The sequence below is a fragment of the Microcebus murinus genome, chromosome 16 (assembly GCF_040939455.1).
Source record: "Microcebus murinus isolate Inina chromosome 16, M.murinus_Inina_mat1.0, whole genome shotgun sequence".
Taxonomy (NCBI): domain Eukaryota; kingdom Metazoa; phylum Chordata; class Mammalia; order Primates; family Cheirogaleidae; genus Microcebus; species Microcebus murinus.
The window spans coordinates 27,293,869-27,365,349 of record NC_134119.1 but is presented as its reverse complement, the minus strand read 5'-3'; the positions used below and the strand labels follow the sequence as shown (position 1 = coordinate 27,365,349).

The window sequence follows — 71,481 nt, the reverse complement described above, 5'->3', positions numbered from 1 at the left end:
AGGCCCTGGAGTGACCAGAGGGTGGGCTGTGAGGATAGAAGTGGGAGGGCAGCAAAGATGAGAAATGAGGCCAGGAGGCAGGGGCAGGTCCAACCCTGGAGTGCCTGGTAAGATGCTTGCATTTCGCCTAAGAAGGAGGTTCAAGGTGGAGGCCACTGGAAGGCTTTAAGTGATGGGATGACAGGGTCAGATGTCCCTATTCTAAAGAAAACTTTGGCTTTGGTGTGGGGAGCGGGCTGGAGGACACAGGACCAGGAGGAGATGAGCCGGGAACCACAGCAGCGATCACAGCAGCCTGAACTAGGCTGGTGTCCCAAGAGGCAGAGAGAAATGGATGAATTCAAGAAATGGATTTAGGAGTTAGGATGAGCAGGACTTGGTGACTGATGGGCCTTGGGGGGATGGGAGGTGGAGGGACCCTGGAGGACTCCCAGGTTTGTGGGTACCATCATCACTATGATGCCACTGTCTGCTCGGTTGTCCAGATGACAGCTGGAGCTCACAGGAGTCACTTAGCTAGTGTCGATCACCTCGCAAGTGGTAAAGCCAGAGCTCAACCCTGTCCCCGATTGATACCTTCCTAGTTCCACTGATTTCAGAATTCTGTTCATAATTGTCTGGACAGCAGCCATGAACACCTCCGGCCGAAGTGCGCAGTTATGCTTTCTGGAGCTGTGGGCTTCTGCAGTGGTTAGTGTGGATTTATTTTGAGCCTTAGCAGTTCATTTGAAAGAAATGCTAAGAACCTCCCCACCCAATGCCCCGGTGCAGAAAGCTACGCACCATCCCAGCAGGCAGCCTGGGTTAATGGAAGAGGCATCACCTGGGCTAGGAGACCTGGGTTCCCATCCTGGTCCTGCCACGTCACATGCTTTCTCTGGGCCTCAGTTTCCGAATCCGAGAATGAGGGGGCTAGGCCAGATGACCTCTGACAACCATCTCAGCATCAGCTTCTAAGAGTTACATGTCTGTAGGGCAGGGAATGTGTTTAAACATGTTGGGGTACAGGCTAGCGGCGTTCTGGAGGCCATGTAGTTCCATTTCTAAATGATACGTCAGTCTCCTCTAACGTGGGCCCAGCAGTGACCTGTGTACGTTGGGGAAGGCACAGGCCCCATGGCAAATTTATTAAATCAGAATTTCCAAAGCAGGGCTGTGGAAGTATCTTTGAACGCTCCCTAGTGATCCCAGCGTGCAGCGAGAGTTGAAAACCACTGTCTTGGAGGATGCGGGGAGATCACCAAGGTGTGGGAAAGGAAGCCGGGGGAAGGGTTGGCGACCCCCACAGAAGAGAAATCAGCCCCGGGAAGGGCCAGGCATTCCGGAGCAGGGAGGGGAGCTTGGCTGAGAGCTAATTTCGACTCAGTCCCTAAAGTGTGTTCCTGGTGCCACAGAAGGAAGGTAAGTAGGGGGAACGAAGCAAGAGTTCTAGACTCCCCAGCCCCACCCCCGTAGCTCCTCTCCTTCAACCTCTGAAAAGCGCCTTCCCCTCTCTCGGCTCCTCACAGCCTCAGCACGGGCACTGCTGCGCTCGCCAGCCCAGGGTGGACAAGCCTGCTGCAAGTCCTGCGAGGGAAGGTGGCAGAAAATACTCTGGGTTGTTCGGAGTGAGGTGAGAATATGTCTTGTGAAGATATGGAGGAAGACCCTATGAAAGCAGTCCTTCATGGGATGGAAGCCTTCTGCTCTTAATCATGCCTTAAAGGTCATGGGTGTCTGTCAATACACACTTGCTACTGTGTGCCCACCCTGTGCCAGAACCCTCCCCACCCCAAAAACTGCAAACAGGAAGGACGCAGAATTTGCTGTTTAGCCTCCAGACCAGAGGAGGCGCTAGACCAGCAAACGTGCAATCACAGTGCAGTGCCAGAGGAGGGTTGTCAGAGCTCAGGTGGCCACTCCAGGAAGGATTTCTGACCCTGGAGCTGGGATGTGAAAGACAGGTTTAAATCATTCTGGTAGAAAGGGGTATGTGATGTGTAAGGAAAGAGGAAATGGTGCAGAGCCCTTATCCATCCATTATCTCATGCAGTGTTGACGCTAGCTGGGAAATGCCCAGACTGAGATTTTCTTTTGGACCTCCTGACCCTCAAGGGGCTAGGGTGGAAAATCACCCTCATTATTACAGCAGGAGAATCCGAGGCCCTCGTTTCACAAGCACAGTGGTTATCAAAGGGATCTTCTCTATGGCTATTATCACTATCCATCATCTCCCTGTCTTCCTAGTAACTTGCGAAAGAGATGGGACTTTCTTTAATTTATAGAGGAGGAAGCTGAGGCTCAGGGAGATTGATTTTATTGGCACTCATGTTACTTACTTAAGGGAGGGATTCTTATCTTTATGCACCCTACCCACTCCCTGTTTAATCCCAGTTGTTTAGATATGACAACCCAAGAATATTAATAACCATTAGATTGTTTTATTTATTAATAATACTTTGGGCCGGGCGAGGTGGCTCACGCCTGTAATCCTTGCTCTCTGGGAGGCTGAGGCAGGTGGATCGTTTGAGCTTAGGAGTTGGAAACCAGCCTGAGCAAAAGCGAGACCCCGTCTCTACTATAAATAGAAAGAAATTAATTGGCCAATTAATATATATAGAAAAAAGATTAGCTGGCCATGGTGGCGCATGCCTGTAATCCCAGCTACTCAGGAAGCTGAGGCAGCAGGATTGCTTGAGCCCAGGAGATTGAGGTTGCTGTGAGCTAGGCTGATGCCAGGGCACTCACTCTAGCCTGGGCAACAAAGTGAGACTCTGTCTCAAAAATAATAATAATAATAATAATACTTTGACAATGGATAATTATGATCATGCTATTTTGGCAAGCTTCTCCTATGATCACTTAACTCTAACTTAGAAGATGGTCACAGCAGACCTAATGATATGCAGGGCTTAGAGATAATGTTAATTTGACATTTTCAGTTGGGTTTTGAGCAGTGACTCAGAGAGGTGGGTGGTGGGCTTTGCCAGAACTCCCTAAGCTTTCCAGGCAGTGCTAGTAGATTCCGACAGATACAGCAGCTCCCAGGTATAGGAGTACATGTGTTCAAGGCAATTTATCTCCAATGAATCAGAGTAGAATATGGAGATTTGTGAAGGATCTCTCCTAATTCCGAATATCGTTCTGCTAATTGGCTTTTAGAAAAATTAGAGAGTTTTAGAAGTGACCTTATAACTAAAACAGAGGAACAAGGAGAAAAATCATGGCTGCAAATTTTAGATGAAATGGACAACCACCATTAGAGTTCCAGAGTTGCCAGGATTTCCTAAGGACCTATGTTATTTCCTTTCTCTTTGTAGAACTTCACCTTAATTTCCAAATCTACCTTGTAAATTTCTTTCTTATAGCAAGTGACAATCAAGCTCCCTGAACCGTAATCACATACTTCCCCAGTTTACAGGTGACTTCTGTGCCAGTGGCAGTTGGGATGGGGATGGTGGCTCCTGGCCAGCTGCCAACCAGCTACCAAGACCTCAGCATACCTCCCACCTTTTCAGGTATGTGATGAAGGAGGGTGCAACTGAAACTTTAGGGGAAGAATTATGCAGAGAGAAGAGGGAGGAATGTTTCTTTTTTGTTGAAAAGAAAATTATTACGCTTGCCTTTGTTTCTTAGATTCTTGGCTAGCCTAAAGGTATAATTTTTATTGAAAGTTTAGCAATTCAATATATAATTATTTTTCTAAAATGTCCATAAACAATGGACATTACAGTGCCGTCCAATGGAACTATAATGAAGGCCACAGAAGCAAGCTGTAAATGGAAATTGTAGTTTTCTAGTAGCCACATTAAAAAAGTAAAAAGAAAATGGCATAATTCATTTTAATGATATTATTAAATTTTATTTAACCCAGTTTATCTAAACTATTATCATTTCATCATGTAACCAACATTAAAAGTACTGAAGAGATATTTTACCCTTTTTTCACCATAAGCCTTCAAAATTCGAGATTGACTTATAGCCCATCTCAATTGAGATCAGCCACATTTCAAGTCCTTCGTGGCCACATGTGGCTCACAGCTGCCATATTGAACAGTGCAGGACTAGAACTTCCTAAGGGTTGAGGAAAACCACTTCATCTCAACCCCTCGGCAGGAAGGAAACTAAATAGTTTATTGTAGAGTGCAGTGGAGGGAGAAAAGCAAGTTCCAGATCTAAGTTAATTCAGTCATTCATTCAAGTGTTTATTGAGCACCTACTTTGTGCCAAGTGCTGTGGTCTCTGCTCTACAGCCAGCTCAGTGGCTTTGAGCAAGTTCACTTCCCTTCTCAGGGCCTCAAACTCCCTGTTCCACCTTGTAGAAAAGTAAGATACCCTTCTAGGAAGGAGAGAAATGATTGCACCAGCTAGAGGAAAATGCCTTTGGAAATCATTAGCTTCCTGGTGGAGTTTTGAAAGACCATCAGCACCGATTGCTTTCATTGATTTCATGGATGGAGCTCTTGAAATCCCTTTATTATTAATATAAAAACCACCTGACTCTGTAAGATTTTACTAGAGGAATTAATCACAGAAGTCTTATCCACGGAAACAGTGATTTGTCATGCTCATGATGTCACCAGAGACCTGATTTCTTCACCTGTGTCTTATTGGCCATGCTTTTAGGGGAGAGTCTAAGAGAGACCTAATAAAACAAGTCATAAATTACAAGTGCTTTATACATGATAAGTTATCATTCCTGTCTATCAGTAGACTGTGGGAAGATGTCTAGGAGGTGTTGCAAGGAGTGATGCTAGGATTTAGCATGGAAATACAGACATATTTGTTAACTTGTAGGTGGCCATGACTTAGGAATGACTACAGCTTAAATAGGAGAAGTAGAATTACCATTCCTAGGAACTGGGTGACGTTTTCCACATAACTGGGCTTTCAGGTGAAATTCGTTTTCAGCTTCTGTGCTGGAAAGATGATTCTACACAGGCATTTAGAAGGAGAGAGAATGGCTTGGAAAACAGAAGTGTTGGAAACTTATTAAATAGATAATGATCAGAAAATCAGATACCATACCTTGTGATTTCAGCCCAAGCCGGCATTAGTAATCGGAATGCACAGGGACAGGCAGACATTGCGATTGCTTAATGCAAGTTCAGGTGGTGAGCACCCAAAATAATCGCTACGATCGGGGTCTTTTAGCTTTATAAAGTGCTTTCCCATCACTGTAGCGTTGGATGAGTAGGCTGTATGTTACGATCCTCACTGTACAGTTAAGGAGATGGAAGCTCATCAGCTAAGTAACTAGGTAAAGGTTATGGAACCAGTAAATGGCAAAGATGTCTGTGTGAGCGACAGTCATTTGTATTTCGTTTTTGTTTATCATTACACCACACATTGCTGCCTTCCTAAGCTCCCCCAGTACAGAAAAGTGGACCTGATGCCTTATCTGACAGAGGACAGGTGTGGAGTGTGTGTCTAGAGAGGTCCTGGCAGTTAAATAGACAAACTTGCTCAAAGAACTCAAGCACAGAAGGAGATTGGCCTCTATCTTCTCACAAGTGCCCAGACTTTTCACTGTGGACAGGGTAGAAGGAAGGGATCTGCGGTATTTCCAGAGCTCTCAACTAATAAAGAATGGAATCATTGCTAAGAAACACTTCCCTAGACCTGGACATAATGGGCTTTATTAGAAAGGAAAAAACATCCTAGACCCTATCTTATAAATATTATAACAACCCTTTCTCTTCACAGTGCACTTTATAATTTACAAAACATTTTTACAGACATATTTTAATCAATTCATGCATGCAACAGGTCTGTCTTGCATAAAGTGCTTTGTGCGTTATAGACAGTCAAATATTTGTTGAGTAAATGAAAGGATCAATCTCCATTGTACAGATGAGAAAACTGAGGTCCAAAGAGGTTGAGTGGTTTGTCCCAGTGAAGGAAGCATGATTGAAACCCATTATTTTATGAGTTCAAGTCTAATCATGTTCCTACATAACTTCTCCACTGAGATCTGATTTTTGGACATGCACCGTGGACTGCCACTAAATATTTACACTTAATCTGCACAGTTTTCCATTAAGCAGGGATTTAGGGATATCTCAGGTCTTTCCAGTCATTCCTAATCACTTATATTACTATAAATTAAATCATTATTCACTGTCTCTGGAAGAACTGGAAAAACACCAAATTAGCACTCTGCTTCCCTAACAGCCCAAGGCAAAGTGAAGATGGCAGTGAACAGTAGCCAAATTTCTCATTTTCTCATCAAAAGATCAAAGCAGAAGGATTAATCCATGAGCCACCAATTACAAGTATAAAATAATGCCAACTTGGCAAAGAAAGTGGAAAATATATACTGAAAACCCCTCCAGCAGCACCTGGTATTGAAATCCCAGTTTGTGGGCCAGAAAGCACAACAGAGAATAGAGCTTATTTTTCTCCAGGAATTTCAAGATTGGAGAGAGAAGTCAGAATCGCAAGAAATGGCTTCTAAGGTGTTTATTACTAAAACCCAAAGGAGGAATGACAAAGCCGGTGATGAGGGAGAGGGTGTGATTTTATAAATCCAGAGGCTTTTGGAGAAGTATATAAATTCTTTTCTTTCAGGAAGGATTCAGCACTGTTGGACAACCTCTGCCAAGAAAGGCAGAATCTTCTTATCAGGCATTTTCCAGAATCCAAGTCTCCACATTGAAGGGAACCTTAACTGGTCATCTAGTGTAACACCTTGACCCTGGCCATGCGTGTCTCTAAAACATTTCTGTCACTGTCATTGAGCCTCCATTAGTCCTTCAGTGGTAAACACAGCCGCTGTCCCTTGAATACTGTTTTCCTTTCCCCGAGTTCTGGCAAGTGTTGTCCTCTGTTGAGCCCAAACCTGCCACTCAGGTACTTCTACCTCAGAGCCCATTCCAAACAAAGCTAATCCCTCTTCTGTGTGACATGCCATCAGCTACTGAAGACCATAATCCTGATGCTTCCGTCCATGCAGTTAAATGTCTCCAGTCAGAGAGGAGTCACTTCAAGCATTTCAAAAAGAATAGGGGTTTTCAGAATCTTTGTCATCATAGCCATCCTTTCGGCCAAGTTTCAGGACTGGAGGCTGGACTCTAGAGACTGCCTGCATTGCAGAGGGCACTCCCTCCCTCGAAGATGGTTACTTAACACCGACCTCTGCCCACTTAGTAGGGAGGGAGAGCAGGATGGAAGGATGGAAGGATGGTCCCTCATCTCCGGGCTGGACGCTTGAGGACTGCTAGCACCCGGGGCCTGGGCCTGGGCTGCGTTGTCATGACGACTGGCAGCCCTATTTCTGCACCCCCACACTGCAGCTTCGGGGGCTGGCCTGGCCAATGCCTGCAGCTGTGGCCCAGCAGGGAGAGAGGGGCCGCAGTCTCCAGAGTCTCTCAGGGGCAGGCCACCACTCCCTCCCTGCAGGCCCGGGAGCAGCCACCAGGCCCGCTCTTGCCCCAGCACGTTAGTTGTAATTTACACACTGCCAGCAGCCAGGCCCGCCCATCCTGGGCCTTGAGTCTCTTGAACACAGGTTCTATAACCTCCAGAGAGAAAATATGCCCAGTAAGTGGCCAGGGAGCAACAGGATGAGATGGCCGAGCAGGGGCGTTGAGAGGCCGTCCGTGTCTGCAGCGCTTTGACCTTTCACCCCAAGCTCCCTCCCGTGGAGCATCCGCAGAAATTGACGGCTAAGGGAAACATCCCAAACCCAACTTCCTCCTTCTTGTAGTCAAGGAAACAGGCCCAGAGAGGGGCAGTGTCCCATCCGAAGGTGCACAGTGACACACACGCAGAGGCTAGGCAAGGACCCGGCACCCACCTCCCGGAATCTGGGGCAGCCAGTCTCGTTTTCAGTCCTCGCCTCCCAGCTTCACTTCCCGCATTTGCAACGTCGTTTGGGTTAGCTGGTCACCAAGATTTCCTTCTGCCCTGACATTCTGTGATCATGCTGTGACCGGGGCTGCCAGGAATCTGTGTGGCCTACACTGCAGAGGGATTTCACCCAAGGTTAGCAGAATTCAGAAGGAAACCTATCTGGGCCAATTGCTTCTTTTACTGTCACAAGAAAAAGAAGAGTCTTGAGGATGGGACCGGAGGTGGGGTCTGAAACAGCCCTGCTGTTTAGACTGGACTGGTGGGCAAGGGCACGGAGGCTGCAGGTTCTCAGGAGATGTGCTGGCACCTTGAGGGACTGGGGAGTGGGGCGGGGTGGGGGGGCGGGTCATTTGATCTGCGCAGTCCCCGCAGTCCCCTAAGCCTGCTGCAGGGCAGGCCCTTGCGGTGCCATAGGCTCATCAACACATCCACTCCACACCAGGCTGCTGGGTGGTTGCCTCTCCACTCTGTCTTATTCCAATGTCTCTTTTATCCCCAGCCCTGGCACCTGGTAAGCATTTACCTCCTTCTTAATAACTGATAAAATGAGCAGAGCCTCTCTGCTAAGACAGGAGTAAGTTGTGGTGTGTTTGGAAATACCTTGCTTCAGCTTGTCATAGTCCTTGGGCAAGTCTCCTGTCTCCCTTTTTACATATTTAAACAAGGGAATCATAGATAAGTATTTCCCAAACTGTTCCTGGAAACAATCTTGGTTTCTTGGATATTTTGCAAGAAAAATAAACAGCAGTCTCCGGGGCAATTTGGCTGATGTGACACACTGCAGCTCCCTCTTGGAGATTCACAGGCACATTAGAAGATTAAAGGCTCTGAGAAGTCCTGCAGTAAAGATATCTATTTAATTTCATTTACACCAACTTTCTCTGAACATTTTTGGCCTCTTCCTGCTTGTGTCCGAGGAGCTGATTTTTTGAAGCATGCAAAAACTGGGAAAAAGTGAACTAGATAATTGCTAAGTCCCCCTTGTAACTCTATCTCATCTGGAGATGAGGTAGCTTGGGAGAGTGAAGAGTGTGGATTTTAGAGACAGATAGAACTGAGTTCAAATTTTGGCTCTGCCTTTTAGTAGCTGTGTGGCCTTAAGCAAGCTATTTAGCTTTCCAGACCTGGTTTCCTCATCTGTAAGATAAGCCTAGTAATAACTATTTCATTTGTTATGGTTACAGGTTGTTGAGAGTATTTTATTTATTTATCTTTTTGGTTATTTATCTAGAGACAAGGTTTCACTCTGCCACCCAGGCTGGAGTATAGTGGTGTGAGCTTAGCTCACCGCAGCCTCAACTTCTGAGCTCAGGCTATCTTCCTGCCTCAGCCTCCCAAGAAGCTAAGACTACAGGCACGCACCACAAAGCACAGCTAATTTTTTTTTCTTTTTAGTAGATTTGGGGCCTTGCTATGTTGGGGCCTTGCTATGGGGCCAGGCTGGTCTCAAACTCCTGGCCTCAAGCAATCCTCCTGCCTTGGCCTCCCGAGATGCTGGGATTACAGGAAAGACCCTCTGTTCCCTGAAAGTATTAAATGGGAGAACAGATAAGAAGTATCTAGTACAGTGTTAGACACATAGTAGGCCCAGGATAAATATGAGTCCCTTCTCCTCATTACTCCTAACTTTCTACTTCCACCCCTCACCCCTACCCCTAACCCCCAAGTCCAGAGCCAGCCATGGTAGGGCAGAGAACGTAGTAGAGAGGAAGGCTGAGTCCAAGTCCTCACAAAGCCTAACTGTGTTCCCCCAAGACCACAGAGGACCAGCCCCCAGCAGGGCCTTTGGTAGGGAGACCAAGCTGAAGGGCAGAGGGAAGTGGTGGAGAATCCTGCCTTTCTTTGCCAAGCAAGTGTGTCTTCTCTGTGCTTGGCAACTAGATACTGTTGGTGAAAAGAGAAGATAAAAGAAGGCTTTCAAACTGTTCCAGAGTGAGCGCCCACTTTCATAAATCTATTACCTAAAATAGCAAAACCAGCTCAAGCCCCAACTTGCGGACAAAGCCTGGGCAAGAAACTAACACAAAGGCAGGATCTCAGGCATGGCACGAGAAAGGGCTGGGTTAGGAATCTGAAAGGGCAGGGCTTCGAAAGGCTTCTTCTAGGAGCCCTGGCACCAGGACAGGCGCGGTGGGATCTACCCTTGGAGCAGGGCCACCACTTGACAAGCACAAATCAAGCACCAGGTTCATGCCAGACATGCCTTGATTGTGGTCTAGAAATGTAGAGTCTGCCAGGGAGGCAGGAATGGATGCTAGGGCTTGGCTGTTTGTAGGGACCGAACAAAAGATTCAAATGCATTGGGTCTCTGTGGATCCATCTCATTTTTGTGTCCTTTTTCCCTTCTCCCTCCCCACTGTGGGGCAATATTGGAAGACACAGCACAGGCCTTGGAGACAAAAGTGGTTTCAAGTCTTCCTCTACCTTTGCTAGTTTTGTGACCGTGGGCAAGTTACTTAACCTCTCTGAAGCTTAGATCCCTCATGTGTAGGATAAGGACAACAATCCCTATCTCCTAGAGTAGTTGCGAAAACCAAATGAGTCATTGTTGATGCATTTCCAAAGTGTGGCACATGTATCCCTGACATGGGGACAGACATTTCTTTAATTCTAATAGTTAAATGTTTATTTTTATACGCACTAGAATAATCATTACCATGCCAAATTCTTTTATGGATGTTGATGGGCTGAACTTAGTTATGTAAGTCAAAGAAAAAAAGAAAAGGGGGTTGATTTAAAGAAAAATATTAAGTAAATAATGGTATAGCTGGTGTGCAACAAGTCATGGAGGTGCTATGTGAATGACGGAAGCATGGGAAACCCTGAATTTGTACTGATCGGGCATGTGGCAGGCACATGGCAGCCATTGAAGGTCATTTCTCCCTCTTTTCCTTCCGTTCCCAAGCAGGGAGGGAGGGTGGGAAAGGGAGGGAGGGAAGGAGGGAGGAAACAGATCTATCCACTTGTTTACTTGCTTAACCTGCACGTCTGCTCTGGCCCCACTCTTCTTGTTCCAAAGGCTCCCTTCCTGCATGAAGGCCTCCTTCCTACCTCTGCTTCTGCCCGGAGAGCTCCTAGCTTCCTTTTGCCTTCAGTCTGCTGATCTAATGCAGGTATCAGAAGCTCTAACCACCTAAACCAAATCCTCGCTCCAACACACTCCAATACGTCTTCCAGAGCTGTTCAGGAGGTGAACATTATCATGAGTGAGAGGGAACGAGAACGAGAGTCACTTACAGCAGGAGAGAGGACAAGGACCCGAGACAGAGGTCGTGGGGAGGATAGAGTCACATCATGACCCTTGAGTCTTTGGGACAGTCCTGATGTGTCTTTTTGTTTCCTGCGTGGGCTTTTCCTTTTTCCCTTGAGGAAGTGGAAATGCAGAGAGGGGAAGTGACCTCCCCAAGAAAACAGTGAATACCCAAGCCTGGAAATCTCAACTCTTGGTCCCATTCGTAGTTTTCCGTCGTCACGGGGACTGTGAGCTTTACAGCCCTAGAAGAATCAAAGCAGTTTTAAGACAAGTTCAGCTGTTAAAAACAAAATGAAACAAACTCAAAAGCCATGGGGCTACATATCTCTAAAATCCAGACCCTGCTGGGTCAGGATCCAGCCCTTACGTGACACAGGTGAATCAGTGCCGGAGTAGAGCTGCCACCACCAGAGCTGTGCGGTGGGATGGGGGGTGGTGACAGAGATGCCATTCAAATGTCACTGGCTCTCACTGTCCCCACTGAGATTTAGCAGGTGTGTTCAGATAAATGTTTTTCCATTTGCAGTATGGCCTTCGAACAATTTCCAAAGTCTTTAAATGGTTATTTCTATAGTTTTCAGCAGCTAAATAGTTGTTTTGCTGGGGGGAGTCCTTTGAGTTCCCCACTCCACCGCCCACACAGTCAGCTCTCCTGTTGTGACTTTTTTCTCAAGGGTTTTTTTGTTTTGTTTTTTTTTGATTGAGCTGTATCTATTTAAAAGACAATACATGTGTAATAGACACTGCAGACTATCAAGTCCATATCCATTCTCCCCATTCCTACTAACAGAATCCATCCCAATTTCACATGGGACGGCAATCTGCCCAGTAAGAAAACTCTATTTCCCCGCCTCCCTTGCAGCTAGAGGGAGCAGAACTGTGACGTAAGCAAAAGCTGCTGACATGGGCTCCCAGGAAAGCTCCTTCAAGGGGCTGTAATCAGCTGGCAATGCTCTTTGCCCTTCTGCCTTCCTGCCGGAGACACAGGGGTCCCGCCTGGAGGCAGAGCAGAAATCTGGGAGCTTGAGGCCACATACAGGCCACAATCTCAGGAGGTGGAGCAGAGGGCCGGAAGGAGCCTAGGCCCCTCATAATGTTGTGCCAGCTCTGCACAGCCTGCCCAGACTTTTCTTTTAGCAAGAAAAATAAAACCCCTCATTTGCTTAAGTCACCATTCCTCAGGTCTTTGTGACACACAATCAAATGAAATTCCTAATCTATCTTCAGTAAAAAAAAAAAAAAAAAATGGGTATACAATGAAAAGTCAGTCTCTTTGTTTCCTTAACCATCAGGCTCCTAGGTCCCTTCTTCAGAGAAAACTAGTGTTAGCATCTTCTTTTAAACCTTCCTTTTTTTTTTTTGTTTTTAGGACAGCGTCTGCTCTGTCACCCAGGCTGTGATCAAGTGGCCCATGATCATAGCTCACTGCAACCTCTGGCCTCAAACAGTTCTCCCACCTCAGCCTTCTGAGTAGCTGGGACTACAGGTTTGCACCACCACACCCGGCTCATTTTCCTTATTTTTCACAGAGACAGGGTCTTGCTATGTTGCTCAGGCTGGGCTTGAACTCCTGGCTCGAGCAACCCTCCTGCTTTGGCCTCCAAAAGTGTTGGGATTGCAGGTATGAGCCTCTGCACCAGCCTTCTTTTAAACCTGTCCAGATATTGTCTACGTATTAATATATAACATTACAGTTGTGTAGGAGCCTATTTTTTTCAAGGCTCTTTTGATGATAATTTAGGTCTAGAACCCTACAACTTATGAGTTGGGGGAAGGATGTGCGAAACACATTGAGATCTTCTTGTTCTGAGAGTCTCAGTAAGGATCGGGAAATGGGTAGAGGTGCTCCTGCTCATTGACAATGATGTGTCTGATGAGAGGTGTTTTTGCTGAGCGTGTGTGGAACATGGGATGGTGTGAAGGCTGATGAAAAGGCTGTGACGTACTGATTCAAACCAAACTCCTCCTTTCACAGGGTTTCCAAGTGAGTTCGTGACAGAGCCAGGACCAGACCCTAGGCCCCCAGGTATCTAATTTAGAGCTCCAATTTCACCCAGATGTAATTGCTGAGGGTGGAGACTCTGAGCCAGAGGAAATCTTCACAGCCACTTTGTTGCAGGTCAAGAGAAGGTCCCAACATTTGGGGAGGCCCAGGTGGGAGGGATGGCTTGAGGCCAGGAGTTCAAGAGCCACCTGAGCAATGTAACAAGAATAAAAAATTTAAAAAATTTGCTGGAGATGGTGGTATATACCTGTAGTCCCAGCCACAGGAGGCTGAGGCAGGAGGATCGCTTGAGCCCAAGAGTTTGAGGTTGCTGTGAGCTATGATGATGTCATGGCACTCTAGCCCAGGTGACAGGGCAAGACTCTGTCTCAAAAAGAAAAAAAAGAGAGAGAGACCAAGTGTTTGGGGCCTGTTAGTCACACACAGTGGCTAGGAACTTCTTTAGTTGGTTTCATGTTATAATTAACTTGAATGAATAATTCCATTTCCTCTCATGTTTCCTATGCACAAGTCCCATAAATATCGCCACCACCCTAAGAGCAAGCCTTGTTTGGACTTTCCAGACTTTTACGTTCCAGGGGCATTACGTGACCAGGGGCATTTCCCAGATCGCCCTTACTGTCTTCCAGTAGAATGCCATTTGCAAGTCACTCTTCCAGTTTAGTTATTAACTTCCTTGCCGTGAAGGCCCATGCAATGCCGGGACAAGACTTAGCCCTCTGAAATTTATAGCTCTCTTTATAGATGCACGAAACTGAAATCTAAATCTACTGTGTGGGAAACTCCTACTTTGTCCTCGAGAATGAAAGAAGCTTGAAAACTGGATCCTCTTGGTGAAGACCAACTTCCCAGTCAAATCCAACCAATGGCCAGTTAATTCCCAAACTATCAAATAATCCCCTAAAGTCTTCTAGTGCTGAATCCATTTTCATTTACCTCATTCAATGAGTAAGAAGATCAAATCAGAATGGAAAATGCACATTTTGCGACTGTTTATAGCTGCTTTATTTGAGAAGATATGGGAGGGCTTTGAGAAGATGTGGAGTAGCAGGTGGCTAATCGGGGCAGTTGGTCACCTGCCATCAGTCCCCCTTAGATGTATTTTATAAATACTTTTTTAGAAAAATAAAGTTTTCTTTCTTGTTATATCATATATGTACATTCATTATAAATCACAAGAAAATGCAGCAAAAAAATCAGTCCAGTTTATAACTACAATCGATAATGCTGCTATAAACACTTTTTTGTATGTTATTTGATCAACATTTCTCTTGAGTATATATCTTTTTTTTTTTTTTTTTTTTTTGAGACAGAGTTTGGCTCTGCTGCCTAGGCTAGAGTGCCATGGTGTCAGCTTAGCTCACAGCAACCTCAAACTCCTTGGCTCAAGCTATCCTCCTGTCTTAGTCTCCCGAGTAGCTGGGACTACAGGCATGTGCCACCATGCCCGGCTAATTTTATATGTGTGTATATATATATATATATATATATATATATAGTTGTACAGATAATTTCTTTCTTTTTTTTTTTTTTTTTTTAGTAGAAACTGGGTCTCGCTCTTGCTCAGGCTGGTCTCAAACTCCTGACCTTGAGCGATCCTCCCGCCTTGGCCTCCCAGGCTAGGATCACAGGCATGAGCCACCGCACCCAGCCTTGAGTATATATCTTAAAGTAGAATTACTGGTCGTAAGGTATGCTCTTAGTAAATATTACCAAATTATTTCTTCCCCCCCAAAAAAAACAAAACAAAAACAAAACAAAACCAGGGAATACAAACCATTTGTATTTTGTTGTATGACATTCTAGTCTTTTAAAATTCTTATATTTGCTATAAAGATATATTAAAATTGGATCATACTATAAAGTTTTTAAATCTATTTTTAATTATAATATATAACATTTTCTGTGTTAATATGGTTATTTTTAAATGGAAAATTTTTTCTGATTATAAAAATATGTGCTTATCATAAAAAATTGAGAATAAATGTAGAATTACATACAGAAGAAAATAAAAATTATGTTTTAATCACACCACATAGACTACTATTCATATTCTACTATATAGCTTTTTACATTGTTTTCTGTGAGAGCAAGTGTGTCTATATATCATATTTGTATATATTTATTTAAATATGTTCATTGATACATGAAATTTCTTTTTCTTTATATATCATGAACATCTTTCAGTGTCAAATAATTAATATATTTACATCATACTTTACTGCACAGATTATGTGTGGCTTTGTCACAATGTAACACATTTCCTGTTATTGAGCATTTACATTTTTCCAAAATACTTCTTTAACAAATTTTAGGGATTATTCTAGTATATGCACTAGCATGGATATACTTTTATGGGTTTTCATACACATTGCCCTCCATACAATGTGTTCAGTTTTTAATTTCCCAGAATGTCTAAAAGAGCCTTGCTCATAATGACATAATGAATGTGGATGGATGAATGGAATCTGGAAAAAATTATTTTCCCTTCTCTCTAGTCTTTTTTTTTTTTTCTTTGAGCCATCACTGGAAAGTCTATTTATTTTTCAGGCCCCCTGAGACAGGAGCCATTACAGATAGGATGGTGTAAACCAGTCACCTTGATTCTCTTACCATTATGGTAAACTGAAAAAATGGCTCGGAAAGGAAGCACCTTGTTCCAAATCTAACTGTGGGTGAACCTCGAGGTGTGGGTCAGGGAGGGCTCTCTGAGGCATTGAACTCCTAGGCCAGCCCATGCCTTCCCTGTTTATCACACTCTCCTAACCCCCTCCCCAAACCTTTAAAGTTTCTTAATAAAATGATACTGCCAGATGGCAAAATTAAGCAAAGCACTGTATGTAAAAGTTACTGTAAAGCATGCAGCACACATGTGATTTTGAACTTTTTGTTCCCTGAAACTCATTCATTGTTGATCCCTAACATGAGGTGGAGGAGAAGGAACATGAAATCGAAATCCAAAATTTTAGATCTCAGTCTAGGAACTTGAAAGGCCTAGGATGTCATGGAACAAAACACAACTGGTTTGTAGTCTCTGGTTTTGTTTGGCTGTATTTTCCAGTGTCTCTATAATGAATATGCATAAAGTATGTAACAAAAAAGAAAAGAAGAAAAGTAAGTTATCTTTTTTCTGAAAAACATTAATAAAATAGGGTCTTACACCCCTTAAAAAGTTGACAATGTATCTCGGCATTAATTTTCTCCCCTGTAGAATGGCAGATCCACTATTAAGTAATTTGTTTTTCCTTGGGGCATCGTAAAAAGCAGGTGAGACCGTGACTATAAAATCGAGTTTTGTGCTTATTGTACAAATGCTTAACAATGTTGATAATCACATCTGCTGCTATTAATAACGTCAAAATGTATTTCTCTAACCGTACACACCTGGCCCCCGAGGCCTTTCTAAGACGTGTTTTTAACTGAAAGAAGGAAACGACTGAAACGGTGTAGCAGAAAGAGCAGGGTTCTGAGACCTGAAAGGCCGCATTCTAGTTCCAGGTGATTTGGGCACCAGTGTTCCCGTCAGGAAAAGGAGGAAGTTGGACAAAATGACACCTAAATTGTCTTCTGGCTCCGGGACTCAGGTTATTCTGTGATTGTAGGCAAATCATTTATCTACAGGGCTCTGTTTCCTTATCACACACCCGAAGAGGTTGGGCTGGATGACCTCCCTGGTCACTGGGACAGTGACCTGCCCTTTGTCGGTGCTGTTCCCTGGTGTGCTCGCATGCAAACCGCACCTTGGCCTTCCAGGTTGGGGCCCCAGAGGCCACAGGTGGTGGGCTGTGTTTTCTTTTCCTCTGTGTTTGGTTTCTCCACTGCTTGTTCACAAATGGCCGGGTGGACAGCTTGGCAGATAGACCCACCCTCCCTTCAAGAGACCTCAGACACCCGGTGGGCCGGGGCTGCTCTACCTTCCGGATGCCCGAGGACCGAGTGCCGCCATCGGGGGTAAGGGTGGACCCAGACCTGTCTAGCCCTTTCCCACGGTCCCCAGAAACTGAGTTCCCCAGATAGACTCACGGGCAGTCTCTCGTTGGGCTGGGCTGCCTCCCCATTCCTCCGTCCCCTTTCCTTCCTCCCCCTTCCTCCCTCCCCCATCCTCTCTCCCTCCTCCTCCCTCCCCCTTCCTCCTGCCTGCGCACTTCTGTTATAGGCTTTCTCTTCAGAGTTTACCTGAAATGCCCCTCTGCAATGAACAGCCCTTCCCTGTCTCCGTAATGGGCGCCAGTCACTCCTCTGAATTCTTTATGCAAGTGGTATGCGCCTCTCTTTTTCGTTGTTTGCCGTTTGTCTGTCAAGCTCCCTTGCTGCTTGTCCCTTGAGGGCTGGGTGTCTCCTGTGCTTCAAGCAAGCAGCCATTTTGTCTGTTTGGACAGAAGTGGGGGATTTGGGCATAAACACATCAAGTTGAGGCTTTGATATCAGTCCCCGAGGGGCCCTGCCTTCCCGATTAGCGCTGAATGAGGAGCACCAGCATCACCAGAACCGGTAAGAACAGTTTCCCCCCTCTAAAAAAAAACGGACCCAGTGGTGAGCCTCCCTGAGGAATGACCCGAGACAGTGAGGCACAGTGGCTGTGACCAGGGTCTCTGCTGTCAGACAGACCTGGGTTCAGGTCCTGCTGTTGCCACTTGTTAGCTGTGTCACCTTGCCAAGTTACTTAGCCTCTTTAAGCCTCTGGTTTCTTATCTATAAAATGGAAAGGTAATACCTGTCTCCTAGGGAGAACTGGAACTCAGCGCAGAGCTTCGCATCAGGAATGGTGGCCCGCCACATGGACATGCATACTCCCCTCCTGAAGTGTCGCACTCCGAGGGTGTTCACAGAAATGGCACCGACGGAGCTAGAGCAGGTACTGTTAGGTGCCCGATGAATGGCACAGGGCATGTTCGAGAGGCTGAGAGGTGGGAAGTCAATGCATCTTGTTATTCACAAGGGGCCTTTGCATATGTCATCTCATGATGCCACGAAACGCTCTCCAGGGTGCAGGGATCATCATTTTTCAGAGGAGAAACTTAGGCTCGGAGAGGTTAAGTGATTTGCCCAAGGTGGTTCACGCAGTTAGAATGTGCCCCTGGGGCTTCCACCTAGGCTTGCTCATTTTGGTACAAATCCTCTTTGCACAACACCACACTGAGTGCTCAGGAGGAGCAGAGACTTGCTCTGGGACTTGGTGGTGTTGAGACATAGATAAGTGAGGAGTAAGGTGGGTGTGCCAGGCAGGCACATTCTACAAACAGGCAGGGACAGTCATGTTGGGATCTAGGAAAAATGATTAGACACAATTTGCTGAGTAGGAGAGTTCATGTAAGAGTAGCAGAAAATAATGCAATTAAGACTGAACATATTCAGGAAGACCTTGAATGACAAACTAAGGAATTCGGGCTGTATGAGCCCATGTGGAGTCATTAAAGCTTTCAGAGAAGCTTCCTAATCATGACTTGTCAGCTTCTTCAATGGTTGAAAAAACTGGAGTTTAACCAAGAAAAGAGAGGACTTTTGGGAGGGAGAGGGTGTTTGCCAGACTTGGGGGAGAATATGGTCATTTCTGGGTGAAGGGGTTTGTGTGGTCCCAATGAGGGGGTGTGTGGGGAGCAGGGAGAGTCAATGGGTAGAAGCTCTAGGGAGACAAATTTTCAGTTCAAATGAGGAAGAACTTTCTGGTCCCTTCAATGCATCTTAACCCAAATTATCTTGAGAGCCCACTGCATGCCCTGCACACAGTGTTAACCACTGGGGAGGGAAAGTCCCTCCCTTCCTGGAGCTCATATGAGATGGGGGAAGACAGGCCTTAAACAGAACCACCCTAGAAATTAATGTTATAGCCAGAGCGTCTCAAGTTCAAGTGTGGGCTGCTCTGAGAGGTCCAGTCCTCGTCACTGGAGCTATCACGAGAAATGTGTCAGGAAAGAGGATTCTTTTGCTGCAAAACAGTCTGGGCTGGATAACTCCTCCTGAGATTCTGTGCCTCTGCACATGTTGTGAAATCTTCCCTAAATCCCTTAATTAGAGGGAGAAAAAAGGCAAGTGATCAATTAGCTACTCTTTTTGAAAGCCCACACTCCATCTTCCCGGGAGTCTGTGGTGCAGAGCGTGGCCAAGCAGGAATTTCATCCCATGTAGCCAGGTGACTCCACCTATGAATTGAAAATCATTTAGCTGAAATTGTGACACAGTGCACAAATTATAGTCCACCTGCAGGTTGGGGCTGTGGCCGCGGCCGTGGCGCAATCCCGCAGTGGCTAACATTAAGTCGGCTCCTGCCGGGCCTGCTGCTGGTGGGTTCGCAGGCTGCAGCGAGCCTGGCTGGAGGCGCCACAAAGGGGAGGGGGGAAGCTGGCCCCGCCCGGCGTCTGTGCCCTAGCCTGTCTAAGGAGGAGCATTGCACCTGCGACTTCACCGTGGTTCTGAGCCTCCCTGCAGCCCTGGAAGGTGTGTGGCTCAGGCTGCGAGGGAGGCAGAGAGCCAAAGGCGTAAAAGGACTCGGCCAAGGTCATGTAGCAGGCAAGCTGCAGAGCCCGGCTTTGAATCCAGGTCTTTTGAATCCAACCTGGGGTATTTTTCTATTTTTCATCACACCGAGGTCAAGGGTGATCAGCTACAGACCCTTCCAAGGGAAGACCAAGCGGTCAGTGGTCATGCACCTCTGTCCAAACCTGCGCGTCCCCTTGAAAAGTCTGCGCCACCCGGGACCTGGAAGGATGATGACAGTGACGTGATGATGACACTGACACGATCACTACTAACTTCTTACCTGGGGCTGGGCCAGGTGCTGCGCTAAGCACTTCCCAGTCCTCCTCTGCTTCGATCCTCGCAGCGAGTGCCCGCAGGTTTGCAGGTTTGTGGACCAGCGAGGAGAGGCACCGACAGGCGACAGGCGAGGCGACGTGGCAGAGCCGGCCTTCACACCACGTCTGTGTGTCCTCGGTTCCTTTCTAAGGGCACCGCTACCTGCCTGCCTGTCACCTCTGCGCCTTTCTTTGTCGGGTCATTGAAAGGACCTGATTTTTCTTGGCTCCCAGGCGAACAACAGCAACGATAATAATAAGCAAAACCCCTCCTTTCTTTAGGCCACACTTCGGTGGGTGCAGAGCATGTTCACGTCCATTCATCCCACTCAAGTCACACAGCAGCTCTCGAGGTTTGCAGCAGGACTCGGCATAATAATAAGGGCTTTGCCCAGAGTCACAGCTAGTGCCGAGCTAGTGCAGGGGCTGAGACCACACTTGAACCTTCTACATGGATCCAGTGCTCTTTGGATTCACCTCTCTGGCTTCTGGTCTCTTCTGGGTCACCTGCCAGATCCAAAGTGGGTCCCATTCCACCTGGCACGGGTGCAGAGCCACCACTCTTGGAGCTGAGTTCCCACACCATGCAGGCAGCTGACCTCAGAGGTCAAGCAAACAGGCTGTAGAGCCACCTACATGTGGGTGTGAATCTCCTGGTTGGATACACTCGGATCAATCTGGTTGTGCCCCCATAAGATAGCAATAATAACAGCACCTGGGTGGCAGGGATGCTATGACGGTGAGAAAGGGTAGTACATGTGAAGTGGATGGCCAGTGCCTGCCCACAGTAAGTGCTAAATCCACGACAGTGACCATCCCCGTCCCACAGTGTCTGATTGAGTCACTGATTCAGAAATGTGTGTGTTCCTGCCATGTGTCAAGCCCTGCGGCGGGTTCTGAGAACACTGTGCAACCCGTACCTCCAAGGAGCTCAGTCTAGGCCCGGGGCAGACACAGATAGCTGCAGCGCAGTGGACACACGTGGGGATAGAGTCCTGTTACAGAAGCCCAGAGGATGGAAAAAGGATGTTCCTCCCTCTTTTCTAATTCCCCAAGCCACCTGTCCATTCGGTCTTTCCTTTCCCAAGATCCAGCATCCCCACCTTCTCCCTAAAGACCCAGCCTTGTCGTGATGGTCCTCAGTCTTCCTTTCCCCACTCCAAGGCTGGCAGAAGCCTTGGGAAGTGTCCGTTCTGTCGTGAGTACTGGAAGCATTACTTTTTAAAAATATTAGCTCTGTTGTCTATCACAGGAACTGTTGATACTTGTAAATATCCCTAACAAGATCTTTGGAAAAACATATCCCCTTACAAACAACAAAATGTAGAATGTCAGAGCTTCTCCCCACTCCCATGTCCTTCCTTTTAACTGAGGTAGGAGCTGGGCCCAGAGAGTGTCGGCGACTTGCCCTGCAATCTGAGAGCACATGGCAGCACCAGAGGGCCAGGGGCTGTGCCTCCTGCCCCATTAAAAAGAACAGTTTGGGCAGGTGCTGTGGCTTGTGCCTGTAATCCCAGCACTTTGGAAGGTGAGATGAGAGGATTGCTTATGGCCAGGAGTTCAAGACAAGCCTGGGCAACTCGTGAGATCCCACTCTACAAAAAAATTTAAAAAAATTAGCCAGGTGTGGTAGCATGTACCTACAGTTCCAGCTACTCAGGAGGACCACTTGATCCCAGCAATTTGTGGCTGCAGTGAGCTGTGATCCTGCCACTACACTCCAGCCAGGGCAATAGAGCGAGATTCTGCCTCAAAAATAAGAAGAAGAAAAAAAAAAAGAACAACTTTCCCCCCATTCTGGAATCAAACCGACATTCAATTCCAGGTGCTGTCTGGGTTAATCCAGTATGGTATAGGCATATGCACTCTCCAGTTGCATCGTCTCGTGTGATTTTGCCTATAACGTTGTGAGTTGAGAAGGGTGGGCATGATTATCCCCAATCACAAACAGGGCTTCAAGGTTAGAGATGGCCCAGAGCACAGCCACCAGCAGGACCAGTGACTTCTAACTCTAAATCAAACGCTCTTTCTGCTGACCCGCAACACTGAGCAAACGGACCGTGATGTGTCTCAAGTCCCTGTACAAGTGGAAATTGCTCCTAGATGTGCATAGTGAGAAAGGGCTTCACAGTTTTCTGCTTCTGGGTTCTCCTGAGATGCTACTTTGACCCAGAGAGAACTTTCCAGTATCAGATCTGACCAAGATACTTCAAGAAAATTATGGCCTCATTCCCTAAACCCTGTGGTCCAGGAAGTTGCTCATCCTTTTAAGAAATCATAAAAGTGAACTATTCGAGTTTCTTTCCTATCTTCTTCCTTCTCCCCAAGCTGGGGAGAAGGTCTGCCTGGTCTTGCACAAGCATGATGACCTTCTATTGGGTGACAAGTGTATGTCGTAAGTGAAACGTTTACAGGCACTACAGGAATGACCTGGTGCCTCGCCTACCTCATTAGAATCCTAATTGGGGTGTGTTACAGAGGCTTCTATAAATGGTAAGGCGATCCCCAGCGGCCAGTCTCTCATCTCTCAACGCCGTCAGTGCCATTCCCAGAGGAGCCTGAGAGGAGGCAGAGGAAGGCGCGACATGGCTGGTGAGTGTGTGGCGTCTGCTCCCCAGGCTCTCCGGAAGCCTGTGCTTCCCCTGGGCCGGCCAGTGTCCAGCTGGGCTGGCTGCCTGCCTTGGGGGCACTGAAGGCTGGGCTTAGTATTTTAGGGTTCTGTTCAGAGGCTGCTCCTTCTCCGTGGCTGTCTGGTCCTTCTAGTACATTCCTGGGGGGTGGAATGTAGCTCCAAGTAATGGGCAGGGTGTTCCACGCAGCTGCAGGTAAAGCAAGTCCCCTTCGACAGAGGACAGGCTTTGTCTGGGTGTTTCTTTTGCACAGTGGCCGCCACCCATTAAGCCAAGCCCGATGGGACTTGTTCTCGTGTTTCTCAGGGTGGCTCTGCCCAGACATCAGGAACGTGGACAAAGAAAAGCACATCCCAGAGCTAAGGGGGAGGGGAGAGTGACAGTGTGTAAGTTGCTTTAAAAGAAACCATCGGCACGGCTGGACTGCTCCTGAGTAAACCACGCTCTATGTGAGTGATTGACGAGTTGAAACCTCCTGGTAGCCGGAGCAGGTGTGCCAGGAGATGTCCCGTCTGTCCCCGTGAGCAGCACCAGGGAAGGGGCTGACAAACAACAGGCAGTGCAGGTTCTTTATCTCTGCGGTTACTGTCGAGGATTTGAGCCGTGTTAATCGCACCCCTGCTAAGCAGCAGGCTAATTACTGTCTGTCACGTGTGTGAGCATGTCAACCTAGTGGGTTGACAGGGACGCCAAACCCAAACAAGACCTGAGTTAAACCTGTAAAGTATTATGAATGGTGGTTAGGGCTGTGGGAAGGTTTGCCAAAGAAATCACTGAGCCAGATGTGAAAGGCGAATGCCAGCTGCTTCAGAAATCACAAAGACCAGGACAGGTGACTGCAAACCACCCCCCATCATCTTCCATTTCCGCCTATGAACACACAGCATGGCTGGGATGCTGAGACGAGCAGCTCTGGACCCTGCAGACTTGAGCAAGAGTGGATGTTAGCTGTCATCTAGCTAGCCCACCTCCCTCTCCCTGGGAGGAGACTGAGATCCCATAGCAAGTCGGTGGCAGAGCCCACCTAGGTCTCAGTGCCCACCTAGGTCTCAGTGCCCACCTGGGTCTCAGTGCCCACCTAGGTCTCAGTGCCCACCTAGGTCTCAGTGCCCTTCCCACTGCGTCCTGCAGCCAGAGCTGAGCTCACACAGGACTGCAGACAACATCTGAGACACGGGAAAGCAACCCTGAACCTGGTTTCTCATCTGAGCTTTGTCACCAAGTGCTTATGTGTTCCCTGCCACTCCTGAGCCTCAGGTTTGCAAGATGATGGGCTTGAAATAGCTGGATTTTGAGGCTCTGTCAGGGTGGACTTCTCTCAATCCGCAAAAGGAAACCAGGGGCATGGGGAGGATGGGCCCCAGCAAATGCCCAGCCCTGGGAGGGTGTGCACCCCTATCCCTGTCCAGGACCTACGTGGTTCCACATGAATATCCTGCCACCGTGAGCCGGCCCCACTTGACATGACTGAGGCCAGTGTGTTGGGTGCTCGTGATCCGCAGAGGCATGTTCTTCGTGCCTCCATGAACAACCAGAAATGCTCTGTGGTCACAACAGAACGAGGACAATGGCTGGCTGAGAGAAAGTCAATTTTTTTTAAAAGTGGAGGAGAAACAGGTGAACACATTCAGTTCTTTACATTTGTCACACATGCAGTCCCTAGCTCAGCTCCTAGCCACTCAGCCAGGAGGTGCCCTGTCAATCAATGTCTCTTGGATGGATTTACTCATCGGGCAACCAAGGAAAGGGCATGTGCTAGGCACAGTGGGAAACAGAGATGAATGAGACATAGTTCCTGCCCCCAGTGAGCTTCCAGTCTGAGCTTGGCAGCACCAGCTCCTAGGGAAGTGGCATGCCAGTTAGACTGTCCCTAGGCTGCATGACAAATACAAACCAAGTGCTGTGGGGACCAACAGGATGGAGTGAATTAATCTTGCCTTGGATTTGGGTTGGGAAAGACCCTGTGCAGTACATGGCACTCGGTCAGGGATGATGAGTTGGATTTGGTCTAGAGTGGTTTTGTGGGGTGAGGAATGTTCCAGACAGAGGGAACAGGAAAATAAATGTGGGTGTGGGGAGGCATGACCCAGAGGACTATCAGGGACACATGTGTGTGGCCCAAGAGGTCTGTGTCTAGCTCTTAACTTCATGCTCTTGTTGGACTCGGAGGGGTTCAGTGACTCTGCCTCTTGGTAGGGGGCAGCCTGGGCTGTGGGTGGCAGTGAAGGTGGTATGGTGGAGGAAAGCCCAGCACTTTCTGCACCGAACACGTGGCAGGGTGCAGATTGGGAACACAAATCCCGAAAGCCACTCAGAGGCTCTGGATTAGAGGCAGAGTCCTCAGGTACAAACCTGAACCCCAGCTCTCTCCCTGCAAAAAACCAGAACCTCCGTTTTGGGGACTAACAACTCTGTCCCACTGGGGCAATGGGCTTTCTTGCCAACTGCTTTGCTGGGCAGAGCCCTGGCCTTGGCCCCAGGACTGGGCCTCATTTCCCAGTCCCAAGAGGGCCTGTAGCATTCTGGGCCTGTGGGTCAGCCGCAAAACAGTGCACCTGAGCTGGGACGCCTGTGGCTCTTTCTCCCATGGAAGCAGTCAGGAATTCCTCCAGGGTGCCTGCCTCCTCCTTCTGTGGCTCTTCTGGGCTTCTGGGCTCCTAGGCTCCCTCCCAAACTTATTTCAGCCCCCTGTATATCAACCCCTCTGGGCTCAGAGGCTTGTGACTCCAGCCACTCCATGTCAGAAGGAGGACCAGCTACCTGCTGTCTGCCCCAGTTCCACTGGCTTCTTTCACTTGGGACAGCACTGCTTCCCAGGTGTCAGAGACAGACCTGCCTGCAGCTTCATCCCTTCTGGAAGGAGGGCCGCCCACATTTCAACTTCTGTTACTATAGGATTCTATGCAGAGGTAGCAGAACAGGAGGGTTAACAGTGCAAGTCCAGAGTGCTCTCTGGGTTAGATCTGTGGCTTATGAGCAGAGAGGTCCCCGGCAGGTTGCTTAACTTGTGTTAAGTTTGTGTGTCAGTTTCCTCATCTCTGAAATGGGGTTATTGTGGTATCCGCCTTAGAGGTGCTCAGTCAACATAGCTTATTAGTACTTGGGAATATCTTCCATGAGCCTGATTTCTTCTTGCCTTGGCCTCTGAAGAAAAACCCTATGAAGGGAGAAAAAGAATAAGCCCAAGAGGCAGGAAGAAAGTCAGAAAGTGAGACTTTAGGGATCACAGGGAAGAATGTTTTAAAAGAAGGAATGGCCAACAAGAGTGGATCCTGCAGAGTAGTCAGATAAATTAAGGTCTAAACATTGTCTACTGGAGGGGACTTTTTGGTAGCTTGGGTGAAAGCATTTTCAAAGAAGGGGTGTGAGCACAACACAGATAGAAAGAATTGAGGAAGAGGAAGAGAAAGTGAGAAAAATGGGATAGCAGGAAAGGTCAGTTCTTCCAAGAAATTTGCAAGATGTTTATTTGAGGGACTGCTTTTTTTTTTCCCCAATGAGAGAAACTTAGACCTATATAAACATTAATGGAGATGAGTGTAATGATGTGTTAAAGAGAACAATGGAAAGAAGATATAGAAGAGAGAAGATGACCAGTGGGGTGCATCTCTTAGAAGACAAAGAGGAGGGATTAACCTCAGAGGAAAAGAGAGGTATCTAGTCCATTTTAATAGGAGAAAAGCAGGAAAGGATGAATGTAGGTTATATATTATGTCATTTAATCCCTTACAAAACTCTCTGGGAGTGGACATTGTTCCTCCTAATTTGCAGGTGATGCAATGGAGGTCCAGAAAAGTTAGGTCACTTGTCCACAGTCACACAAGAGAACCCAGCTCTGCCCCCAACGTCATGTGTGCTTTGGGCCTCAACTGTAATTCTTGTTTACCTGCAATATTTTTAAAACTTCAGCTCTCCATAGGAAGGGCCCTGAAAATGACTGAAATTTAGTTGGGTTTTGCTTCATGACTTAATAAGCCAGAATGCAAAGAGATTTTGCTACCAAATACAGTTCCATTTGGTACAGATCCAGCAAAAGAAGTTGTCCCTCATTAATGTCTGACCAACTTAGTACCAAAGGTCTGACTTTTCTTCCTGAGCAAGACTTTGGTAGAATAAACAACCTTGATTTTGCCTCTTTGCCCAGCTGAGATGCTCCCATACAAATAGATTACCTGACTATCTTCCTTACTTCTCCCAACAATCCTTCCACAGATAAGATTTTGTCTATGTTACGAACAGGCTGAAAGAGGTCAAGAAACTTGCCCAAGCCACACCATAGATGTTGAAGCAAGAACTTGAACTCAAGCCTTTCTGACTCCCAAGCTGTTGCTCTTTCAACAAAGCATTGCTTCATGTATTAATAGCTTGGGGGTAATCAGCAGGAAGGGACCTGCTGATTAGAAGGTGAATTATGAGGTTTCATAATATCCCCTGGCATATAACTTTTGTCCCAGGATTTTGTCTTTCTCCTTTCAACTTCCTAAACTTACACTTAGAAAGAGGTGCAGGACTAATGACGGTCAGTATTTATATAATGCCAAATCTATACCATGCATTGTCCTAGGTGCTGTAGAGATAATAACCTAATCCTAGAGCAACCCAATGAAATAAGTTCTATTACTACCTTCATTTTACAGAAGATAAAGCTGAGGCACAGAGAGGCTGAGTAACTTGCTCCAGGTCACACAGCCTGTAATGATCAAAGTCAGAATTTGAACTCAGAAAGCCTGGCTTCTGACCTAAGTCTGGGCTCTTAAATGATTATGTTATTGCCTCTCAGGAAGAACAATTGGCCTTGGTGTCTGGTGAGAATAACTAGATTTGTTCTCAAATCCGATTTTCTGACTTTTCCCGCATGGACTCAATAGTTATTTGGCTAAAAGCGTAGACTTTGGAGTCAGACTTCAGGTATGAATCACAGCTCTACCACTTAAAAAGTTGTGTGGCCTCGACAGATTCCTTAACATCTCTACAGCTCAGTTTCATCATCGGTAATGTGAGGACAATAACACTCAACTCAAACAGTCACTGTGAGGATTAAATGAGATCACGCATGTCCAGAATGCCTGGCCCATAGAAATTGGGCAATAGATGTTACCTGTTCTTTTTAAATGTCCTAAAGACAGTAACAGGCAAGTCTGGAGTGCAGGTCTGCTTGACTCCGAGCCCCAGCACTGAAGTCTCTGCACAAACTGCCTCCAGCACCCCCGCGGCAGGGCGAGGCAGCCCCTCCCGCAGATGCCTTCATGCTCTCAACAGACCTACCCTTCTGGCCACTCAGGGTCCTCTTCCAAAGTAGAAAACAAAACCGATGAGATGAATTCACTTGCTAATCATGTGGACTCAGGTTCCCAGGGGTGCCTCTCCAGGAACAGCTTCCCTGGCACAAGTCCACCCCCAGCCCCTGCACACAAACCCCAAATTCCCAGTTTTTTTGTTTTTTTTTTTTTATTTCAGGGTATTATGGGGGTACAAACATTTTGGTTATGTGTTATGACTTTGCCACACCCAAACCATGATTTGAGGCGTGCCTTTTCTCCCTACAACGCTCACCGTATCCCTTGGTTGTGAGCTTACCCACTCCCAACCCCCCATTCCCCAAAGAATATTACTACCGAGTGAACACCATAGTGTTGGTCAGACAGGACTGAGAATCCAGAGATGAAACCATCTGCATGTGGTAATCTAATGTTTGACAAAGCAGACAAATATATACATTGGGGAAAAGAATCTCTTTTCAATAAATGGTGCTGGGGAAACTGGATAACTACATGCAGAAGATTGAACTTGGATCCCCACCTCTCACCTCTTACAGAAATCAATTCGCGATGGATAACAGACTTAAACGTAAGGCATGAAACCTTAAGAATCCTAGAAGAAAATGTAGGGAAGACCCTTTCAGACATCGGCCTAGGCAAAGAACTTATGAAGAAGACCCCCAAACCACTCACAGCAGCAACAAAAATAAATGGGACCTGATCAAATTAAAAAGCTTTTGCACAGCAAAAGAAACTATCATGAGAGCAAATAGCCTACAGAATGGGAGAAGATGTTTGCTCTCTACACATCCGATAAAGGGCTGATAGCAAGAATCCCTCAACAAATCCCCAGTTCTTGTGCCTCGTGCTGCTCTTGTTCACCTCAAATAACTTCCTGCGCGGCCTCCACCCTGCTCTGCAGATCTGGCAGCCATCCTCCTCCCTGGGGCCCGCATGCCGCATGCTGGGCTGGGCTTGTGCTGTAGGGAGGAAATTCCTTTCCCTATCACTTAGGCGTGGAGGGAACAAGGCCCCAGGGTCTTTGGTAGGAGCTGAGAGATGGGTTCAGAACGAGTCCCCTCTCTAAGCCTTATTTCCCTCATTTGTAAAAAGAGCACGGTGACTCCTCCCCGCATCCTTCCCGGAGCTGCCGGGTGCTCAGGTGAGATGATTAATGTGGAAGAGCTTTGATAAGTGTAAATGGTATTTGGGCCTAAGGTAGTGAGTCTCAGTCCTGGCTGCACATTGAAATCACCAGGACAGCTTTAGAAAAATACCAGCGCTGTCCCTAACCCAGAGATTCTCATTTAACCAGCCTGCGATGGGGCTCTGACCAATATAACACTCCCCAGGTGATGTTTCTGTGCAGGGAGGGTTGAGAGCCTCTGGCCTCAGAGATTCTAAACTCTCTCTTTGGAAGGGAAGTGGGCCAAGGAGTCCTTCCTTCCTCTCTTCTCTGCCTGACCATAGGGTGTCCAGGCGGGAGTAGGCTGTGGGTGGCCCTTTCTCTCTGGCAGCTTCCGGGCACTTTGCCCAAGTCATTGCCCCACAACCAGCTTGGTTGGCTGCAGGGCGACAGCTTGGAGTTACATTTGGTCAGGCAAAATTGGCTTCCAGTCTGGGCTCTGCCCGAGTGTATGATTTTGGGCAAGTGACTTCACCTGACTGGACTTCCTAATCCCTCATCTGTAAAATGGTATAGCAACATCACAGGGTTTTTGTGACTATTAAAGGACACAACGCGGGTGAAATGCTTAGCATAGTGTCTGGCCCATAAGAGGTCCTCAGTAGCAGCCTATAAAACGCTCAGACTCTACTCTTGTGTTGTTCTTGCCATTCTATGTGGGATCCCAAGGCATTTGTTCCCTGCAACGTCTGGGGGCCCCAGTGCTAGCAATGTGTATATCTTGGATCCCAAAAATAAACCTAAGAAAGAGGATGATCCAGTCTCACCATCCCCTTTCTGCAGGTGATGAAAGTATAATTCAGAGACATTGCCCCCATGCCATGCCTGGGTGCCAGACATTGTACCGTCTGTGCTGCACAGAGATTGACAATGTCTGAATATGCGGGGGCAGCTAAAAGGGATGGCGCAGCCTAGAAAGAAAGGAGAGAGAGGTAGGAGCTGAGCAGGAACGCACTTGTGTCCCTGGAGCCTGAGGTGGGGCCAGCCAGGAACTGCAGATGTTCCCTGTGTCCAGGGGCAGGAGTTGGGGGGTGGCATTGGGAAGAACTCACAGCCCTTTGGCAGCTAGGGTCTGGCTTCTGGGCTCACATCTGCTTCTAAATGACTCTGTGATCTCGGCCGATGGCTTCCTCTTTGAGGGCCTCCATTTTCTGATCTGTAATATGGGAATATTGGATTATATCACTGTTTTCCAAGCTGCCAGTTGTCACCCATTAGCAGGTTGTGAAATCAATTTAGTGGATTGTGATCAGCAATTAAAACAAAAAGAATCAGACAAGAAAATATCAGAGTACACCATACATAGTAATCGTCAGTATGGCTTAGTGAAACTTTATGTCAGTTAAAATGAATTTTTTAACATGGTCTCCATCAAAAAAGCTCAAAACCTTCTCAGCTAGGTGACTTTCAGTATTTCTATCAGCCCTAATGAACTCTAGACACCTGTAAGATAAAAATGCATCTTTGTCCAGAGAAGAGATGTGGGGAGTAGAGTGTGGACCAGGGCTTGGGGAAGTCCCAGCTACTGGAGTCCCAGCCATGCCATGTTGAGCCACCTGCCAACTCCTCTATGATGTGCTCCTCCCTGGAATAGGAGGTGAGAGCCTCAGTCTCACACCCAACAACCGAGTCATTGTCACCTGTCTGCTGCAGGGGATTCTATCACAGAGCCAGGCTGGCAAGGATTGAGACAGCTGACTGGCAACTTCTGACAGTCGGAGTCTTCTCTGTGCTTCTCATGTGGGCCCTGCCAAAGGGGGCCACAGAATAAGTGGGCAGGGCTTAACAGGTGTACATGATTAGGTTTGGCTGTGATTGACAATGGACCCCCAGAAACAAGACAGAAGTTTATTTCTTCTTTACGCAGGAGGTCTGGATGAGGCAGTTCTGGGCAGAAAAGGCAATTGTCAGGATCCAGCTCTGTCTAGTCCCCCACCCTGCCATCCCTAGGGCATGGCCCTATGGTCTGAGACGGCCGGCCGAGCTTTCTCCATGTCATACTCACACTTCCTTCCTATACTCACAGGATGGGTGGAGAGGTAGGAAAACAGGCAAAGGGTGTTTGCCAACTGTTCTTAAAATGAATTTTCCCCAAAAGAAGTGAAAACAGGCATTCGAACACTTACTTGCATGTGACTGTTCATAGCAGCACTATTCACAATAGCCGAAAGGTAGAAACGTCGCCAGTGTCCGTCAGCTGATGAACGCGTAACAAAACATGGTATATCCGGATGGTGGAATAGTATTCAGCCGTGAGAAAGAATGAACCGCTGATACATCCTCCAACAGGAATGAGCCTTGAAAACCTTATGCTAAGTGGTAGAAGTCAGACCCAACGGCCACATATTGTGTGATCCCATCCATCCGAAATGTCTAGAGTAGGCAAATCCACAGAGACAGAAAGTAGAGTGGTTGTCAGGGTGTTTGGGGGCTTCTTTTGGGGGTGATGAGAAAGTTCTGGGGCGAGACAGTGGTGACGGTTGCACAACATCGTGAGTCTACTAAATGCCACTGAATTGCACAGGTTAAAATGGTGATTTTTATGTTGTGTGACTATTGCCTTATTTTTTTAAAAGAGAGCTATTTCCTGAACGTTCCTATGCATTATTAGATTACTTCTGCCTACAAGTCAGTGGCCAGAACTTCTTCACCTGACCATCCGGCTGCAGGAGCCCGGGAAAGTGGTGCGTGTTACTATGGGGAAGTCGCGGCCAGGACAGAAGGGCGTGAACATGGGGATGGACATTCCCTTAGCAGTCGGCCACACTGGGATCGTTGGCGGCACTGACACTGCCTGGAAGACATCTGAGAAACGGCCACAGGCCTGGCACTGGAGTTCAGCAGTGACTCAGGGAGGGGGCAGGGAGTCGTGAGATGAGCACTGGAGTGAGAGTCCACAGGCGTCCCACCGTGGGTGCATCACCTCTCCAGGGCTGCGTCCGCTCGCATCTGGAGGGAGGGTTAGGAGCATGTGACTTGTCTCTAAGGGTTCTTCTCGCTCCGATGTTCTTGAAGTGTATAAATGGATGAGTCAATTGTAGGAATCGTGCCACTCGCCCTTCACCTCCTCCCTTCACTCGGGCTGGTGAGCAAACAGCCCCGAGGCTCATAAATATACATGAAGCTGTAAAGGGAGCCAGACGGGTGCCTTCTCCCCCTTCCCTCCCCGCACACCTGACAGAGTGGGCTGTGACCAGGGCCATGTCAAGAGCAGGGGCTTGAGGGAGCCAAGTGCACCAGCTCACCCACAGACTGGATCACCAGATCCCTGATTTGGGGGCTGGCAGAGCCAATCGTAGGCTTTAGGGGTGTGGCAGTGACCGAAGGAGGCGGCAGGTGGAAGGAGAAAGGTTTTGAAACCACATCAGAAGCGTTATGGGCATGCACTCACCCTGCACTTGAGGGTGCAAAGGCAGGCTGCCCCTGTTTATCCACCTCCCCTGAGATATCCCTTTTAGGAGGCACCTCCTCTGCCCTCCTGGGGCTCACCCTCTGCTCTCTGCCAGTGGCGGGGTTGCATCAGGAGGGCCCCTCACCACCTGGGGTACCTTCTGGACTCAAGTTCCTGCATGGAACCTCCTTCCAGGGGGAGAACTGGGGACCACAGTGACAGGGTAGCATCAGCAAGGCCTGGCGAAAAGGGCACACTATTTTTTTCTGTAGCCATAAACGTGTGGGATGTGTCCCACACCAAGCAATTCTGCAATTATCGGTGGACACCGACCGGGTGTCTCAATTCTGGCACTAACTGTTCGGAGTTAGCACACACCCCCCAGTCCCACAGACTGCCCCCAACTTCAGACAGCATCACACGTCCAGGGTGTCACCTGTGCTCCTGACCAACCCGATATAAATTGGGAGTTCCCACCACCCCCTCCTCGGGTTTGAAGATTTGCTACAGCAGCTCACAGAACTCAGGAAAACAGATCACTCATTGATTATAAAAGGATACAACTCAGGAGGAGCCAGATGGAAGGGAAGCATGTGACAAGGCATGGGGGAGGGCGCAGAGCCTCCCTGGCCTCCCCTGTGCGCCGCCCTCCCAGCTCTTCAAACCCGAGCCTTTCGGGTGTTATGGAGGCTTCGGGACATAGGCGAGATTGACTGATCAGCAGTCATTGGCGGTTAAGTCAATCTCTAGTCCAGAGGTGGGGAGGGAGGATGGGTCTGAAAGTTCCAAACCCCTAATCCTGTGCTTGGTTCCCCTGGCAACCACATCCAGAGGTGATCCAGGAGCCCCCGTACCTGTCATCTCATTAGCATACGAAACGACACTCATCATTTTGAAGATTCCAAGGGCTTTAGGAGCTGCATGTCAGGAAAAGGCAGAGACCAAATATATATGTTTTATCATGTCACACCTGGCTTCAGAATCCCGGCTCTGCCAATTACTGGGTATACAACCTCAGATAAGGTACTTTGTCTCTCTGAGCCTCAGTTTCCTGTTGAAAGAATGCATTGATGACATACATAAAGTGTTCTGTATCCTGTCCATAGCAGTTGACATAAGGCAGGCTGATGGCAAATGTGAGTCCCACTCATGCTCCCCCACCCTCCACCCCCCACCCAGCTCAGAGCAGCCTTGCAGCCTTGCATATCCTGCAACCACCTTAATGGGGAGCGGGGCTCCTTGTCACTGCCAGGTTCATGCTTGGTGCCGGGAGAGGCAGAGATGGTGAGTGTGGGCTCTGGAGCCCGCAGTCCTCCACTCTGGAGTGTGGTGACCCTCATCAAGTGCCAGCATCACGGGGTTAACAGACTAAAGCATGCAAACGATTTGCATGACGACTGTCACATAGATGCCAGTGGACTTTAGCTACTGATGTGATTCATCACCACGATCTGACAGGGGGCATGGAAAGTGCTCTTCTCCTTTCTGCAGGTGTCCTAATGGAAGGGACAGTGTCTCTACAGCCTAGGCACCCGGGAGCTCAGTCTTTTCTTTGTCATTCTCCCTAAGGACAAGCTGTTGGTCTCTGGGGTGGATAGGAGACACCGGTACTATTGGCACAGCCACAGCACACAGTGGTGGAGCACAGAAGTATGAGGGTCCGTTGCCGGGAGGCAGGTGCTAGCTAGAGGTGCTGAACCCCATGTCTCTCCTTACCCCCGTGCAGGGCAGGGGGCCATCTGGGGGCACACTTTCTTTTTTTTTTTTTTTTCTTTCTTTCTTTTTTAGGCTTTGCATATTAGGTGGCTTTGGGGGCACACTTTCTGCACATAAAGAGCTCGTGGTCTAGAATAGTGTGCCCCACCTGGAGAAGGACATGCATCCTCTGTGGGGTGTGGGGGGGTGGAGAATCTCTGGGGAGGCTCGTGTGTTCCACGAGTCCTTATTTTTTTCCTGCAATGAGAGAGTAGAGCTCTACTGACTCACAACTGGCTGGGATGCCCAGAAGGTAGTGGGCAAGGCTGGCAGGAGGCAGGGGTCAACAAGCCAGGGCCATAGAGCGAGCTGGCATCTAGCAACCGAGCCGTACACAGCCTTCAGGGCTCAATACTGCCAGAGCGTCTGAGATCCGGGCTGTCTCCACTGGACATTTATGTACAGGAACACTCTCCGTCCCTCTCTCCCTCTGTCCATCCCTCCCTTTTCTCTTTCCTCCATTCAACAGATTCTCGTTGAATGCATGAATGTTTTTGTTTCCTTGAATCTGTACAAAAACATGTTAATTTTACTCTTTCAATAAATATTTGTTGAATGAATGACTGAGTGGATGTATGAATGAGTGGATTTTTGGTACCCTGAGCTGGTGACAAGCTCACCTTCTGAACCCGTCTCTCCAGTCGCAGGTTCGGCTCACCACCAGACAGCCTGTATTTTACCCAGGAGAGCACTCTGGGGACCCTCTGCCCAGTCTCCGCACTGCTTGGGGGGGAGCCCCCTCCCCGGTCCTGGGCCCCACTTGCTCCTGTCTCACCTTTCTCTCTTCTCGTGCCAAATAGCATACCTCACTCTCCTGTGCCCCGGCCCTCTCTCCCACCGCCTAAACTGCAGACAAAGTTCTCTCTCCTTTCAAGGCCCAGCATTGTCTATGAAGATTTTTCTGATCTCTACAACTGAAAGTGATTTTTTTTCCTGCCTGTATCTGTCATACACTTTTCCTTGTGGGAGACTGGTTTTGTCCCATTCCATCATTCATGACCACTTACCCTCATCTTACCCGGTGCTGAAGCTGTTTGAGAGTTACAAGTACGTTTCACACGGTGTCCCGCAATGCTAGGTGCACAGTGTGTTGGATGAATGCCTCAGAGTCACCTTGCCTGATGGACTCGAGTTTGGGCTGTAGTCACGATGGTCATCTCCTGACATTTGTCTTTCTGTCTTTGTTCCTTCCTTCCTTCCTTCCTTCATTTCTCTAATTATGCTAATACACTGGCACAGCATGCCAGGCATTGGAATAGAAAGATCGAGAAGGCAAGCTCTGATGAAGAGAGACACACATGGATGAAAAAAAAAAGAGTCGTGTCTGGCACTGGGATGTCCCATCACACTCCCATCATAGTTGAGACCAGTCTGGTCTGCAGAGGAATGGGCGATGCAAACTCTCAAACAACACTCGGAGGAGGAAGGTCTCCCAAACGGTTTCTATGGGCACTCCTCATACACGGTGGCATCTCTCATAAACCCTTCCCAGTTTAGCTCCGTCACCTCCAGCACCATGTGAGAAGCAGTCGCAGAGGGTGGATTTTGAGACAGTTGTCCTTAAGGACTGATCCAGTGATTTCATGGCCTTTGACCAGCTCCTATATACAGCTCTTGTCAGTGAGGATTGGCAAGTCCCCTCTGGGACAGGGATTTCCTAATCTCTGAACCTAGAAATGCTGCTCAGGGTCACAGCTATCCTGCCCAGCGCCAGCGGCCCAGGCCAACGCCAAGGTGCTGCAAACACGGAGGAGGTAAAGGACACATGCGTAAGTGTTTGCTGGATGCTGGACAGCTGAAAGACTCTTGGTGCCTGGGGAGACCCAAGGGGATAAGAAAACAAGCCAAACCAGAGTAGTGGGGTTAGAGGTGTCCTCCTCCTCCCAATTTCTGTTGGAATCCCCGTCCACAAGGCAATGAGAGATGCTGCACGTGGGCAACATAGGTGTTTTGGTGACACCGTTCTCCTGGCTGGCTGGGTGAAGCTTCACTGAGCATTTGGCCTATTCCTTGACGGCTGAGTGGCATTCACCAGGTGGAGGGGGGAGGACATTCTTGGCAGTGGGAACAGCACGGGGAGGGGTTCAGCTGTCCTGGTCCCACATCATGAGAGTTGGCACATCTGAGTCTGAAAGATGGAATGGGAACAGGTTGTGGCATTCTTCTCTGCAGGATCAGGGTCTTTGGATTTTAATGTGACTCTTCCTAGAAGTTTGTCTCTGCCCTGACCAGCTTTACCCCAAAGCTGCCCCCTCTGGTAACTCACACCGTTTCCCCACCCACCATTCCTTGCCTCCCAAGACTTGAGGCTCTCCTTTCTGTCTCCCAGGTTTAGAACCCCAGCACATCAACTGGCAGGTAAGCTCCAACCGGCAGGCACATCACACAGACCAGTTCTCCAGCCAGGAGCTCATCGTGCGGAGAGGCCAGCCCTTCCAGATCGTACTGACCGTGAGCAGAAGTCTTAACTCTAGAGACAGGCTGGAGTTCACGGTCACCACAGGTACCTGTCCGACACCCCCAATGCCCAAGCACACACAAATGCCGAGCAGGCCTCCAGGCTGTGCATTCAGGGGGTGATGGTAACCATCCTGGCATCTTGGGTCCGTCATTGATTTGGAGTGACCTTGGGCAAGTTGTCGCCCATCTCTGAGCCCAAAACTTAGTCTTTATGGTCACTCCTGTTACTTCCAGTGCTACAATGTGGTGCTTCATTGGATGATGTCCCCGGGTGGGGGGAGGGCTGCTGGAACCTGAGCTCTCCCCACAGTATGACCTTCACCCTCTGTCCCCCTTGCCAGGGCCGCAGCCCTCACAGGCGGCCATGACGAAGGCCGTGTTCCCACTGTCCAATGGGAGCGGTGGCGGCTGGAGCGCAGTGCTCCAGGGCAGCAGCAGCAATAGCCTGCCCATCGCCATCTCCAGTCCCGCCAGCGCACCCATCGGGCGCTACGAGCTGAGCCTCCAGATCTTCTCCCAGGCCGGCAACGCCTCTGTGAAACTGGGGGAGTTCATTCTGCTCTTCAATCCCTGGGTGAACGGTAGGTGTCTGAGCACCCACACTCCCAACCCTGACCCAAGCAATGACCCAGGAAAGCAGGTGGGGGGATGATCTCCCCAGGCCCAGCTTTGATTAGGGAAAGTGTGCGGGCTGTGGAAAGAGCACAGAAGCTAGAGGTCAGAAGCTCTGCCACTCAGCCAGCTGTCTGAGCCCGGCAGCCACTCTGTCCCTCCAAGCCTCAAATTCCTCTCCGTTAAATGGACATCCTGCTGTTTCCTCTGCAGCTATTGTGGAGATCACGTGGTGCTTTTACAAATTGCATAGGACGGTTAATTTTAAGGGACAATACCTACAGTACAATTCTGCAGCATGGAGACAGCTTCCCCCAAGAAGAAGCAGGTGTCTCAGCCCTGGGATCTTATTTTCTGACCCTCATGTCATCCCAGCTCACAGTCCCCACAGTTAGAGCTGGAAGCATTCCACCCCACAGGTCAGGGAAGGGCTCAAGGTGGCACCTGCTCCAACCCCAGGCCAGTCCCGGAGTGGGAGGAGGACTGACCTCTATATCCTCTGTAGGATTCTAGTCCCTGGTGTCTGCTTTTTGTGTCAAACAGTGGATAGTGTCTTTCTGAGTAACCATGCTGAGAGACAAGAGTATGTCCAGGAAGACGCCGGCGTCATCTATGTGGGAAGCACAAATCGAATTAACATGATTGGCTGGAATTTTGGACAGGTAAAAGGGTCGCGAGGAGGCTGACAGTAATGTCCCTATTGCCCTCAAAGCCCCCAAATTTCCCACTTCTGTTTACCTGCCCTTCTATTCATTCAGAAGACATTTATCAACCACCTACTATGTGCCAGGCCCTGGGCAGTAAGACACACACACACACACACACACACACACACACACACAATTCACTGCTACGAAGTATTAAATATCATGGTGCCATGATACATCAATAAGCATAAGGCCCCTTAGAGACACTGGGGACAGTCATGTAGCTTCTGCTTTTTGTCCCGTGTGAAAATGTGATGACACCTCCTTGGTGTGAACACTTGGCCTTTCAAAAATCCATAGCCTATTGGTCATTTATTACTGCGATTCTCATCTGAGTCCACAGAGATCCCCAGTTTGCTCAGCGAGGTGACCTCCACCTTTTCTTCTACCCAGCAGACAAAGGCATTAGAATGGACTGCCTTGGGCAGGGTGCATGCTGGGCCCATTACAGACCCCTGGTTCTGTAGTCAGCCAGAGCGAATCTGCTATCGCTTTTATATGTTGGGTTTCTATGTCAAATTTTATTGGAAGGAATTTTTAAAAAAAGGGTACGGGCGTAGAGGGCTCCTAGGAGTGGAAGAGAGGCTGTCTTTGATGGCTTAGTCCAGGAAGGACTCTCTTAGGAGGAAGCCTTTGATCAGGGATGGCAGGAGGTCAGGGAGCCAGGCAGAGGTCTCGGGAAAGAAGTTTCCAGGCAGAAGGAAAAGTAAGTGCAAAGCCCCAGTGCAAGAGGAGCTTGGCCTTCTCAGTTTGAGAAGCAATGACTTAAATCTTATTTTGTGAAAATAGCTTCAAATAGATATTTTTAGCAAGATAGGTCATCTTTATAACTAGATCCCCAGGAGTTTAAATAATATGCCCAAGATCATAGTCAGAGCTTGAAGGAAACTTTGAGATGAGTTTGGCCTGATGCCCCATTATACAGATGGAGAAATCAAGGCCAGACAAGCTAAGCCACTTGACCTCAAGTCTGGGGCAGCGAGAGGGTTGGCTAGACCAGGCTCCCTCAGGTTCACTTCAGGAGAGTCATACAGGCTCTGACAGGTAGCAAGAACTCCAGATGGGTTTGCAAGGTTAAAGGCTGGGTGTGGTAGGTGTCCTAAATACTCTCAGCTCTGGAGGCTGCAGAGTGAAAGGACCTAATAGTTCCTGTGGTTGTCACCAGAGTGTCCATTGCCATGCTTTTTACCAGCCGACGCTACTTGTCATCTCTTTGATTGTAACATATGGTCCCATTTTGAACAGTATGAAGAAGACATTCTGAGCACTTGCCTCTCCATCTTGGATAGGAGTCTGAATTACCGCCGCGACCCTGCTAATGATGTGGCCCACAGAAATGATCCCAAATATGTTGGCCGGGTGCTGAGTGCCATGGTGAGTAATAGGAAAGCAATAATAACTAGTTGTTACCATAGATGGAACACCAACTGTGGGTTCGGCAGGCACACTCTTGACGTACGTCGTCTCACTGAAGCCTCATCAGATGCAGCTGGTGGCTAGAACCGTCTGCATGTTGCCAACTGGAGGCTCCCCTAAGTGAAAGGGCTCGGCTGATGCACACGGGCGGTGTGCGGCAGAGGCAGCACTGGACCAGGTCTGGCTGGCTCCAAAGCCCTTTCTCAGTGAAGGGACCTTGGCCTTTGGGTGCACACCAGGGATGGGAGGGTGCAAAGCTGGGCCTCTGCTCCATCGCAGTGCCTCCTTGGAAAGGAAGCAAGACCCCTAAGTGAGCCAGAAGTGGTACCCTCGTTTGCTTTAATGCTTCTCCTCCACATCTCAGAGTGTGAATGTCAGATTACCAGTGATGTAGGTGGGGAAACAGGCTCCAGGAGCAGCTTGCTCAAGGTACACAGCCTGCGGGTCCTATCCGAGCAAAGCCACGGGCTGCCTGCCCAGGGCCTCTTTCCACCCTGCCCGTCCCTCCATGTGAAAAACTTGTCCCCTTACAATACACACACACACACACACACACACACACACACACACACACGCACACACACGCATACACACACAGGCAAGCTAGATCCCCAAGGAGGAGTATCTGCATTCTGGGGAGAGAATGCCTCCATCCAAAAGCATTCAAACATAAGATCTGCCTGCTCAAAAGTTGCAAGTTGAAAAGCTAACAGTCAAAGCGAGTTCTTCTACTTTAACGCTCTTAAACTAATAACCTAGAAATGTCTTAACCTTTGGTGGTTTTGCTGTATTGTTATTCATGGTTTAGGCATTTCTTGGTCTCTTTACTTTTGAGCTGCATAATGCCCATGATAATGAGCTAGTTACTTGGTTACACATTTGGACAACCTTTCAGTTGCATGATAAATACCTGGGGTTAATCAGGGAGGGCTTTTTCAAAGAGCTGAGCCTCAGAGGGGAGGAGTTGGGTAGATCCAGAGAACTTGGGGCCCTGAGGAGATGGGTGAGGACCAAAGCAGCCCAAGAAAGGGACAAAGAAGTCCTCCCACCTTCTTGGTCCCCTTGTTGGGCTGCTTTGGTCCTGAACTTCGTGGGCTTGGAGCTGAACCTTGAAACCAAATGGCCCAGAAGAGGTGGAATTAGAGCCAAGGCAGAAGTCAAGTGAAGCCAGAGATCAGGGCCACTTAGCAAGGTGAGCCTCTGTGGCCCATGGCCCAGGAGAGGGTGGGTGAGGCCAGCCGGCTCCTACAGCTGCTGACTCATCCCCACCCTGGGGCCCAATCACTTTATCTTGGAGCCAATTTCCTCAGCTGCTCCTCCCCGATGCTCCCTCCAGACCTCCCAGTTGGGCTGGGCTACGAGCTAATTATGGCCTGTGCGGGGCTTTGAACTGCTCAGCTTTCAGCCAGAGATGACCTGCTGATTACCACTTTGGTGGCTGGAGCATGGTGACTCAGGAGACAGGAGAGGCCGCACACCCTCCCAGCTTGGAGGAGGCCCTGTCTTGCCGGATCCTGTGGTGCCAACCCAGGCCCTCCCGGAGGAAGTGCAGAACTCTGGGCTCGGCCCATCCTGGGCAAGGGCCCTTCTGTTTCCAGACTGTCCGTTCCCATAGGCCTTGCCACTTGCAGACACTCCCAAGAGAGGGAGTGGGACTCACAGGCTGGGGGCGCTCAGGGACATCCCGGTTCAGCCTCTCATTACACAGCTGGGAGGGACGACAACGGTTCACAGGCTCTGAAACTCGGCTGCTGGGAGACACCTCAGAGCACCTTTGTTCTAACTTTCCTTGTGTTGGAAGGTGAAGAGCTAAGGCCCAGAGAGGTGATTTGACTTGCACGATCACCAAGCTGTCAAGTGGCGAGATTGGGCTTATAGCCTCAGTTTCTCCTTCTCTCTTTCTCTTTTGATTTTTTGTCATGGAAAAGTTCAGGCCTACACATAAGTAGGGAGAAAAGTATAAATGAACTCCTACGTACCCATTACCAGCTTCGGCAGTGACTCTGACCCCCTCCGCTGATTATTTGATAGATCCAAGACACCCCATCATGTAGTATCATCTCACCCGGAAATGTCTCAGTGCACGTCTCTAAAAGGCAATGGAACTCGGGTCTCCTGATTCTTCTGCCAGAGCTCTTTTCAGGCTACACCACGGTTGTGTTACTTATACAAGGACCATGCCTTATGCTGAATGAATGAACAGACAAATGACTGAAGGAATGAAAGAAAAACAATATTCCATCTTTATTCTTTCCAAGAAGAAGATAGTTGCTTAAGTTCCAAAGTGATCTTTTTAGAAGACCAGTAGACAAAACAAGAGTTTCAAACCGTGGACCCGAGCAGGCAGAAGGGTCTGTGAGTTCTTTCTCATGAGCAGCAGTCTCGAGCTGGGTCTCCGGGCCTGCCTTGCTGTGACAAGCTGTGTCTGTTTCCCATGGCAGCTGGCAGCACGGGATTAACGTGTGGATCGAGGGCAATCCAACATGGCCTGTTTGGCAGGGCTCCTCTAAACTCATAAACCACTCTATGCCCCCAAGGGATAATTATGCCAATTATCATCCCCAAGTCACCTAGAAAAACAAAGAAAAATTCACTCCGTGGTCCCTGGCTTCCTTCCTCATCTCCCTACCTTGCCCTCTGAATTCTGCACGTCACTCTCCGTAGAAGCATGGTGCTGATTCATTTTGCGTGTGTCTCTGTGTGTGTGTGTTTGTGTATGTGGGCTTTCTGCCTAGGTCAATAGCAACGATGACAACGGTGTGCTTGCTGGGAATTGGAGCGGCAATTACACGGGTGGCCGGGACCCGAGGAACTGGAACGGCAGCGTGGAGATCCTCAAGGAGTGGAAAAAGTCTGGCTTCAGGCCTGTCCGATATGGCCAGTGCTGGGTCTTTGCTGGGACCCTCAACACAGGTACCTGGGGTGTGATGCGCCTTCGCTGGGTCGGTGGGCAGCTGTGGGGCACACCCAGGTAGCATCTCCACGACAACCGGAGTCCTCACGTCCACCTTGGCTTGCAGTGCTGCGGTGTTTGGGGATTCCTTCCCGGGTGATCACCAACTTCAGCTCAGCTCATGACACAGACCGAAACCTCAGCGTGGACGTGTACTACGACCCCATGGGAAACCCCCTGGACAAAGGCAGTGATAGCGTATGGTAAGTGCCTGTCCTTGTCCCTGAACCTCCAGCACCACGTCTGAGCAGCTTCTTGCTCTCACCATTGCCCTGGGACCCAGCTCCAAACAGGAGCTGCCAGGCGAGTAACATGTCACTACATGGTTTAGAATGGAAATGCTGACAATGATGCTAATTCCACACCTAGCAGCACCCAAGACACCTCTTCTCGGTGCCCTGCAAAGTCTGACGGTCTGCTCTATCTTCTGCCATTAGATGAAGGGCCTGAGACCACTGAAAGACACAGCTCCTGAGCTCTGTGAAACCACCCTGAATTTACAGGACCCCTTGGGCCCTATACTGCTTTACAAGATAAAACTTGAAACTATTGATTTTCCAGTAGGAGTGTAAATTTATTTCATTTCAGGCAAACCATATGACTATGGACTTTCTTAAAGAGAGAAAGAAAAGCAGCACATTTTTTTCTTAAAATATAGATACTTATTAAGGTATCTTAGTTGACAGAATGAAAAGTTAGAAGTTTATTCTGGATTCCAGATGAAAATAAGAAGTTTTGTATGTATTTGGGCATTTATATTTCTAACCATAAATATGCCATGTGCACATTATCAGTATATTATGTATGTATACATATATGTGACTTAATAGATGCCAACTGGAAATAGGTTCTATAAAACTTATAGACAACCTGGAGGCTGGACACGCTAGAAGCTCTGGCATAGCAGGGTGGGAGGGCAGGGGCAAGATACGTAGCCCTAATAATATTTGTACTCCCATAAAATGAAGTAATAAAAAAATTAAAACTTATAGACATATAACTACATAGAACACATGAAAATAGATATTGATGCAACTATTTAAGGTTATACCACATGTCAAGTTATTACCAGATAGCAATTGAAAATAATGCCTATATCTGTACATACACATAGATTTCTATGCATCTCTCTATATAAAGTACCACACACATTTATCATTAATCTATTGTTTTAATCCATTTCAAAGCTACACACACATATATAATTGCTCACATGTATATAAATGGCTAGATAACCTTATAGCAGATGCCATCTTGTTTTCAGATGTTCAAATTGGATATAGTCTATTTAAAATATCTTTATTACTTATTATTCCCAGAATAAGTAGACCCGCCTTTTCTGAAATGTGCTTAATGTGACTAATGGAATGAAGTGAAAGGAAAATAGAAATTAATGGGAAAAGCTGCTAAAACAAAAAAATAACTCAATGCCAACAACTGAACTAAGTAATGAAAGCGTCCCCTCTGAGCGGATTGTGGTGGCTCATGCTTGTAGTCCCAGCTACTTGGGAGGACCAAGCAGGAGGATAACTTGAGGCCAGACATCTGGGACCAGCCTGGGCAACATAGCAAGACCCCATGTCTGAAAAAAAAAAAAAAGCATTCCCTTTCTCTGCAGGAGAGCGAGACTTATGTAATTCACCAAGGGTTACATGGATTCCCAGGTTTTCTTCGGGGAGAGAAAGCTTATTTTAGAATTTCCTTTTTTGATCTGCACACAACTTTCCCTCTAATGACATTGCTACTTATGGCAAGGTTTTGGTTTTTGGTTTCGCATAAATGAATGCCTTTTCTTTTCCCTGGCTTTTTCTTCTGTCACTGTGTCCGAAATCCTACAGCAGCTAGTTCTGACTGTCGAGGTAATGCCATTTCTAGCCTTCGTTTCCTCTGCAAAAGGAGATGATTGGTCTAACAAGATAACTGATCTTTGGGGGGGGTCCCCTTCGGTATAACCCTCCGGTGATTATGCTGCACCCTAGGAACTGCAGGGAGGTGGGAAAGCTTAAGACTCAGTCCCTCTACTAAAAGGATTTATGGTGCCATTAGGGGACAGGATGTGGGGAAACCACGAGCAGAGGTGAATTGGCGACACAGCACAGTGTGTGATGTGTAGGTGAGACATTCTGGGAATTCAGGGAGGGAACCCTTAAAGAAGACCTGCTAGAGTCAGGAAAATCAGGCTTTTCAGCTGAATTTGGAATTGGAACCCAGGTCTCTTCGTTACTGATTCACACTGCTACTCCACCTCAGCTTATCAATTTGTTCTGAATACGTCACCTTTAGGGCAAGTATGGGCTGGAGGGGACACTCCAGGGTTGCTCCACTGACATTTCTGTGGTTTCATTGGGGGGAGGTCCCAGGTCCAAAAGCTCTGATTGTTCCTAAGGGTCCTGTCCCCATTCCTCTCCCTCCCCTCTTTTGAACCTTCTCAGAAACAGAGGGAGTCGGTGGTCACTCCCTACCCCATTCCCATTCCCCACCGGCCATGGGTGAGGAACCAGTCCCAGATATACGAAGACAGGGAGTCCTAAGCACTGCTTTCGACCCCACGACCATCTTGCTGCGAGACTTGTGCGAGACTTGAGACTTGAGACTTGTGCAAGACATCTCAGCCTTCTGGTCCCACGTTTCTTCATCAGTGAAACATAAGGATTGGCCTAGGACTAGAAGATCACTGAAGTCTCTTCCCAGTTTGAATTTTTTTATTCTCTGCAGCTTCAGCCCATCCCACTTTTTTAGGAGCGCTAGCCATCCCCAAGGGAGCCATACTGCCCCTTGTCCATGGAATCGCATGCAGGGGAAAGCTAAACCACTCCTCTGCCTGGAGTGAAATTGCCAAGCTATTATTATAAGGACAGCTTGGGTTTAGACAGCAAACCTTTGGTCTGAACCTTTGTGTGTTATAAATGTTGGAAGCTTTAGAACCTTGTCCAGATTTGCCTAAAGTAATAGAATGTGAGGATCAAGCGAGGCAAAGCATCAGAGGGGCTGAGTAGTAATAACAGTAGCAGCTAATAATGTGTTGAGCAATCATGTGCCAAGTATCCTTCTATGTGATCACAAACGACAAGGTAGGCACTGTGCCCATTTTGTAGATGAGTAGACTGAGGCACGGAGAGATCGAGTAATTTACCCAAGGGCACATCCCCAGAAGGTGGTGGAGATGGGATTTGAACTCAGGCAGCTTTGGAAACCATACAGCATCAGAGAGATGCCAAAGAATGTTGTTATTATTATTCCTGACTGATGTTTGAGAAATCTGACAGCTCTTACCTTGACATTTCACCAGAGGAGGTTGGCTAGACGCCTGGGGGCTCTGGTTAGGTTGGGTGCTGTCCCACCCACTCAGAAGCTGGGTCCTTTGGTTCATGCTTCAGCAGCAAATGTTACTTCTTTGCAAGAGTAAATGTTGTCTCAGGGGCTCAGCAAAGAGGAATGGCTTGCCCAAAGTCACGCTGTGATTGGTGTCCAAGCTAGGGGCGGAACACAGGCGTCCTTGAACAGGACTCTACCAAGTCAAGAACATTAGGACTGCAAGGGACTTTAAAGAGGGACCTGCTCCTTTTGTACATGAGAAAATAGAAACCCAGAGAGAAGTGACGAGTCTAAAACAGCCGGAGACACGTAGGCACCCTGCCCGAGTGCCTAACATTACAGAAGTTTCTTAACTTTTCTGCACCTCCATTTCTCTCCTGTAAAATAAAGGGCCAGACCAGCAGACCTCAGCGATTTCTTCCAGATCTCTCTTTTACTCACATTCACAGCATCCAGCTGCCTAATTTTTTTTGTAAGCCATTCTGCACGTGCCCATGGTTTGGCTCAAGAGGCACAAGCTAAGGAGTATTCACTTGCTTCAGAGTCAGGACACTTTTGTGGGGAGCTTAGGTCAGGATGCTTCTTGGACATGGGTCCCTTCTGGGCCACTCTGAAGGAGTCTCTAGAGCCTGCTCAGCCCCTGAGCAGCAAGCAGCCAAATGATCTGGAACAGTTCCACCAAGGTTAGCTTGGCATTTCTGGCTTGTTTGCTTAATTCATTTTGCTTGATCTGCCAATCTCTACAGTCACAGAGCTGACTTTTCTTATAGACTTGGCAGAGCTGGGAGGTACAAGGCACATGAGGATTGCCCCGGCCCTGTCGGGGAGGTGCAGCCGGGCAGCACTTCCCAAGAAGAGCTGTGGGCACCCCCACCTGGCCGAGCCCCCGGCTTCTTATGCAATCTTTCCACGGCCTCGGCCTCTGAATAGCTGCCTGCACCAGCGCTCAGCCAGCTCCCCGTGTACCTAGAGGACCTCACCCAGATCTGCAGCGAGGACACCAAGGAAAGGGTCTCAGCTCGAGAACAGTGTGATTCAGTGCATGTCTGCCCTGGACACGGGGCACCAGGCGGAGTAAGATGCAGGCACCGTGCTAGAGGAGTTTATAGCCACATATAAAGACTGACGATTATGGAGCAGAAGAAGTGAGATCACTGAATATGTGCAAGATGCAGAGGCAGCATAGACATATGGTTGCCACTCTCTCAGTATATCAGGAAAGAATTTTTGGCAGAGGTAGTATCAGTATCTGAGCAGCATTTGGGAGGATGAATAGGAGTTTACCTACAGAAGGGGTAGGGGACTTGGGGCCACTTTCTAGGCAGGGCCTCCTAACTGTGGATGTAAACGCAAGCATAGCTCAGTTGCTGGCTCCAGAGCAGTGGTTTATAAACTTCAGAGATTACATCAGGCTAGTTTGGGTGGGGGAGATTAGAGGGGCGGGAGCCTTCATATTTTAATAAAAGTCTCAGGTAGTTCTGATGCCTGCAGCCTGTCCTCATCCTGAGCTCCTGCCTCTGAGACCCTCAGGACAGGGACAAAGCCACAGTCGGGGGCGGGGTGGTGAGAGGCAGTGTGGCACACAACTGAAAATTCAAACCAGAATTTCCACGATGGCGCCCATGGGCATTTGAAAGGTGCCCATCCCAAACACGTGTAACTGCAGTGGCTGGCTTCTGGCTTCTGCACGAGGGAGGAGCCAGGATGTATTTATGTATCTGTTTGTTATCTGCTCTGTCTTTAATTCCCGCCTTGCAAGTAAGTATTGAAACACAACAACTTACCACTTTTTTTTTTTTTTTACCAACCCACCTTTCCCCTAGGGTTGTCTGCCAGGAACAAAACGAATGTGAAACTCGTGTTCTCACTGCTTTCTCATTCCTCCCTTGCCCCTCTCACCCACCTGAAACCATCGTCCCGTCCTTCTCACCCTGCCTTCTCCTTGGTGACTTCTAACCAGTCCTAAAGCCCCATTCAAAAAGACATTTTGTGGGTCCAGGAGATCATTTTTATAATGATTTTTCCCCCTAAACAATTATAGGAAATGTCAAAATATATAAAGAAGTAAAAATCATCTATGATCTTATTGTTCACATGTTTCTAACATTTGATAGTGTTCTATTTAATCTTGTCTCTATTCGTTGTTATGTATGGAACTGGGATTATACATTTTACAAGGCATGAGTACAAGACAGAACATATAATAGATACGTCCTACTTTTTCCCACACCTTGATCACAGTTTCGATCATGTGTTTTTGACTAAACATTATGAGCATTCCTGCCATGTCATTAGTCTTCAAAAATAAGATCATTTAAAATGAATTATATTCCATCATACAGTTGAGCTATTATCCCCCTACTGTTACCTGTGATATATATCTCCCTTTTTTAACTGTTTTGCCTGGATTCAAAGCCCACTCTGCCTATTTACTTGCTGTGAGAACTTGAACAAGTCACTAACTTCCCTTTGCCTCAGTTTCCAGAGTTGTTGAATGGGAATAATAAGTATTTCAATTTTATAGGTATTGTGAGGATTAAATGAGTTAATATATATAAGGCAGTCAAAACACTTAACTTTCTATGTTAACACTGTGTTAGCTATTATCATTTATATAATATACATATTTTTAAAATATTCATTTGTTTTCTAATTATATAAGTAATAATTCTCATTATAGAAAATGAAAACATTACAGAAATAAATAATGTAAAACTTAGTTCATATGCACATAATATACATCCCATGATATTGTTAATGTTGGCTATCTAAGACAATAGAATTATTGGAGATTAACTTTCCCCAATTTTTTTTTTTTTTTTTTTTTGAGACAGAGTCTCACTCTGTTGCCCGGGCTAGAGTGCCATGGCATCAACCTAGCTCACAGCAATCTCAAACTCCTGGGCTCAAGCAATCCTCCTGCCTCAGCCTCCTGAGTAGCTGGGACTACAGCCATGTACCACCATGCCTAGCTAATTGTTTCTATATATTTTTAGTTGGCCAATTAATTTCTTTCTATTTTTAGTAGACATGGGGTCTTGCTCTTGCTCAGGCTGGTCTCTAACTCCTGAGCTCAAAGGATCCGTCCACCTCAGCCTCCCAGAGTGCTAGGTTACAGGTGTGAGCCACCATCCCCAGCCCCCAATTTTTTAATTCAAATGAATTTATCATATATATATATGCAATATACATACAGTATTCTATAACTTGATTTTCTCACTTCATGATATATTTGAGATCTCTCCGTGTATAAGTACTAGATTGAGTTTACTTGTTCTTTTTTTTTTTTTTTTTTTTTTTTTGAGACAGAGTCTCGCTTTGTTGCCCAGGCTAGAGTGAGTGCCGTGGCGTCAGCCTAGCTCACAGCAACCTCCAACTCCTGGGCTCGAGTGATCCTTCTGCCTCAGCCTCCCGGGTAGCTGGGACTACAGGCATGCGCCACCATGCCCAGCTAATTTTTTTTTTTATATATATATATCAGTTGGCCAATTAATTTCTTTCTATTTATAGTAGAGACGGGGTCTCGCTCTTGCTCAGGCTGGTTTTGAACTCCTGACCTTGAGCAATCCGCCCGCCTCGGCCTCCCAAGAGCTAGGATTACAGGCGTGAGCCACAGCGCCCAGCCGTACTTGTTCTTTTTGACAGCTATTTGATATTCCATTGCATGGCTGTGCCACAATTTATCTGGCCAATCCCTTATTGAAGAACTTTTCCGCCAACATTTTTGCTGTTCTAAACAATGCTGCCATGGACATATTTATATGTACACTTATGTGCACTCATGTGAGTTCTTCTATAGCAGAAATTCCTAGACGTAGACTTACTGGCTCAGTGGGTATGTAGATTTTTAATGGTTTTTTAGACTCATTGCCAAATAGCTCTCCACAAAGGTCATACCAATTTAAACTCCCACCAATGGTGTATGACAGTGCTTGTTATCCCACCTGGGAATGAATATAACAGTGGGTATCATCCTGTGCTTTAATCTCTGCCAGTCTAATAGGTGTAATCTCTGCATCTCTGTAATGGTATCTCTTTGACATTTTAATTTTCCTTTGATAGTAGTGAGGTTAAAACTATTTTCCTACATTCAGTGATCATTTGTATTTCTTATAAAAACTGCTTGCTCATTGCCCTGTACTGGTATGCTTTTCTTTTCTTTTTCTTATTGATTTATAAGTACTTTATAATATTAATATAGCAAATCTCTATCTAGCATATATGTTGCACATGTTTTCTGTATTGATTTTTCTCAATCATTTTTCTCTCTCGTCTTAAGAGTAGATAATTTCTATTGATTTATTTCAAGTTTATCGACTCTTTTCTCTGTCATCTCTATTCTGCTAATAAGTCCATCCATAGAATTATTTAACTTCAGATATTGGTTGTTTTTCCAGTTGGAAATGGCCATGTGGTTCTTTTTTTATATTTTCTATTTCTTTGCCAAGAGTTCCTCTCTTTTCATTCATTATGAGCATATTTCCCTTTATTTCATCAAGCATAGTTATAGTAGCTGCTTTAAAGATTTTGTCTAACAATTTCAACATCTGGCTTATTGTAGAGTTGACCTCTGTTGATTGGGTTTTTTTTTTTCCTTGAGGATAAATCACATTTTCCTGGTTCTTTGTATGTTGAGCAAGTTTGGTTTGGATCCTGGATGCTGCTATTTTGTCTTTTGTTCTAGCAGTCCACCTTGGGCAGACTCCAACTGCAAACGGTCTCACCTAAAGTGGACAGCAGCTCCCATGTCTGTTCAGTTCTTTTATCTTTAGCTGAACTGCTGGTCATCTGCCTCGTGCATGTAAAGTTCAGGGGTCACTCAGAGGTTTGAGAAGTTTCCTTGACTCCCTCTTTCTAGAACTCCCTCCTCACTCTCCAGCAATCCAGATTGGCCTGGGCCCTGTTTCCTGGTTCCTCATGTCAGGAAGCTGCAGTGTTGTTACTGCCCTGTGCTATACCCCAACAGTGCCCTGTCCTTAGGACAAAGCCACAGAAAGTACAGCTCACCCCACGCTGGTGGATTCCTCCAAGTTTTGACTCCGCTTCAAAATCTTCCTCCCATTTTCACTCTCAGGCATTTGTCTTTTCTATTTTTTCTTTCAGAGTGTATCATTATATGCAAAAGGGTTCGTCTGTTGTGAGTATATCCTCCATCCCAGAAACAGAACTGCAAGGTTTTTGTTTGTTTATATGTAACTTGAATATTTTTAGATAGTCAAATGTGTTTTTAGATAGTCAAATGTATTTTTAGATAGTCTTTTCTTTTATGGCTTCTGAAATGGGTGATCTGCTTAGAACTATCTTTTCCACCTTATGAGTATTAAAAAATGTTTCTTTCATGTTGGCTGGAACTTGGATTTATGTTGGACTTATATTTTCTCCAAGTTGAACTGAAAACTGTCAAGGGCAGCGTTAGCGTAGTTTCCGTGGGAAATGGAGAGGAGGGGAGAAGACGGCAGAGTCCAGGGACCCAGTGAACAAGATTGACCTTGGCGAGCGGGCTGGGCCCGGTCCAGGAGGAGCAGTAACTGACGTGTACAGACTGAGACACAGGCAGAGAGTATTTGAGGACTGGTCTACTTCCTTCTTCAGTGTAGACCCCAGCCAAGAGGCAGTGTGGCTCTCAGCCAGACTTGTCGCTCCGGTTGCAGCCCCATTCATTTTCAGCCCACACCAAATACAGAAGTGTGCCCCAACAGGGCTCCGAGACAAAGCTGCGTGGGTTGCTGGATGGGTAGCTGGCTCCAACCTAGATGTGTTCTGCTCCCCAGAAGGGCAGTGGAGTGTGGAGGTCAAGGCTTTGGCTTTGGAGTTATGCATACATGGGTCCAAACTTTGACCTTGCCATTGTTAGCTGCTTAATTTCCTCGAGCCTCAGTTTCCCCTTTTATGAAATGGGCATCAAAATAGTACTCATTTCACATGCTGGGAGGATTTCCATGAGACGATGCTCACCAAGGCTTAGCACAATAGCTGTCCCAGGGTCAACTCGCTTGATGTCTATCAGGGCAAAGATGTGATGTTTTGCCCATCACCTGCTATGTGGCCTTAGGCAAGTTCTGCAGTCTCTGGTTCTGTCTGCAGGAATTTCCACGTCTGGAATGAAGCCTGGTTTACACGGTCTGACCTGGGCCCCTCGTTCAATGGATGGCAGGTGTTAGACGCCACCCCCCAGGAGAGGAGCCAAGGTAACCCTCCGCCAGCCCTTTTCTGGGCGTGGCTCTAAGTCATGAGCCTCTCAGTTATTTACAGCAGTGGACAGCGGCACAGGGAAGTAACCCAAAAGCCCTCCCCACCTCTGGAACGCACAATGGGATTAAAGAAAAAACATTTTAAAAATAGATTTCTCCCTTCTAATTTTGTTTGGCTCGGGCTGCCATTTAAATGAGTGCCTTCCCTGTACCCACACTGGCTGCAGTTACTGCCACGGAGACCCTGGCACGGGCCAGGTGACAAGGGAAAGAAGCCTTGGTCTGCCAGTAATGATTTCCCTGCACCACCTGTAGCAGCCTGTCCCTCCCAGTGCAGAGCCTTGTGGTTCCCTGTTGCCCTTGGGGTCGGTCCACACTCCCCTCCAACTCCAGGCATCCCTGATCACAGCCCAGAGCAGCTCCCTCTGCCACGCCCCTGTCCCAGGCCTGTGCTCCTGCTCTGGCCTCTCTCCCACTTCCCTCCCACGAGGAGCTGAGTCCCAGGCTCTCCAGGGATTTTTCTTCTTCCCTTCTCTGCTCTCCAGCGCATGCCTTGTGTGCTTATCTTCACTTTCAGTCATTTCTTTCAAACATCAAAACAATGATTTATGAAGTAATATGTGAACATAGTTGGAAAAAATTCAAACTGTTCTAAAAGGACTTCAGTGAAAATTGTCTTACCCCACCCCCAACCCCTAACCCCTTCATCAGAATTGATGGGTGTTACCAGATTTGGGAGGTAGAGAGTCACCTTGCAGATAGATATGTTCAAACTTTGTTTGAACGATTGTTCAAACTTTTCATTACAATCCATTGGTGGTAATAAAATCAGGTTAGTGGGTTGTGACCATCATTTTAAGAAATGAAAATGAAATGGAATGGGAGAAAAAGGGAAAATAAAATAGCATGGCCCATTAGATACAGCAAGACAATAGTCCTGTGAAACTTTTGTTTCAGTATCAAATGTGTAGGCCGGGCACGGTGGCTCACGCCTGTAATCCTAAGCAAGAATGAGACCCCATCTCTACTATAAATAGAAAGAAATTAATTGGCCAACTAATATATATAGAAAAAATTAGCCAGGCATGGTGGCACATGCCTGTAGTACCAGCTACTCAGGAGGCTGAGGCAGCAGGATTGCTTGAGCCCTGAAGTTTGAGGTTGCTATGAGCTAGGCTGACGCCACGGCACTCACTCTAGCCTGGGCAACAAAGTGAGACTCTGTCTCAAAAAAAAAAAAAAACGTGTCCCAAGACATCAAATGTATTTCTTTCTAGGGGTCATGGTACAAACAAATTGAAAGTTGCTCATAAATCAGTCTATCTACCTATCTATCTATCATCTATCTATCTAATCTACCCATCCATCTATCCATCTATTCATCTATCCATCTATCTCTTTATCTATCCATCCATTCATCCATCTGTCTATCCATCCATCCATTCATCATCTATCTATCCATCCATCCATCTATCCATCTATTCATCTATCTCTTTATCTATCTATTCATCTATTCATCTATCTCTTTATCTAGCCATCCATTCATCCATCTGTCTATCCATCCATCCATTCATCATCTATCCATCCATCCATCCATTTATCCATCTATTCATCTATCTCTTCATCTATCTATCCTTCCATTCATCCATCTATCCATCTATCCATCTATTCATCTACCTGAGCTACCTATGCTGAATGCTGAGGGGAGGGAGATAATGGTCAGGCTTGGGAGCTCAGAGGAGCAGGAGACCCTGTGGGCTGGGAGTTCGGGAAAGTCTTCCAGGAACAGGAGGGTAACAACCTTCTAGGGCAGAATGATTTGCAAAGGTGAGAAAGAAGCAGCTTCCCTGAGCACAAGACAGCAAGACTTTAGGAAACAGACCAGGGACAGTGGGTCAGCACAGATGAGGTATCCACAGGATGCAAGGTTGAGCTAGTATTATGGAGAGGGGGAGTGTGACCAGGGTGACATTGCAGAAAGATAACAATAGCCCGGGAGGTCTCTGCTGAATACCAAATGAGCGGGGCAGCCAGTCAGGGCTGAAGGAGTTTGGCAGGGCAGAGGCAGGGGGTGGGATGGGGTAGAGTTGGGGGGCTGTGGAAGGCCCTCAGAGGAGCGGGCCCTGGGTGGGCTCTTGTGGGGGGGCCTCACCTTGGCATATATCCAACCTCTGCATCCTGGCCACCAGGGGTGTTCCAGTGTGGCCCTTGTTCAGTCCACGCTGTCCGAGAGGGTGACGTGAAACTGGAATTCGACACGCCCTTTGTCTTCGCGGAGGTGAATGCTGACCGCATCAACTGGATCCAAGATGTCTCCACCGGCAAAGAGAAGAAGAATTCTGTGGACACACGCTCAGTCGGCAGGTACATCAGCACCAAGGCGGTGGGCAGCTACTCTCGCATGGACGTCACGGAGAAGTACAAGTACCCAGAAGGTAGGAGGGGTGCCACGCGGGGATCCACGGTGTGGGGACAGCTTTGAGGGTGGAGAGGAGAGAAGGCCTCATCCTCTGGCGCATTCCCGGCCAGCCCCTCCTGAATGACAGGGCTGCTCCGGCACATCCAACACCACGGCCGGGGTCGTTTCCCGTGGGGACTGAGCTGCCATGGCCAGCCGCAGTGGCAGCGGAAGTTTGCTGCAGGGCACAGGTGGCTGACAGCTCAGTTCCTCTCCAGCTGTGTCCCTTTCTCAATTGTACAACTGGGTGACAGTACCGTGGGTGAACATCACATAGAGAGACCGGGCCCTGTGGAAGGCCCTCAAGGGCTTTTGGAGAGATTTCTCAGTGGCTCTGCTCCCCTGGCCTCTGAGAAACGGGTGGGAAACACCATCTGCACAAAGAAATGGACAAAGAGACCCAGAGACTGGGCTTGTGCTGTGTGCACTCAGAGGCCTCCCAAGAAACCAGATGAGGTGTGATTACACGGTAGGGTGAATACCTGAGTCCCCGAAATCACAGGCATCCACCCAAGTGCTGGGTCCCCCAGAGTCACCTTGGAAGGCCGGTTGCCTTGGGGCTGTCTTTATTCAAAATGCATTTGTTTCTCGGAAGTTGCTTTTGAAACCAGCAGCACTGATCGCTTTGAGGATTCTCAATGGTGATAACAGTTCTGCGTTTGACGTGAAGTTCACTTTTAGATATGTTTAGCGCTTTCTCTAGCAGGCCACAGTCACTCCTTAATGAGCTCAACATTTCACTCTTTCTAAAATGCTTCAAAATAGTTGATTCCATTGATCCTCATAGTCTTTTTTGAGGAGTCAAGAAAAGTGCTCTCGTAAAGGCACCTGCAGTACCCCCTAAACCGAGCCCCAAATCTCTGAGCAACACTGGCTGTTGGTGTTGGCTAGAATTTACAAAAGAGGAAAGCTGAGCACAGGGGATGGGTCTGACTCCAAGTCCAGGTGGGTGACTGTTCCGGGGACTAGTGTTTGTGGACGTTTGGGCACCGCCCTACAGTAATGAGATGGGCACAGCCTGCCTCTATGGGCCATTTCCAAGGCTGAGGTCAGAAGCACCTTCTCCCAGTCAATGGCTGTTCTCAGTCTGGGCCCTTCTGACAGCATGGGGCATGCAGGGCCCTGGGGGTGCAGCAGAGAACACCGCAGAGGAGGCTGGGGGGATGAGGTGGGGAGGGCAGAACTAGGACATGTATTTTCAACCATGTCTTGAGGTAGAAACCAGAGTAGGGGGCCAGGGACACAAATCTCAGGGTGGAATGTGAACCCCAGTCCTAGTGCTCATGACTGTGACCCCAAGCATGTTCCCTGGGACCCCAAGCATGTTCCCATGATCCCTGGTTTCCTTACCTGTAAAATGAGAACAGCAATGCCTGCCTCCAGTGAGACTTAAATGAGCTAATGCACGCAGAGTGCCAAGTGCAATGGCTGGTGTGTAGTAAGGACTTGAGAAATAGCAGTGGTAATCTTTATCAATTTGAACATCTATAGCCTCACTTAAACAGTGACCTCCCAAGGTGACTATTTTGCAGGCACTGCTGACATAGAGGTATGATCCCATGGGGTTCCTTACCTTACTCTCACCCCTCAGTCCTGCTTCTTGGGGCCTCTGGCTGTTCCAGATAACCCTCCTAAACAATGGAGAGGAGCCAGGTGTGGCCAGGTTGGGGGATCCCTGCAGGACTCCTGGCAACACCCTAGCCCCTACGTGACAGCAGGACAGATCACCTGCCTGATGTCTCCCAGCTCTTCTTACCCAATGACACCAGCTTGTCTTTGAGGGCCCCAGGGAGGAAAAGCTCATAAAATGGGTCGCTACGCACTGACGCAACAGCAATACCAAAGGGAGAAAACAGCAGCAGGAAGCTTAGTCTTGAGTAAGCCCAGCAGGTGACCTATATAGGCATCGAGGCTCTGAGCCTCATTGTGCAAACACACCTGCTTCGAGGTCCCAGGCACGAAGGTTCAGGTCCCTACACAGCCTTCAGCTCTGGGTGTGGACTTTCAACTCCATCAGAGGATGGAAAGGCACCAAAAGGAACCCAGCCCACCAGGCGCTATCGGCATAGGTAATCTGACGGCCGCCTCCTCTTCAGTAGGGCTCAAAATGGGAGGAACCTTAGACCAGGGGTCCAGACACCCCTCTCTCTCTCTGTCTCTAATCCTCAGAGTGGTCTGGGCCGCTTGCTCCCCCTCTTAGGGCCTTAGCTCTAGCACGATGGGTTAGGATGAGTTGGCCTCTGCAGTCTCTACCCGTGGTTACACGGAACTTAGGGGAAAGGGCTCTCTGAGTTGCAAAGTGCTTATAATAAGTCATCTGGTGCCATATAAATTTCACAGGTCGGTTGCGGAAGGTGGAGGACCATGGGTATGGTTGGTCTGCGGATATAAATGTGGCAGTTCTTCTTTGTGTACCTCTGTCTGTGTTCCTGGAGAGGCAATACTTCCCCTTTGTAGCAGATCCATCTTCAGGCCGAGGTGGAAGGTCCCGTGCGGACTGCTCGGTCAGCCTGGCTCAGAGGCTCACAGGTGGCTACTCAGCACCTTGTGCCCCAAGTGCCATCTTAGGGCACTGCGGGTCACTTACACCTTCACTTTAGCAGCACCCGTAGCCTGAGCGAGTCAGAAACCTCATTCTATCATCCAGCCCTTGCACTGTGGAAACCTGGAATCTCTCGACAGTTTGAACTAGTCATAACTTGGAACCACGCTAGCCGTGGGATGTCCTTGTCCACCGGCAGAGACCCAAGTGTCACTCTTTCACTCTTGCAGCACCTTTAGGAACTAGGTGGAATGATGTGGTGAAGTGATCTAAACATTTCTAAACCATAACCTCGGTTTTTGCTTATGAACTTATTCTAACCCTTTTCAGCTCAGGTTTTGTTATCTCTTTAAAAATTATGTTTGTTCTTTAAGTTTCACCAGACCCTTGATCAAAGAAAGAAATCTAACTTAATGAGCATAAGCAAACAGTCCGGCCACGTGGTCATTTTGTGCAGGTGCGGATGCGGCTTTCTCTACGGATTCTCAGGCGTTTGGAACCGACTGGAAAAGCGCCCGCGGCCGGCCGGTTTGCACCTCGGGCTGCGGGACGCTGTCCTGCGCTCAGATGGCCACCCCGTCCCTGAGCTGCTCCTGTCTTTTCCCACCACACAGGTTCCAGCCAGGAAAGACAAGTGTTCGAAAAGGCTATGGGGCAACTTAAGCCCAGTGCATCGTTTGGCCCGACGTCTGCAGGGAGGTCGGAAGCAGAGGAGCAGGAGCCCAGCATCTCTGGGAGGTTCAAGGTCACGGGCATTCTGGCAGTGGGCAAAGAAGTCAGCCTAGTCCTGCTGCTCCAAAACCTGACCAGCGAAAAGAAGTCGGTGAAAGTGAACATGACAGCCTGGACCATAGTCTACAACGGCACGCTTGTGCACGAGGTGTGGAAGGACTCGGTCTCAATGTCCCTGGGCCCCGACGAAGGTAACTCATCCTGCAGCTGGGTGGGGATGCACGGATCCAGGGTAGTTGATAGTCTGTTGGGGCTGGAGGGTTTCTGCCGGGCTTCCGGTCAGTCAGCTGGCTGGGGATGGGGCAATGAGTGGCCCCAGGGTTAAGCCTTGGGCTCCGATGCTTTGGAAGTTGCTGTCTCTGCGAACAGCGCAATCCAGGGTGGTGCCAACTAAAATCCTTTTACGCCCTGGGGGAGAAAGGAGGGAGGCTTTGGCAGGTCATCGTCATGGCATGATATCCCTTACAGGTGTATACCACCTGGCAGGGTTTGCAGAGCACGTCCTTATATACCACTTCATTTGGCCTTCTAAAAAAGGTTTTAGTTCCCATTTTATAGAGCAGAAAACTCAGGCTTAGAGAGATTTGTGACTTGCTTAAGAGATTAAGTATCCTCGCTAGTAAGTGACAATGCCGTATCTTGGTCCTAGGCTTCCTCGTGCTAATCCAGCGCCACCCTGTTTGCTATGTTGTATTGCTGCCACCCCTTCCCACCCCACCCCCACCCCCACGATAGGTCACTTCTCGGATCTGCCCCTGGAAGGGTGGGTGGCAATAACCCTTGCCCCGGTTCCCCCACAGCTGCTAGGGGTGGGTGGAGTTAGAGGTCTGAGCATTTGGGAGGGACAGTGACTCCTTGCCCCTGGGTAGCAGGGATGGGACAGAAACAAGGTGGAGCAGAGAAAGGTTGGTGCCATGCAGGGATTAGGAGGCAGGTGTGCCTGCATCGACAAAATCCTGCCAGCTGTTATGAAAAGTTTGCACTTACAAAGCAGATTAACAAGGGTGGGGTGGTTATTTGCTTCACATGAGGAACTAATGGAAACTGATTAATTATACAGCCCATCTTGAAAGCATTCTGTCTGCAGAGTAGCCGAGAGGTGTCGCACCTGTCGAAGGCAGCGTCCCCATGGCAATCTGTCTTCTGGCAGAATTTTAGCAGAAATCTTCTCAAAGTCAGAAACGATTTCCTGCTCTGATTTACCTTTGAAGCTCAAAAAAGGAAAAAAATATAAAAAAGAAAAGAAAAAGCCATTTTCGAAGGTCAAAAAAATTCATGAGAGGGAACTGGTTGAAGAAAAAACACATCCTTTGCAAGAGACAACAGAGTGGACTGGGAAGGGGGTGGGGACCGAGGCAGGGGAAGTGTCCTAGAGTGCTGTGGCCAGTGTGTACCTGCTGGGTGACCCTGGCCAAGTCTCCCTCCCTTTCTGAGCCTCAGTAGTGGCTGAGCCCCAGCACTGGGCAGCTGACGCAAGGGCCTGAACCGTCCACCTTCAGGGCAGTCGTGGCCAGTTCTTCCAGTGCTAAAAGCAGAGGCAGCTTCCTCCTCATGGTTTTACCTAAAAGAGCAGCTGACACCTTTGGCACCCAGGGCCACCAGCATGACAGCCTGAGGGGGGGCAGCACCCAGGACCATGTTTTGCCCGAGGAATGGCAAGAGGCGCCAAGGGTTCTCTTAAGGGAAAGGTGGGGCGTGCTCAGATGGTGCAGGGCCAGGTGAGGGGTCCGACCATCATCCCTAAGGCAGCAAGGAGCCATGGACGATTTTTGAAGTGACATGATTTAGAAACAAAACAAACCTAATCTTCTAAAGTGTTTTCTGGCTGGCGTAGGGATGGTTTAAATGCAGGAGAGACCCGAGGGGGACTGAGGTTCTGGATGCTGTTGCAATAGAGGTGCAGGTTATTAGACGGCCAGGAGGACCCGAGGCATTTATTTAGCCAATACCCGGGCTTCCCTTCCTGACTATTCTTATGTCATCAGCAGGCGGGATTGCTGTTGTCACTAAACAATCAGGTAGCATTTGTGTTCTTCCTCTGCCCCTTAGAAGGACATTTGCCCACTGACATTTTCCAGGGTGGGGCGGAAGCAACCCATCCTCCCGGGCATCTGCCCAGCCAGCCAGCGTCCTGGTCTCCCGCTACTTGCCCAGGCTTGGCGTCAGTTCTGGAGAAGGTTCCGAAGTCATCCCCACTCCCTCTCACTCTGCTCCCTCGCTCCCCCTTCCAGAAGCGCTGCATCCCGTGAAGATCTCGTACGCTCAGTACCAGAACTACCTGAAGGCGGACAACATGATCCGGATCACAGCCGTGTGCAAGGTCCCTGGCGAGGCGGAGGTGGTGGTGGAGCGGGACGTCATCCTGGACAACCCCACCCTGACCCTGGAGGTAATGGGGTGGGAAGGGGGCCTCCCCGAGCCAGCCCAGCCCCCACCCCCCATGAGCCTCCACCTTCCCAAACCACAAAGGAAGGTGCTTCCCTGCTGGGAGGGCAGAGAACTGGGCCCAGCTCGGCTCCGACATCTGCCCAGTGGACCAGCCAAGAACCCCCACTCAGGCCAGGGTTCTTGCCCCCTGTCTGGAGAGATACACAGGCACGTTTGCCTGGTAGCTTCTTTGGTCCTAGTTCCAGACCCTCTGGGAGTTTCAGCCGAGGAGGGGCTGCAGGGAGCTCGTTCACCACCCACTCAGCTGCCGAGCGTCTGCTGTGTGTGGGCTCTGCCAGGCTTGGGAGCCACAGGTGTGCGTGTTGCGCACGGCAAGCTGACGTGTCCTTCTAGGACCACAGCACAGCCCCTATTCATGGGCCAGATCAGAAACGGGCTGACCCACATGCATCTCTGTCACCCTACAGAATTGTGGACTCCTAGTAGCCTAGTCCAATGCCTTGGACCCTGTCATTTCACACATGAGTAAACCGAGGCCCAGAAAGAAGGGAAAACAGGTTACTGCCAGAGCCAGGGTTAGCCTGTGACTCCTAGCCCATGCCATTTCCAAGCTGTCCTGGTACTTCAGTAGCCAGCAACTGCATCTCCAAACTGGTTGAGAACAAGGACTCCTCTTTTTCTGCTTTTAGGGCTCGCTTTTGTTTGCAGACTTCATTCCCAGGCTTGTGGGGCTTGCAGGTCTGTGGGAGGCCCGTGGTGCAACTCTTGTCCCTTCCTCGGCACCCAGCAAGAACACCTGTGCTGGCCTTCTGGCCCCTGGGCTCAAACCCCCCCAGCCCAAGTGGATGGCACTGAGCCAGGCAGCACAGATCTGAGGCCTAAGAGGCTGGACAAGGACAGGCAGACAGATGGATAGAGAAGATGGGTGTTCCCCTGGGCTCCAACCTCATGCACCCAGCCCCTCTCCTGTCTGCTGTATCCACCCTCTGCCCCAGCCGTCTCAACAGCTTATCCTGTGCAATCACAGTGCCACTGGCTTCCCAAGTCCCAGATCACTAGAGGAGCTGCAAAAGTCATGGCTGCCTTGCCCTGGCCCCACCTGCCCCTAAGCTGCAGCCTAGCTGCAGGGGTTCCAGACCTCAGACAGAGAGCAGGGGGGCCGGGGTGTCAGTTCTGATGTGGGGTCCAATTCTCCATGCAGCTGCCTACGATTTCACCCTGTCATGGTCCTGGTTAGTCTGGACTGTGCTTCAGAGTGGGAGACTTGGTCCCTGACCTGAGAGGTCAGGGAGCCAGTTTGGGGGCAGCAGAGAGAGACAGGAGATCAGTCCATGTAACCAAATGGGCCTGGCATTGTACCTGAGCCCCTGCATGTATCAGCAGTGACACTGGGCAGGTCCCTTAATCTGAGCCTCAGTTGTCCAGCTCTGTCACAGGGACAGTAAAGTCTTTCCCCTGCACACATCCTCAGGGATGTCTTTCCTGACCCCACACCCCACCATAAGGCCTGCTCCCAGTTATACACCCTCAGAACCTTCTGTCCTCCTCCTTCACAGCATTTGTCCCAGCTAAAAGAATATCTTTCTTTGTGCAACGACATGGTTGTGGTCCCCTACCCAGGTGTAAACTCCACAGCAGGTGCTACCTCTGTTCTGGGTTCATCACCGTCTCCCCTGGCACAGTATCTTAGTAGATAATCAATATTTGTAACAGAGAAACAGCCCCTTCCTCAGGGCAAGATTGGAACAGAGCTTCTTGGCTCTGGGCTTGCATTCTTCCCTGCCCAGGGGAGAGCTGTCAGTCCGCGCTTGTCCCCCGTGGGGAAAGCCTGCCTCTCCTGCCTCACGAGGCACTTGCAAGAAACACTCCCCATGTCTGTTACCGCCGGGGGCCCACCCCAACTCCCAAGCCCAGAAAATGACGCTGGGTAGCGGCCAGTTCACTTATGAAAACATTCTGCATGAAAATGATCAGTGTTTAAGTGAAGTTAGTTTTTTCCCCATTATATTCCCTTTTCCAATATCCTCAGACATTCTTACAGTTATCTTTTATTTGGCACTTTGGTCTGGCATCTTTTGGATTTCCATAGCAAGTCTAATTTGTCTCTAAAGACACTATAATGTCTTTAGAAAGGAAATCAGAATACATACAGGCTAGAAATGTGCCATCGTGAACTCTCTTATTTAATCTTTAAAAAAGACTCTTCCTTCTCCACTCTGCTTAAGCCTGCCCAGAATCAAGACATTCTTGTCCTGATTGAATGAATCAGTGCATAGCTCGCTCAGAGCAGGGCACAGGGTTTTAAACTAGGGAAGGTGATCTGAATGAAAAGATAATCACTTGGGTAAAACCCCATTATCTCCTCTGGCACTGATTGGCAGTTAGCATGGAGGACCTTAGACCATAGACTCAGACCATAAAATCTGAACGCTGTTCCAAAGGGTGATGTTCTTCAAATTAACCCATGACCTGTGGCTGTCAAACACAGGTTTTTAGTGGCCCCCTATCCTCTCCTGTGGGTGCATTTACAGATAGGAGAGGGTGCTAAGCAGAAATGAAGAAAGAAACACAAATTTGGACGTTGCAAGGCAATCTCAAATTAGATATCAATGTGGAAAATATGACCCCATTTCGGTTGCTTTGTTAGATCCCAATAGCAGGAAATTATGCTTCACCCTTCAAATTATGCTTTACACTTAAATGAGTTCTACGGGACAAAGATCATGGTCTCAATTATTCACAAATTATTATTATGATGATGATTGTGCTTCAATTATTCACAAATTATTTGTAGGTGTTGCAGAGCCTATCAAAAAAAAGCGAAACCTTTGAAAGTAGCTGGGCCCTGCTGTTTCTAGCGTGCGAAGTTTCAAAGTTGTTGTATCAGTCTGAACATCAGCTTTGTCCCGGTAAAATGGTTGCTCTGAGGATTAGTGGCAAGAGAAACAAAAGCCAACCTAACAAAGCAGCAGCCTCCAGCGATCCTCAAACAGAAGAAAAGAAATCCACTGGCCCAATAGAAATTTCACTGTGTATCTCCCATATGCATTCTTCCCTGTCCTGTGGGATCTCACTGGTTCCCTTCCAGGAGGGGCGGATGCCTGTTCCTCTTTGGCACATGAAGAAGTTGAGGCCCAGATAAGTGACTTGTCTGCCCTAGCTTCTCGGCTGCATCTTGGCAAAGCACAGCAGCTTCAGTCTTTGTGTCTGAGTACACAGTCCTGGTTGCTTTTTTGACCCCAAACCCAGGCTTCACCTTCTCTGACCCCTGATCAAGGACAGTGAGGTTACATGTGAGAGCCAGGGGGTGGGTTGGGGTGGGGTGGTGGCCTCCCAGGGGCGAGGTTTGAGACTTTAAGGGAAGAAACAGGACTGTGAGCAGGAAGTTTAAGGAAAGTCGTGTTGTTAAAATCAACCTGAAGACGTTCCTAGCCCTGGGAGAGGCCGCGGTGGAACTGGGCTGTCCTGGGACACGAGGGCTCCCCTCCCTGGATGAGCTGAGTCGGGCAGGGAGGTCCTGGCGCTCTCGGCCACTGCACTGTGCCCCTTCCTCCTGCGAGCCTGGGTTCCCCATCCATAGCACGGGCGATGGCGATGTCCTGGGAACCCCCTGCGTGGACATCGGGAGGCTGTCTGACACAACGTGCCTGGCACCTACAGGACTAGATACGTGGCCCTCCCTTCCTCTGTCCTCAGCGACGGCCTCCCCTTCACCAGGCGCCCCTGCCCAGCCTCATCGGGTGGCAGGCAGGGGCTGAGCAGCGGGGTGCTGACTCGGCGCCCCTCTCTCGGCAGGTGCTGGAGGAGGCTCACGTGCGGAAGCCCATGACCGTGCAGATGCTCTTCTCCAACCCCCTGGACGAGCCCGTGAAGAACTGCGTGCTGATGGTGGAGGGCAGCGGCCTACTGCTGGGCAACCTCAAGATCGAGTGAGTCCCAGGCCCGAGTGTCTGTGTGGGGACAGTGGCAGGGGGTGGCAGGGGCCTGTGGGGCCCCGGGCAAGGCAGACAGAGCTCCCTTTTGCCTTGGGTTCTCTACTGTTCTGGGAGTCTTGGAACTCGAGAATCTGCCTTTGCATTTGGTTTACCAAACTTGAACTCCTGGGAAGTCCAGGTCACCACAGCTAACACTGGCCCTTGGGGCTAAGAATATTTGGGAGATCATGGGACCAACCAACCTCCCCATTCCCCTGCTGAAGTGTCCCAGGGCTGGAGGGGCCTGGTGACCCAGGGAGGCAGCTAGAGGGAGCTAAAGCAGCCCAGCCCCCACCAGAGCAGGCAGGAGGCCACAGAGGCCCATCGAGTCCAAGGTCCATGCATCTCGCATCAACACTGACCCGTGTCCTCCCCATCAGCGTGCCGACCCTGCGCCCCAAGGAGCGGTCCCGGGTCCGTTTTGAGATCCTGCCCACCCGGAGTGGCACCAAGCAGCTGCTCGCCGACTTCTCCTGCAACAAATTCCCTGCGATCAAGGCCATGCTGTCCATCGACGTGGCCGAGTGAAGGGCCGGGGCCCCCCGTACAAACTTGGGTAACACAGAGCAGGGAGGGCTCACCTGTGGAGTGAGGCCCCTGCCCATGCTATCCAGCCTGGGAAACCCACTCTGTCCCCCAAGGCTGCCGGATGTGGACATCAGTCTCCAGCACACTCTCCCTCCCCTCCCCCCAGGTTGGCTGGGTCTACCCTGGCCCATGACTTGGTCACTTTTGCACGTTCCCTGGCTGCTTCTCCCGAGGGCCTGCTCTGGGAGCCCCACGCCCTGCTCATCCCTAACACCCTTCAACGCTGCAGGACAGACCGGCCTGGACTCAGGGACTCTCCGGGTGAATATGGGGCAGAAGCTGGCCTGGACCGTTTGCTGATCCTCAGCCTGCAGTTGGGGCATTCCAGGGGGTGCTTAGTCACCTGCCACGGCATCCACACCCTTACACTCAAAATAAATATTAAACCAGTGCAGCCACGTGGCACCGAGTCTGCCAGACTACTGTTTCCCCTAAGGTGGTAAAGGAGAGAGGAGAGCTGGGGTCAGCCCTTCTGGAGAAGGGATGAACTTGGGGGGCCTTGCTCCCTGTGTTCCAGTGTCCAAGGGGAGTGGGCTTGTTCTGCATGGCTCCAGGGGCAAAAATAGGAAGACATACAGCATATTGACCTGCTGCAAAAAAAAAAAATAGGAAGACATTTCAAGTCAATTTAGGAAAATTTTCTAGTATGATGTCCAAAAATAGAAGAGGCCGCCTTGGGAGACAGCTCCTTGTCACAGTAGGCTTCAGTCATTCTCTGTGTGGCCAGCCAAGCTCTTTAGGGTTGTTCTACATGATTCAGTGTAAGAAGTGACTTCAGAGTCTTTGCTGGAACCCTCTGGCAGAGCAGGCTGCTGGTGGCCACAGAGCTGTTAACTCAACCGGAACCTTCTCTGCCTTCACACACACTCTGATGGTTCTTCTGCCTTTGTCCCTTAAAATAACCCCAGGCAGATCCCATCAGACTTCTGTGCTGTCTGATCCCATCTTGACAACTCTACCTCACTCTCTGAATTTAAAGGACCCATCCGGTCTAGAGAGAAACCTTAACCTCACGTCCAGCTCAAAGCTTCTGCCCTGTGCTCAGCTCAGGCCTCGCTGGTGCTGGCGAAGCAGGCACTGTCCGCTTCTCCTACACCTTCCCTTCCTCCCCTCCCGTTGTCCGATCCTTCAAAGTCGGAGCAGGGAGAGAGAGAATTGGAAGGAAATTGACAAGCGCGTGTTTCCCTGGTGCTGATGTAACGTGGCCAACAACGCACTCTGTGTTGCTGGCGTTTAAATGCAGGCTGTCTGTACCGCGTGTCCCCTGACACAGGCGACGTGGCCCTCAGCTCCGGCCCCTGGAGGTCCACTCCACTACCTCTAGCTGCCCTGGAGGGAGTGGCGCTTTCGTGATGTCCCACTAGCCACAGGAAGTTCACACCTTGCCCCACCCAACAGCGGGCTTTAGTTGTCAGTCTTGTTGAGTGCCACCCTTACACATTTCAAGATAGAATGCCACTCAGTATACATTAGTCCCTGCCTCTGGAGAACACTTATGATGAGCCAGGCCCCGTGCCAAGTGCTTTCTATGCAGTATCCCATTTAATCCTCCCAACACTCCTATGGGATAGATGCTAACACCCCCCATGTTTCCATGGAGGAAGGCTCAGAGATGTTGAGTCATTTGTGCCGTGAAGTGGAGAAATTGGGGTTCAAACCCTCCATCTACCTTCAGAGCCAAAGCCACTATGCTAATGTGTTGAACACTTTTGGTGGCCCATAGTCACCTCTCCTTCTTTCCTACTAATTAGACTCTGTTTTTTTGGTCTGGGGTCCAAAACCAATGTGATCTGCCTCAGAAGATAAATTCTGATTGGTCTCACCCCATCACGACAATTGTCTTCCCTTTTGCCAGTCATTGCTTTGGAGGTGGGCAAGTTACCTCATCTGGTCAATGGGACATAAGGGAAGTTTTATGACAGGCTTTTGGGAGAGATTTCTTCTCTGAATAAAAAAGGAAACTTGGTCCAGCCTGGGCAATAGTGAGACCATTGTCTCTGCCAAAAACACCAAAATTAGCTGGGCAAGGTGGTGCATGCTTGTAGTCCAGCTGCAGGAGGCCGAGGCAGGAGGATCGCCAGAGCCCAGGAGTTTGAGGTTGCAGTGAGCTATGATGACACCACGGCACTCTAGCCCAGGCAACAGAGCAAGACCTTGTCTCAAAAAAATAAAAAATAAAGTAATCCCTGCCCTTTTTTTAAAAAATAGAATCCTAAGCCGGGCGCAGTGGCTCACGCCTGTAATCCTAGCACTTTGGGAGGCTGAGGCGGGCGGATTGCTCAAGGTCAGGAGTTCGAAACCAGCCTGAGCAAGAGCGAGACCCCGTCTCTACTATAAATAGAAAGAAATTAATTGGCCAACTAATACATATATATAAAAATTAGCCGGGCATGGTGGCGCATGCCTGTAGTCCCAGCTACTCGGGAGGCTGAGGCAGCAGGATTGCTTGAGCCCAGGAGTTTGAGGTTGCTGTGAGCTAGGCTGATGCCACGGCACTCACTCTAGCCTGGGCAACAAGCGAGACTCTGTCTCAAAAAAAAAAAAAAAAAAAAAAAATAGAATCCTAAAAGGAGGATGTCTGGAATCGTGGGAATCATTCTGTGAGCATAAGAGAAAAACAAAAAGTATAGAAAAAAGTGACCCAGAGCTCTGACATTGACGAGACATTGAATTAACCAGTCCTAAAACCACCATTAAGTGAGATAATACATATTCTTATTGTTTAAGTCACTTTGGGCTGGGCGTATTGTACTTACAGCTCTCTGATTTAGCTGTATTGCCGTCACTGAGGTGTACAGAGATGAGGGAGTCACAGCCCCTGGCCAAGGAGCACCACATTCAGAGAAGGGACAGACCCGTCACTGCACTCTTGTTCCTCGTGCCTCCATGCAAAGCTTGGCTCTGTCACTTCCTAGGTTGATCATACTATTTAACCTTTTTCTCCTTGGTTTTTCTGTTTTGTAAAATAAGAATAATTATAGAACCTACTCACCTGGTGTATAGTAGAGGTACAATAAATATCACTGGTGGCAGTGTTTGCAAAGATGGCCACAATAATTTCTCCCATCCCTGTAAGCACAGCCCTTTTATTGAGACTTTACCATTCCTTCCCATCAAGAGGTGGAGTCTGTTTCTACTTCTTGGATCAGAGCTGGCCCCTTGACCTGCTTTGGTCGACAGAACATGGTAGAAGAGAGGAATTGTGTGAATTGTGTGAATTCCAAAGCCTAAGCCTCAAGAGGCCTTATGTGCTTCTGTTCTCACCCTCCTGGAACACAGCCCCTATATTGCTATGTGAAGAAGCTTGGTCTATTCTTGTGTCACTCATTTGTCCCCTCACGAAAGAACTTGGTCAGCTGCAATTAGCTGATGGCTTCCAGCTGGTAGCACCTGCAGGCTCCATCCAGCTCTGAGGCTAGGCCATGCTCTTCCTGGGCAGCCAGCCCCAGGCAATTGCTGAGACAACAGGGGAGCCAAAGCCTGGTGATTTCTGCCCAACGTTGGGCTCCTCTGGTGGGCAAATGTTGCTCTGGAGCTCCCTGTTGGGTTGACTGAGATTTTGTCAGATCTGCATTGCAGGCTCTCCTTAGCCCAACTTGCTTTCTCCCCCCTTTTTATCTTCAAAGGCATTGTCCCCCAATAAACCTCTTAAACTTCTACCTACATCTCGGTGTCTGTTTCATGGAGGATTCAACTGACAGTAGGTACCAGCAGTGGCATAAGAAAGTAGCTAGTAATTTAGGGTTTTGGGATTGAGTCACTCACCACCCAGCTGCCAGAGAGAACCCTATCTTCATCCCATATCATCCCAGGCGACATGGAATGGGGACATCAGGTGGATGCCCACAATGATTTTGAATTCCAGACTCCTCCAGACCCTCAGTGCTCACAGAGGTGGCTGACTCTCTTCCTGTTAAGATCTGGTAACCACTCCCTACGCCCCGTGGGAAGACACTGAAGAAGCCTCTTCCCCTGCAAGGCAACAGGAGCCCTACTCAAGATCTGTTTCTGCCTCTTCTCTTGGCTTCCAGGCTAATAAACAAGGTTAACTTGTAGCCTAGCTCAGCTGAGGATGTGTCATATCCGATAAGGGAGTAAGGGGACTGTAGTCCAAAGGAGCTGAAAAATAATAGCCATCATGTGACGGTAGGATCAGGGAAGTATTCTGGGAGTGGATTTGGGGGTATTTAATCAAGAAAACTTGAACTTTAGTCTGATCAAGAATTGAATGTATTGACTTGGGGCCATTCTTTTGTGATATGGGATTTAATACCCTGGTGAAGACTCCTGGAGCTGGTGCAAACTTATGGCTTAGTGGTTCCAAACATCTGGAAAAAATCATGGCTTATGCTGAGTGTAGTTGAAATGGATGAATTGTCATGATGCGTGGGGCCAGGAGACAACCCACCCAAAGGCCTGTGCTCCAACAGAGGGCCCAGAGGACACGCCCACCACTCATCAAGGCCATCAGGAATGAGCTGGTGACAGAGACATCAGCATTACTAAGAAATTTAGTGGTGGCATCCTCTACACTTAAACCGAAAATAATAACAACACTGTAGAAGTAAAATATATGAAAATAATAGCACAGTGGCCAGGAAGGGGAAAATTAAAATATATTGATATGAATTTCTTATATAACATAGAAGTGATGAAACATTATTTGAAGAGAGACTGTAAGTTAAAGATATATACTATAAACCTAAAGCAACCATTAAAACAAAACAAAACAAAAAAACTCAGAGTTATGATTAATAAACCAACAAGGTAAACACAATGTAATAATAAAGAATACTCAATTAATAGAAAAAAGGCAGAAAAAGAAGGAAAATGGGATAAAGAAGAGACAGAGAAAAAATAAGTAACAATCTAGTAGATTTAAACTCAACCATATTAATAATTACATTAAATGCATATGGCCTAAATACCCAATTAAAAGGCAACTATTATCAGACTGGAAAAAGCAAGATGCAACTATATGTTGCCACAAAAAATTAACTTCAAGTATAGAGGTAAAATGGGTTAAATCTAAAAGGATGGAAAATGATATAGCATACAAATAGCAATCAAAAAAAGCTGGAAAATGATATACCATACAAATGGTAATCAAATATCAAACAAAATACACAAAAATTGTTACTAGAGAAAAAGAGGAATATTTTATAATGATAAAAGGATCAATCCATCAATAACAATAAAAATTATAAAAAGTCTCAATGTTCTTTGGCCACAGTGAAATTAAATTAGATAACCTAAATATGTCTGGAAAGTCCTCAAATATTCATAAACTGAAAGCAAGCCTTCTTAATAATCCATGGGTCAAAGAAGAAATTTAAAAAGGCATTATAAAGCATTTTAAACTAAAAACACAGCATACCAAAATGTGTAGGATATAGCTAAAGAAGTAGTTAGAGGAAAATTTACAGCATTAAAATTCCTAATTTAGAAACAAAGAAAGAAATCAATCAACTCAGCTTCAATCAACCTTAGAAAACTGAAAAAAGAAAAAGAAATTAAATCCAAAATAAGAAGAAAGGAAATAGCGAAGAGCCTAAATCAATAGAATAGAAAAAATAGTAAATCAATGAAACTAAACTGGATTCTTTGAGAAGATGAATAACATTGATAAATTTCTAGCCACACTGATCAGAAAAAAATAAAAAAGATACAAATTACTAAAATTGGAAATAAGAGGCCCTATAGCTATTTGAAGAATAACAAAGGAATATTTTGAACAAACTTATGAGAAAATACATTTTACAACTTAGATGAAATGGACAAATTACTTCAAAACCACAAACTCCCCAAACTCATTCAGGAAGAAATAGGTATTCAGAATATCCCTGTATCTATGGAAGAAATTGAATTTGGAGTGAAGATCAGTAGAAAACCATCCAGCTGAGCCTAACCCAAATTGCCAGCACAGAACTGGCAGTTGTTGCCAGCCAACAACTGGCTATTGTTTTGTCACTGTTTTCAGGTTTGTTATGCAGTAAAATATATGATTTATTATTATTGTACATCTCCATGAAAACATTTATTCACTCCAGCACCCAGCTCAAATGTTCCCTCTTCTGGGAAATCTTCCCTACATCCCTCTACCTTGCTGCACCCAAGCACATGTGATCCCTTTTTTCTCTATGCTTCCTTTCACTGTGCACATGTCTTTTTAGATCCCTTTGGCCTAAAGTCATCTGGCATGTGTCTATCCTTTCCCCTCCTAAACTATGTACTTGTCATGGGCAAAAATCACATTTTTTTAATACTACATTCTCCACACTAACATAGTGTCTGGTGTAGATTAAGCATCCAGAAATATTCATAAAATAGCTAAGGAAGTAAATGAGATTGTGGATGAATGAATGAGTGATTTATTGAAATGACTGAAAAAACTGTAATATCTAACATTCACTGAGAGTATACAATCTGCTAGTCACATTCCAAGCATTTTATAGGAATTAATTTAATCCTAACAATTATTTGAGGAAAGTAATAATATTAATACTATCCACATTTTACAAAGGAGGGAGCTGAGACTTAGTTACTTAGGTCACAGGAGAGTTAGTAAATGGCAGAGCTGGGATTCATACCCAGGTAGACTGGCTCTAGTCCCTAACCTGTATGTTATGCAGTACTACCTACACAAATTGTAAAGAAGTATCCAGTGATGAATGCTATCATGGGTTTACAAGGAGATCGGGAGGTAAACAATGCGGAAACCCAAGGGAGTGTGCCTCTGCTGTGGCACCCAAACCCTGGGAGGCACTCTCGAATGCCTCCTCCCCTCCTCCTCTCCTGCAACTGCTCAGTTATTGGCTCTCTCATTCCTGTGCTGAGACGTATCAGTGCTGGGAATCCAAGAGTCCCTATTCCCAGAAGCACTTCTCCACCCATCCTACTTATGGCTCTAGACCACTCCTCCTCCCAACTTGATCACGCTTGCCTGGCAGAGCTGGCCACAGATGCTGGATTCAACCTGGAGCCTGCCCAGTACCAGGGGCTCCCCCTGACATTATGCCATTTCTCCTCCCAGGGACCTTCAA

The 71,481-nt window shown here is 48.1% G+C and overlaps 1 protein-coding gene across 1 annotated transcript; it reads left to right on the top strand.

The window, feature by feature from the left end:
• The first annotated feature begins 22,368 nt into the window (after window positions 1–22,368).
• TGM3 (transglutaminase 3) lies at window positions 22,369–64,840 on the top strand. The gene is made up of 13 exons (XM_012755010.2): window positions 22,369–22,474; window positions 36,432–36,605; window positions 36,904–37,143; window positions 37,718–37,836; window positions 39,127–39,255; window positions 42,033–42,210; window positions 42,318–42,453; window positions 51,650–51,753; window positions 53,946–54,191; window positions 57,371–57,679; window positions 59,720–59,877; window positions 63,672–63,805; window positions 64,231–64,840. Exons 1-13 carry the CDS (start codon window positions 22,468–22,470, stop codon window positions 64,376–64,378), a joined length of 2,082 nt encoding a protein of 693 aa, XP_012610464.2. The 5' UTR covers window positions 22,369–22,467; the 3' UTR covers window positions 64,379–64,840.
• The last annotated feature ends 6,641 nt before the right edge of the window (window positions 64,841–71,481 follow it).

Bases quoted from the DNA above. Each gene is read 5' to 3' on its own strand.
- TGM3 (XM_012755010.2), top strand. The intron at 42,454-51,649 runs GTAAGTGCCTGT...TTCTGTCTGCAG, and splicing joins AAAGGCAGTGATAGCGTATG to GAATTTCCACGTCTGGAATG. The intron at 54,192-57,370 runs GTAGGAGGGGTG...CCCACCACACAG, and splicing joins GAAGTACAAGTACCCAGAAG to GTTCCAGCCAGGAAAGACAA.